General features: G+C 38.8%; 3 protein-coding genes across 3 annotated transcripts; all 3 read right to left on the bottom strand.

The window, feature by feature from the left end:
• Positions 1-207: 207 nt before the first annotated feature.
• On the bottom strand, positions 208-5,511 carry LOC128108004 (olfactory receptor 11G2-like; the record flags this gene model as incomplete). Its single annotated transcript, XM_052734330.1, has 2 exons — positions 4,566-5,511; positions 208-224 (listed from the first exon to the last, which is right to left on the bottom strand). Coding segments are annotated over exons 1-2 (948 nt in total), but the record flags the coding sequence as incomplete, so codon positions are not given.
• Positions 5,512-41,639: 36,128 nt separating this feature from the next.
• LOC128108003 (olfactory receptor 11G2-like) lies at positions 41,640-42,590 on the bottom strand. The gene has a single exon (XM_052734329.1). It carries the CDS (start codon positions 42,573-42,575, stop codon positions 41,640-41,642), a length of 936 nt encoding a protein of 311 aa, XP_052590289.1. The 5' UTR covers positions 42,576-42,590.
• Positions 42,591-59,447: 16,857 nt separating this feature from the next.
• Positions 59,448-60,398, bottom strand: LOC128108002 (olfactory receptor 11G2-like). Its single transcript, XM_052734328.1, has one exon. The coding sequence runs from the start codon at positions 60,381-60,383 to the stop codon at positions 59,448-59,450; it is 936 nt and encodes a 311-aa protein (XP_052590288.1). The 5' UTR covers positions 60,384-60,398.
• Between the last annotated feature and the right edge of the window lie 11,691 nt (positions 60,399-72,089).

The raw sequence follows: 72,089 nt of genomic DNA, 5'->3' as shown, positions 1-72,089 counted from the left end.
TGAGTATGAGGAGTAGGGTCCCAAAACTCAGGAAAAGAATCAGAGACAGCCCCTGTTTCCACTTTCAGGAGATCCATAAGAGGACCAAGCTACACAACCATAGCAAATATGCAGAGTGCCATGTCAGTCCCATGTACTCTCCCAGGTTATTGGTTTAGTCTCTGTGAGCCCCTATGAGCCCAGGTTAGTTGATTCTGTGAGTTTTCTTGTAGTAGTCTTGACCCCTCTGGCTCCTACAATCCTTTCTTCCCCTCTTCTGAAGGGCTCTACAAGCTCTGCCTAATGTTTAACTGTGGTCTGCATCTGTTTCCATCAGTTGGAACTGTTAAGTTCTCTGATAACAATTGAGCTATGTTCCAGTCTTGTCCAACTGGAGATGGCCAGTTCAAGCTACAAATCCACTATTACTAGGAGTCTTAGCTGGGGTCATTCTTATAGATTTCTGGGAGATTACCTTGTGCCAGAAGAAAACAAAACAAAAACAGCATTCTCTATAATATTAGTGTAGAAAAGAACTTCCTGAATAGTACTTCAGTTGCTCAAGAATTAAGGTCAATTTTTGACAAGTGGTTCCTCATGAAAATATTTTGGCACAGCTAAGGAAACAATCAACCAGGAAAAGAGGACGCCCACAGAATAGGACAGAATCTTTGCTGATATACATCTGATGGCAGATTAATATCCAGAATATATGAAGAACTAAAAAACAAAAACAAAAACAAAAACAAATGACCTATTTTAAAAATGGACCTAGGACATCTGAAGAGAATCCTCAAAAGAAGAATTTTTAAAATGCTAAAAATACCTCAAAAAGTGTTCATAATCCCTAGCAATTAAGGAAATGCAATTCAAAACAACTTTGAGATTTATTTATTCTACTCCAGTCAGGATGGCAAAAATTAATGGAAGAAATGACAACACATTCTAGAGGGGATAAGGGGAATGAAAACCCACATTCACTGTTGATGGGGCAGTCAACTGGTGCAGCCACTATGGGAATACGTTGGTGGTAACCAACAGCATGCTAATTGGACTTAAGACCTGTTCTACAGAGGGAGACCATGATTGGTACTGGAAACCTGGATAACTACTAGTAAAATCAGGATTATTGGAGGAAAATCTACAACTACTAATTTACTAAACCTGCCCATTCCCTAACAACAACTTATAAATATTTGCCATATACCCACAAATAAGGGTGGTTTTCACCTCTCATCAGGGAAACTTCTGCAACAGGTGGAGACCACTACAAAAAACTACAATCAATCAAAATTCAGAGTCATGGGGCCCAGCCCAATGTATACATTCTCAAAATACTCCTGTACCTGAGATTCAGGGAACATTGCAGAAGAGGGACTGGACATGCTGTAAGAGTCACAGGATTAGGGAGTTTGCTGTGACATTGTGTTTCCTAGTAACAGCAGAATATATACTCATAAAATCTCCTCCATATGACCACCCAAATGTGAGCTGAACAAGGATGATACCAATAAACATGCCAAACTGGATGGAGAAAAGCCCACAAGGCTTTGACCCTACATAAATAACTGAATAAAGCTGGGAGGGGAGAGGTGGCTCTCCCCAGGGAAGGGCCTACCAATTGTTTGTCCATGGCCAATGGTCAGCTCTGAAGTCATACAGACAAGAAACATTATACAGATTCAACAGGCTATAGTTAGGAATATACATGCACACAATAGCAATTAATGCAAAGAAAAAGAGGCCACATATTTGAAAGAGAGAACACATAGGAGGGAAGGGAGAAATGTAGTTAAATTACAAACTCAAAGACAAAAAGAAAAGAAATATGCAGGAATTATGGGGTACCATGAAAAGGCCAAACCTCCAAATTGTAGGTACAGGTGAAAGAGTGGAATCCCAAATCAATTATCATAGAATAGATCTTCAACAGAATCATAGAAGAAATGTTTCTCAAATTAAGGAAAGATATCCTGTACATGTTGTGGGATGTCATTCTGTGTGCTGTAAATATGTGCTGCTCTGATTGGTTGATAAATAAAATGCTGATTGGCCAGTAGTCAGGCAGGAAGCATAGGCAGGGCAAGCAGATGAGAATTCTGGGAAGAGGAAGGGCTGAGTCAGGAATCGCCAACCAGACACAGAGGAAGCAAGATGACAAGGCAGAACCAAGAACAAGTACCAAGCCATGTGGCTAAACATAGATAAGAATGATGGGTTAATTTAAGAGTAAGAGCTAGTTAGTAATAAGCCTGAGCTAATGACCCAGCCGTTATAATTAATATAAGCCTCTGTGTGTTTACTTGGGGCGTGCAAATTGGAGAGATTTGTCCTGACTGGCAGCCAGCTGGAACACAGGAAAACTTCCAACTACATTTTGAGATATAAGAAGCACACAGAACACCAAATAGACAAGATCAGAAAAGAAACTCCTAATCTGTGAACCCACAGCTCTGGATCCAGGCCTCAGGCTGTGAATCTTCTTTGTATAGAGCCACCTTTCCTGAATAAGTTGCTCCTTCCCTTTCCTCCTTCTCTCAGCCCTCCTCCATCTACAAACCCACAAGCCTTGTTCCAATTGAACCCTCTTCATTTGTGAACCACTTTGCCTGACCTAGCTGAAATCCTATGGTTTGAGAGTTTTATTTTCTTGGTCTACTCAAACAGGTCATTCATCAGTTTTATCTGAGCCATCTTGGGTCATACATTTCCTACCCTGGAAAAAAATCTAAGGATACAAAACAAAAAAAAGAAGTCATCATGCCTAGGTCAAATTAAAAAAAAAAATGAATGGTCAAAACAGCATCCCCTCCCCCATCAAACCCACTAGTCCTATAGATGTGTTTTCTAATATGATACAGAATTTTAAAGAAAAATCATAACCTTATCAAATAATTCAAGGAATTAAAAAGAATGAACAAGTATTTCCTACAACTTTACAAAGGCAACAATAAATTCTTGTTTGTGTTTGTGTGTCAAATTTACAAGGGTCATATATATTGACTAGTTTTTGTCAACTTGACATAAATTACGGTCACCTAGGATTAGCCTCAATTGGACTGGCCTATGGGAATGTCTGTGTGGCATTTCTTGGTTAATGATTGATATGGGAGGCCCAATCCCACTGAAAGTGGTGCTACTCTTGGGCAGGTGCTCCTGGGTTTCAGAAGAAAGCAAGCTGAGCATGCCATGGAAGGCAAGCCAGTAAGTACACTCCTTCATGGTCTCTGATTCAATTCCTGCCTCCAGTTTCCTCCTTTAATATGTTGTCTTGGCTCTCCTCAATGATGGATGGTAATCTGTACACCAAGTAATCCCTTTCCTTCTTAAATTGCTTTTGGTCATAGTGTTTACTACAGCAACAGGAAATGTCACTATCACAGGCATGAATGGTTCTATTGTGTTTTATGAAACATGACCTTGCTATATAGATAAGCTCCCTTGAAATTCTGATCCTCCTGTCCCAACTACCCAGATTCTGAGATTATAGTCATGTTCCAATATGCCTGAATCTACATTTTTATTTTAATTGTTGCAATAATTGTACACATTTGTGAGGTACAGAGTAACATTCAGTATATGAATACAACACATTATCTCAAGACAATTGTATTCAGCATCATTTAAAATGTTTATTGTATTTGTTTATTTTCTAATGATATTCCACAGATCCCCCTCTCATCTCTCTTCACACTTCCCCCTCAACCATCTCCCCTTCCAGACTCATCCTCATCCCCTCTTCTAAAAGGGTAAGGTCTCCTGTGGGGAGTCAGAAAACCCTGGTACATTCAGTTGAGGCAGGACCAAGCCTCTCCCATCTGCATCAAGACCAAGCAAGGTGTCCCACAGTAGGTAATGTGTTGGAGCCCACTGAGGTTTCCTAGTGGCTTTACCCAGCAGGGCTGCATAAGAGGATGTTTGGGCTATGGGCCTGGGTACCAGATGTTTGGAAGGTTCTACACTTGGCTGTATCTAGCAAAACAGAAGTATTTTGCCTCGTCCCTTGGCATTGTTATTAAAAAGCCCTTTTGAATAAAGTTCAGTGCTGATGGGTTTTGACCCAGGCCCTTCCGAAGCTATCCTGTGTTTCTGTCTTTCCTCTTATAGTCTAGGTATCTCTTTCTACCTAGATTGTTCCCATTTCTCCATTCTCAAGGGTACCCTGGTCATAAAATTGGGAGCTGGTCCCATAATGTGCTCTAGAAAGTTGGGAACATTCGAAATCTCGACACACAAACTCTTGTGTAAAACAGAATAAGCATGTGTCAGACATATTTATCTTATTTCAAAACCAAACACAGATGTTGAGTAACTATCCAACTGTACCCCTTGTAAACATTAATCATATTCTTTCTCCTAACACTTCCTAGTCCTGTTCATTATTTATTTCTACACATAAATGGGAACTTTCGGTATTTGACTTCACATGACTGACTTGATTTTACTTAACACAATGTTCTCCCATTTTAGCCATGTTGCTGTAAATAATACAATTTAATCATTCTTGTGATTCAATAATATTCTACAGTATATACCTACACACTAAAATGTAAGTGTTTTATTTGATTAAAATTCTAATTTTTCTGTTTTCAAAAGCTTCCTAATTGCATGTTTCATATCTTTGTTCCTCAGACTGTATATTACAGGATTAATGAGTGGAGTAAGCACAGAATAAAACAGAGTCACAATCTTCTGCATTCCAGCTGTATGTTCAGAGGTTGGGCTCACATACATGACCATCACTGATCCATAGAAAAGAGAAACCACAGTTAAATGTGGCCCACAAGTGGAGAAGGCCTTCCTTCTTCCATCTCTTGAAGGAAATCTAAACACAGCTCGAAGGACCAACATATAAGATCCCATGATGAAGAGAAAAGGAATAAAGAGGAGCAGAGAAACTATTATTGTCCAGAAAAATTCCATCAGTGAGGCTTTGGAACAGCTGAGGGCCAACAGAGGTCCTGGGTCACAGAGGAAATGGTCTATAATCCTGGATCCACAGAAGGACATCTGGGAGATGATGGTGATGGGAATGGGGAACCAGAGGAAACCAAGCACCCAGCAACTGATCACAAGGATGTTACAGAGGCACCCAGTCATAAGAGCAGGATAGTGTAGAGGCCTGCAGATGGCAAGGTAGCGGTCAAAGGCCATGACTGCCAGGAAAAAGCATTCTGTAGACCCCAAGGAGAAGAAGAAATAGAACTGCAGGAAGCACCCAGAGAAGGAGATGACCTTGGTGTCAGAGAGGAAATTGGCCAACATGTTGGGAACTGTGGAGGTGACATACCAGATCTCCAGGAAGGAGAAGTTGGCCAGCAAGAAGTACATGGGGGTGTGCAGTTTCTGATCCCAGCGCACAGCACAGATGATGAAAGCATTGCCCATGAGTGTGAGGAGGTAGACAATGAAGAAGAGCACAAAGAGAAGGATCTGCTCTTCCCTGGAGCAGGGGAATCCCAGGAGGATGAAGCCAGTGATGGTGCTGGAGTTACTGGTGCTGCTGAGGGTTTTCATCTGTCTGTGAGCTGTAAAGGTACCAGAAATTGTTGAATATCCTAGAAATAGCTGAGGGAATTTAAGTGTTGCTCAAGCAGGAAACAGAATAGTTTGCTCATCATCAACTCAGTATCAAGGAGGGGGAGTCATTGTCTTCAGTGATGGAGCTCATGTTCCAGTCAATAGCTCTATACTCATCCCCACACTGGTGGCTCTGGTTAAACCCAGTGGACCACACAACAAAAATATATCATAGTGGTGGAAGGACTTGTTGATAAGAAGGTTGTTGAAAAGAAAGGGGAATAAAAGAAGGTGGGCCATTGAGTGTGAACAGAACACATTATATACATGTATGGAATTCCAAAATAATAAACTAATAAATATTTTAATATTAAAGTATATATGTGAAATTTTGCATATTATACAAAATTTCAGTGTGTCTTTGATCTTCAGTCTTCTAGATTTATGGTTAAATCAATAAATGATGATACTTTTCAGAACTGCCTGAAGTTTTTGGATTCCTTAGCCAAAGACGATCCCATAATTAGGCTGAATCTAAGATCTGTCCACTTTGGAATATGTTGGATATTTCCTTATAAAATGACTACTTGGTGTTCCACAAAAATAAAATACAGGTATACTGGACCTACTATTGGTATTACAGGGAGACATGTACTATTAAAAGAGGCCTTTAAACAATGAAAAGTTCAGAATTGGTTACAGAATTTCCACAGTGAGCTCCTGGGAGAAAAAGAACTAAACAAACAAGAATCAACAAAAGGCAACTTCAGTGATTGGAAAACACCGCACATCAAAGGCTTCCTCAAATAAATAGGAAAACAATCCTATATGGTTCATCTAACCACTTCCTATGCTACAAAATTTCAGGAGAAAAACTCTTAGATTTGTATTTCTTACCTTAAACTTGTATCAATGTCTTCATGTCATAGCCACATGAACTTCAGAAAAGCTGGGTGATATTCATCTTCAATTACATCAACAGCTCAACACTCCAAGGAGCTAAAGTCAAAACCACTCTTGCAACATTTCTACTGACTCTCATTTGGTTACGATTCTTAAATACTATTATATTTAGTGTTTCAAAAAATTGTCTAAAATACTTTGAATTTTCTTTGACATGCTCCTAAATGATAAAAATTATGCTAATTTTGTTTTTGAATTTACATTTGTATATTTACTCAATGTATGTGGACATATATGTGCATGCTTGTGTCCATGTGTGAGTACATACGTGCCACAGTGCACATGTGGAGATCAGAGGACAACTTACATGAGTTGGCTCTCTCCTTCCATCATTTAGGTCCCCAGGGTTCAGACTCAGGTCACCAGGCTTGGCAGCAAGCAACTTTACCCATGGAACCATCTTGCCAGCTCAAATATTCTTATATTTAATAAAGCTATAGATAAGGATATAGTGTTCTTTTACTAATCATATTTTTGTCATAATTTTGTACTTTCTTCTCACTTAACCCATTTTAATATTTTAAAAGATTCAAGTTTTCACTACCCTCTTATTATTCAAAATAACTTGAATAAAAATCTAATTTTAAATTGACAAAGACATTAAAATCTTCCAAAAGTAATCCAATTTTGGGGTACCTTTTTCTTATATCCAAATTCTTGTAGATAAAACCAAATGAACTTTCTATTAAGAAAGAAAAAAAATATTAACTGGGCCCAACTAATTAGATTACTGTTATAAATGTTCATTTGTGGGGGTAGGTGAGATGGCTCAGTATCACCTCTACCTCTAGCTTCAGGAGTACCAAGCACTTACATATACCTGCATTTATATACTCAACTTCCAACACACACGTAATTAAAAACAACAAAAATGGATTAAAATTGTCTGAGATAAATGCAGCAGATACAGTAAAAGATGCAGTAGTGTCAAGGCTCTGAGAAACCCTACGACACACTCAGACTTCTGCCATTTCAGAGGAACTTCGACTCTTAGAAATACTCAAAGGTGCACTTGACTCTTTCCTATACAAATTGTACAAAGCAGTCTCCACTGACAATGATTTTTCACAACTTGAGAGCCCATATTTCTTGATTACATGAAATTTAATACTTTATTTGCTATTGAAAACTTTAATAATAATATTTGCTAGGAAGGGCAAATAAACAATAATACAAAGTAACTCCTATTATAGTCCAATTTTCCTTTCCAGTTAGAAAATAGTAGGATTTGAGTATGTTGCAAAAGCCTATGGATTCTTGATTTATATGTCGGTTTTTGTTTCTATCCTTGTTTCATGGGTTAAGACAATTTTGTTAACACATATTTTAAGTTGTACTGTATTATTATCTGAATTCCTCTGAAATATCCCCAAATATCTAATATAATACCAACAGGATACTTAAAATTATCAATAACAAATAAGAATTACAGTAACTTAGATGTTATTGTGAATCTCCCTTAGAACTGGTCACTCTTCATGAGTTTATAAATATAGAATCAAACTTTCATAAGGCAAACTAGAAGTAGAGGATAACAAATTATTTCAAACACTCTAAACATCCAAGTTTCACACAGTGCAGATACCTGTAGACAGTGGGAGAAACACACAATCTAAGCAAAGAATCTGATTGGTCAGCCGAAACGTCTGTTTTCCCCACTGCTATCTTTACTTCCTTAGGCCATACTATGTTTTGACTATTTTAATTTTAGACATAATATTTCCATTATGCCACAGGTAAATATTATGTCAAATTCACAGTGTGGAATAAAAGAGAAGTTAGAACAAGATCATAAAGGCTGGTAAATTTGATATAATTCAAAGATTAATTCCTTAGGGGATTTACTAATTCTCTCTCCTAAAGACTATTTTCCTGATTTCTCAGCCAGTGTTTACCAGACACTAGGAATGAGATTTTTTTAATCCTATGGAAGAAAAAATATTAGCTTCAACATGCACATAGCATCTGATAAAAATGTGCTTGATAAATAAATGAATTTAGACCTTTTTATGATACAATCCATAAAATATTACATAAGCATTTTCAGAGAGTAACGTGTCCTTTTGATAAATCTGCATTTGTGTTTCCAGGCTATGGGCTTTCACATAAAGTAAATTATTTCTTTATGTGGGTGGGAACTGTGTTTTTATATTGACAATATGCAATATGGTATGTTGTTACAACAGCTCTCTCTCAGAGTAATTTCCCATCAATAAACCTTAAGAAACTGTACTGCGAAATGGGAAATTTGTGAAAGCTTTTAATGTTAATAAAATTAAATGTGAGTTGATGGAGAATGTTTTCATTAGACTGCTGTTACTCAGTTTTTGTTGGTGTTTAAATATAGAAAGAATTTCCTCTGCTAACATATTACTGTAAACTGCCCAGTTCCATCTGGTTTTGGCCACTTTGTGTTGTGACCTAGGAAATGGAACATGAAAGCAGGATTTCAGGGCTGTCTGGACTTCTGGATGGTAATTTAATATCCTGGGTGTTTTTCATGGTTACTTTCTTTCCCCTTAAAGCTAAGTCACAGAAACAAAGTAGAACATTAAGTTTTACATTTTAACTAGTTAGCATTCCAGTCAGACTAGACAATAACATATGTCATTGTATTCCATGGCCTCACTGGCCTGATAAGGATGTGTGGAAAGGCAGAACTTCCAAAGCTAGACCATTTGGGTAAAGGACCAGGGTGCTGCGTGTTGTATATGCTAGACAAGTCATTACTTCTTCATGTGTTGGTTTCCCCTTCTCGAAGACGGAGAGTGGCAGTCCTGCCCATGTGGTGTGTTTTGAGAATTAGAAAAATACTATTTGTCAAGTGCCTGACATCTAGTTAGCGCTCTCTATTGTGCTTATAGAAAAGGAAACTCCCAGGCGTATCCATCCTGTATCCTAAAGGCTGTGCTGTTTTGGAAGATGAGACTCCAGCTTGGATTATGACATTTAAGTAGCACAATGAAGGAAAATTCTACAAAGGACATATTACTTCTCTTAATTTCTTCTAATATCAAGTGGACATAACAATGCCTTCCAGAGAGGGTTATTATGAAGTGTGCTGAGAGAGAAAGTGGATAGACAAGGTGGAGGCACTGTGCCTGTATCTGACACATCATAGACACTCTGAAAAAGTGAAGCGTGAACTTTTTTCAGGGGTGTAGATTCATCAACTCTATTTTACCATTTTCCTTAACTAACCACTATGTTACCTTCTTTCTTGAATCAGAAGAGAGACTATCAAGAGAAGCATCTTAAACAGCTTCTTCCAGTATTTTCTGAGGGCAGAGGTAACTGACTTCGTAACTCCCAACTTGAAGAGAAAGTGCAAAAATATGTTGTCATGAAGATCAGTGGAGTATCTTCTGTGGGATCCTGGGATTTTAAGCAGGGCATGTTCTTTGCTCTTTGAAGATTCTTTTATTCTAGAGAACAGTGTCAGGACACAGCTCTCTACTACTTATTCCCTTGCTCACTCTGTCCTCTGGGCATTGTGTCTTAATTTCCAATTCTTATTTTCACCCAGGAGTAGAGTAAGCCATTCATTTTGCTGGGTCTTAATCTCTTAGAGGTCTTTTGAGAGGCAATTTTTAAGTCCACCTGTCACTCACCACACCTGTTCTGGGTACTTGTCAAATAATCACTAAGCCCTGGATAAGGTGGTATCTGTACTACAGAAGTTTATTTGTTGGTCTTGTGACAAGTTGACTTCAGTTGTGGATTATGATGACAGATCTTCCTCCCTTCTAGGAAGAGATTTACTGGGGGAGTAGTGGATGGGTCTTTGAAAAAAATCATACCCTCTGTGTACCATTATAGTTACCTCACTCTCTCTCTGTTTGCAATCAAAGCTCCTGAATTACAATACTCCCACTGTAGAATCATGCCTTGTGGGAAATTTACCAGATTTGATGATACTCATGGGATCAGACTATGGTCATTCTAGAGCAATGTGCACAGAAGCTGCAATTTGGGGTCATGGAGCTTCATGTATTCTTCATCCCTAACAAAGTAACATTTTTTCTTTTTCATCATTTTATTTCTCTCTTTGTCTTGTGATGGTTTGAATGGCAATACCACCTATAGGCCCATTTTCATTTCACAGGAAGTGGCACTAGTAGGAAGTGTGGCTTTTTTGGAGGAGGTGTGTCCTTGTTGGGGGAAGTGTGTCACTGAAGGTGGACTTTAAGGTTTCAGAAGCTCAAGAAAGACCCAGTGTAAACCCCTCTTCCTGCTGCCGCTGATTCAGATCCAGATATAGAGCTCTCATCTACATCTCCAACACTGTCTGCTGCATGTCACCATGCTTCCTGGCATTATTGTAATGGAGTAAACCATTTAACTCTAAATCAGCCCCAACTAAATGTTTTCCTTTATAAGAGTTGCCGTGGTCATGTCTCTTCACACCAATAAAAAAACCCTAACAAAGACATTTTTTCATTAGTTCTTTGAGAATTTTATGTATTCTGATCTTATTCACAACTCTAACTCCTACCAGATCTTCTTTTCCAGGTACACAACATTTGTCCATTTTTTAAAACCCATCAGTTCCAATTTGTGTTGTCCTTATACTCTTGGATGTGTGGCCTTCCACTCGAGGATGGTTCAGTTACCAGGTGTCACACTCTTAAAGGAAATTGATTATCCCTCTCCTAGCAACAATCAATTGCAAATAGCCTCCTAAGTTAGGGGACTGACTTCACTCTCAACCTCTTTTTCCATGCTAGGATTTTGTCCAGCTTGAACACACAGGATTTTTGCATGCTATCACAACCACTGCAAGCTCATGCATGCAATTGCCCTGCTGTATCTGGGAAGCACTATTTTTTATAGTCATCCATGCCTCTGTCTCTTATTTTTTCTACCCTCTCTGCCTCTAATTATTCCTGAGGATTTGAAGGAGAGGGTGTGATATAGAGTTGCCATTTAGGGAGGAGAATTCCACAGTCTATTATTTTCTGCATCTCCCCCAGTTGTGGATCTAAGTGTTAATAACAAACTACTGAAAAAGGTAGCTTCTCTGATTTGGGCTGAGAAATACACTAATCTGTGGATATAACATTAACGTATTTGGAATTAGTTTAATATTATATCCACTTAGCAGAATGATAGTAGGAATGATAGAATTCTCCTATAGGACTTAAAATCTCACTAAATACAGGTTCTTGGCTTGATAACCATGTTAGTATGGGTTTTGCCTTGTGGAGCAGGTCTTAACTATAACAAGAAAGTGGTTGGTTATTCCCATGACTTTGTGCCACTATTGCATCTGTGATCAAGTCTTGCCAGACTGGTCATTATTGTACCTCAGAGACATCACAGCTGTGTAAGACTGATGATTTATTTCTCTTCTGGTAGCATGCATAGCACCTACCTGTACAATGAAAGCTAGCCATTAGGAATGAAGTTTCTAGGTCAGTTCCATCTTGATTTCTCCATGTTCTCTGACTCAAATATGTGGTGTCTCTAGCAATAGGGTCTTACCATCATGTTCTTGTGACTAAATGAAAGCAATCATTTTATCCTTTAATGTTGAGGTGTCCAGTAACTCCAAAGAAGTAACCTATTCCTGTTACTGTGCTTTTTATTTGTTAATCTATGGTGTATAGAAGGTGTTTTGTCATCCCATTATAGGGTGACATCATTTTAGCTCATTTTATAAATGCAAATGTACATATTTTAGGAAGATTTTATAGTTGTAGGTTTCCGAATGACTGTTTTAAAAAGGTCTTTTGTAAATTGAGGCTTTTCTCTGTCCTGCGTCACCCCATAGCCATTTCCAAATAATCACTCAGGGGCTTATATTAATTATAAAAGTTTGACAGATGGTTCAAACTTATTAATAATTAATTCTTACATTTAGATTAATTCATATTTTTTAGCTACGCTTTACTACATGGTTTGTGGCTTGTTACCTCATTTTCTCTATGTCTTGCTTCCTTGGTGGCTGGCTAGCCTCTGCCTCGACTCCACCCTTTTTTCATTTGATTGTACTTCAGTTTGATTGTACTGCCTAACTTTATTCTGCCTGGCTATTGGCCAAAACGGCTTTATTTATCAACCAATGAGAGCAACACATATTCACAGTGTACAGAAATAGCATCCCACAACATTTCCCCCATTTTGTCTAAGCAAAAGGAAAGGTTTTAACTTCAACATTGTAGAAGTACATGTAATAAAACAGTTATCAAGCAAGATTTACAGTTACAATATCTTGTATCATGAATCTTAAATGGTCTCATTAATAGAAAACCTGGAGCCAGGTATTGGGGAGAAAACTGATATCAGAGGAATAGGACAAGCCACAGCCAACCTCACTTCAGCAACTCCTCAGCCTCCAGAGAAAGCCACTTCTTGTATACTCATGCTTATATCCTTTCTGTCCCTGCCATCTCACTTCTTCTTTCTACCCAGCTACATCACTTCTTCTTTCAGCCCAACTCTGTCGCTTCCTGTCTGTCTGTACAGACCTCCAGGCCTTTATGGTTAACTAGTGTTGGAATTTAAAGGCATGTGCCACTATGCCTGGCTCTGTTCCCAGTGTGACCCTGAGCTCACAGAGATCTGGATGAATCTCTGCCTCCTGAATGCTAGGATTAAAGGCATGTGCTGCCATTGCCTGACTTCTATGTTTAATATAGTGTCTGGTTTTTTTCCTCTAATCTCCAAGTAAGCTTTATTTATTTGAGCACAAATAAAATATCACCACAATCTAGTCAATTTGTATTTGGCATAATGAAAGAAAATACTATATCATCTATCCTATTTTTTTGAATCTAAAGTTTCATATCTAATTTACCTTTTATCATAACTAAGGAAAACTATAACTATCTAGTCTTCACATCCATCGAAAACCCAGAAGGATTTAATATTACCTGAGTAAACAGGAAGTGCACTGCAAGCCACTTCCAAAACTCTAGAAGTGTCAGAGACATCTGGCTGCTTGGACAGTTGCCCAAAGTTCTTCTGTAATGTTGGGTCATCCATCTTAGGCCTATAGGCCTAGAATATGTGACAGACTTTTCAGTGAAGCAGGAAATTTGAAGGTCTGTCCTGCCTATATTGGTAAAGTTTGTCAGTCATTTTTCTCTGTGTCCTGCAGAATACCCAACAATTACTTCTGTGAAGGAGGAACCCTGAAGGACCATCCTTCCTTTTGTTGGGAAAGTTTAGTGGTTATTTCATATGTATCCTGCATGTCCAGCTACACTACAACATAGTGTCAAGCAGTCCAGGCAAGAGTAGTTTCTTGCCCAAATGATTAGCATTGCCACATTGAAAGAAAACTCCATAAAGAGTTTCTCTGCTGCCCATCATCCTCTTTGAAGTAATTGGTGTTGCCAGGAGCAGATATGTATCACTGTTGAGAGAAGTCTAAATTCTTAAAACATTTTAATTGACACATTCTGTTGGTCTTTGAAGTGTTTGAAGATTACCTATCTAATTGAACTATATCTTTGTATACCTAGAATACATAACTAATATGGGTATACGTTTGACTTTTATAGATGACTATTAATCTGCATTTTTAATTATACATTACATTTTGGACAGCTGCATAAACATAATACCTTAAACAAGAGTAAAACTATGTATACAGTACAAAAAAATTGATTTTAAATTTGTTTCAATAAATTAAAATCAATATCAATGTAAAATATTTTGAGATTATCAGTTTTTTTGGATTAGAGTAGATTTAAACATCTACCCTTTTATCCTATAATTTCTATGCCACACCCCCTTTTTTTTCAGAACAAGATCCCTGAATCTAACCTCCTTTATTTGGCTTTTTCCTGAACATTATCCATAACAACTTGTGACCAACCCCCTAAACAATGACAAATATTCATAATTTATTTTTGGAAATGTGGGTGTATTTCTTTAGACTACTTGCTGTTGATTGGAGGCATTGGTAATCTTTGGGGGACCCTGAGAAAATTTAGGATAATTGTTAACTCTTAGCTATAGTATCCTGTGAGGCTAGATGACCTCAGTCAGCAGTCTGAAGCTGTTCTGGATACAAAATTCTGAGGAGACTGTAACAGAGGCCTTTTTAAATGCTAGAGCACCTGGTCAACCTGTTTTTATTGGTGTCTGGTCCCTTTGTTCTGAAAAGACATTGTGGTGACATTTTGTTTGTGCTCTAACAATTAAAGCTTGCCTGGAGATCTGAGTGCAGAGATAGCCACTGGAGGCCAGGCAGTGGTGGCACACACCTTTAATCCCAGATCGTGGGATCTCATGCCTTTGATCCAAGTACTTGGGAAGAGGAAACAGGAAGAGATATGGCTGGGCAGAAAGAGGAAGTAATAAGGTGGGTTGGAGATAGGATCTCAGCCCTTTCAGTCTGAGGAATCCTAGAGGAAAAAAGTCTTTCTAGTGGCTGGCTTCTCTGCTTCTCTGATCTTTAAGCTTTCACCTTGATATCTGACTCTGGGTTTTTGTTATTAAGAACAATTAGAATTCATGCTACATCTGGTACCCAATGTGGGGCACGAAATCATGAAAAAGCCGCTTGCCTATGGGTTTGCAGCCACATGCTGCTGGAGTCACTACCCTACTGGCTAGATTTTCCTTTCTTTAGGGATGTTTACTGTTGCAGGCTCTCTGCAGCAAACTCCATAGGTGTATGGTGATATTTTATTTGTACTGAAATATGATTTTATTTGTATGTTAATAAATAAAGTTGCCTGGGGGTCAGAGCTAATAGCAAGCCATAGCAGAAGCTGGGCGGTCGGTAGTGGTGCACGCCTTTAATCCCAGCTCTTGGGAGGCAGAGCTAGGCAGATCTCTGTGTTTTCAAGGATACAGCCAGCATAGAGACACATGCCTTTAATCTCAATACCAACCATAAAAGACCTGGAGGTCTGTACAAACAGGCAGTGACAAGGCAGTCATGTGGTTGAGTTTAAAACCAATGAGAAGGCAGAACAGAAAGTCTATATAAAGACAAACACACAGGAAGTAGGTCTCTTGGCTGAAGAGGATAACTGCAGCAGTGAAGGGTAAGGCTCTTACCTCTGACCTCTTGGGATTTCATCTCTGCATTGGCTCTGTGTTTCTTATTTAATAAGATGGTTACTTCTACATAGGTGATTGGGTTTCAAATACCACAGGAGTTAGCCACTTTTGCACATTCCCCCATGCAGATGGCTGGCTCTTGGGCTTCTTTTCTCCTGGTGGGTTGTGGGCTCTCCTTGGACTCCCTGCTTGGGCTCCTGACACACTAGGTAGCTGCCTTGAAACCCCACTTGGACTTCTACTGTTCTATGCAGAAACAGTCAGCCTCACATCTTTATCATCATGGTTGGCAGATTTGGTGAGACAATTGGGAATTCTTAAAGGGAGGAATTAGATAAAAGAGAAAGTTTTTTCCCACATTAAAAAATGGGAAACACAATTGTAATGGAGAGACTCAGGTCTCTGTGTGCTAATATGCTGTATGGTTTGATAATGGAACAATTAAATTAGAGGATAATTAATTTAGATTGAATTTACATAATGTCAATTATAAATATTATCTGTTTGATCATTTTTATTTTATCATTAAAAAGTTGGGTTTTTTTGAAAATAAATATGAGTGCCAAGATAAAAGTTTTAGAAAAACTTTTTAAAGCAGATCATAGAGATATTCAGACCCAGAGAGAGGGATTTATAGGAGAACCAATCTGGCATTGCATTATAAGGTTAGAGAGGAACAGCCTAAGGTTTTCAAACAGCCAACCTTAATTTATACAGTAACCTTACAGGAATTGGCAAATGATAGATATCCCCAAGGCTGTGTAAAAGCTAAATGGACTCCTGTGCAAATGGTGAATTTGAGGAGATTCAAGGAAGTGATAATCTCATATGGGATGCATTCATCTTTTATGAAGCAGATGTTAAACTTGTGGCCAACTTGTAGTAGAATTATCCATCAAGTCTGGAGAGATTTGTTTACATCAGTCTTGGAGTCTGGTCCTCAATTACAATGGAGGACCTGGTGCAAAGATGAAGCTAAGACCATTGAACAACAAAGTAGGGCTAGAGGTATGGAAATCTTCCAAGACCAACTTCTTGGAGAGGGAGATTATTCTAATGTGCAAAAGCAATCTTTATATGATGACCACACCCTGGCTTTATGCCACAAAGCAACCTTGAATGTTTGAGACAGAATTGAAGAGGTAGGAAAGAAAACTGAGTCATTTACTAAAGTTATATAGGGTCCAAAAGAAACATTCACTAAATTCTTATAAAGATTGACTTCAGCAGTAAAGAGAATGATACCAAGTTCAGAAACTGTCACGTCCGCCTTGACCAGCAAGAAAGACACAACACCGAGCTCTTCTTCAAAACTGTTTTATTCAGGCCCTTTTAAAATCTGTCTCCTTTGTTCTTCTCCCTTAGGGAGAGCCCGCCCCAGCCTTATATAGGTCTCAGTCCACCAGCCATCATGTGCCACATGGGATTCCTGGATAGGTACACATATGCCTTAGCAAGCCAAAATCTAAAGCCAAGCCAAATAAGGAGTTGTTTAACATAGAGAGCACTCGCCATCGGGAGGGCGGGGGGCGGAAGCCAGAGCCATCTCAAGAATGCAGCTTCACACAGCTCTCTACAAGAAACTAGACATATAATAATTGAATCTCTGGCTTTTGAAAATGCTAATTCACAATGTAAAAGGGTAATTGGGCCATTAAAGGCAAGATCAGCACGCTTGGAGGAACGGATCTGAGATACAATCAATATTGAATCTCATAACCATGGCGATGATTCAATAGGAGAGGTTATTTCCAGAGGTTGAAGAAAAATCAAAATGTCAGGTGTCTCAATTACAGTAAACAAGATCACCTAAGAAGGGATTTCAAATAAGGCATTACTAGAAACAATGTTTTTTCTAAGAATAATCCCAACAGAATACCCCTCCCTTCTAGAGTGAACAGCAGAAGATGTGGCAAAGGCAGACATTGGACTAATGAATGAAGATCAACAAGATAACCCTTTGCCATTGGGAAACTTCTTGAGAGGACTCTTGCAGGCCCCCATGTCAAATTCAGTTCTGCTGTGGGATGTTCTGTATGACAAATGTGTTGCTGATTAGTCAATAAACAAAACACTGATTGGCCATTGGCTAGGCAGGAAGTATAGGCAGGACAAGGAGGAGAATAAAGCTGGGAAGTGGAAGGCTGAGTCAGAGAGACACTGCCAGCCACCATGATGACAAACAGCATATGAAGATGCTGGTAAGCCACGAGCCATGTGGCAAGGTATAGATTAATGGAAATGGATTAATTGAAGCTGTAAGAACAGTTAGCAAGAAGACTGCCACGGCCATACAGTTTATAACCAATACAAGTCTCTGTGTTTACTTGGTTGGGTCTGAGTGGCTGTGGGACTGGCAGGTGAGAGAAATTTGTCCTGACTGTGGGCCAGGCAGGAAAACTCTAGCTACAAATGGCATCCAACGTGGTGGCAAGAGTTTCCACCTAAAAACTGAGAGAAAAGATTCTAAAACGGAGCTAAAAACAACTTCCTAATTGTCTCTCTCAAATGAGCGGCAGCCTGCAGTTTGAGCTACTGGCGGGTTCCTAGCATGTGCGCTGAACTGCACTCAACCTGCCGTATGGCGGGAATGAGGCCTCTGCAAGTGGCACATTAAGCTGTGTGGTAGATTTAGCCTTTGCTAGTACAAAACAAAAAAAGAGGTTTCTGGGCTACATGCTGCTTGGATAAAAGCATAGACCCATGATAGCTCCCAGAGCTGGCAGAAAACATACCACCGCCATGTTGGGAAGCTGAGGTGGGCAGAGCCAGCAGCCGCAGCTGCTGAGGTTTAACGCAATAATAGATTCACAATAAGACAGATTCAGATGTAATAGTTTACAATGTGTGTAAAATAGACGTAGGCTTGAAAGAGACAAAGAGGTGATATATACAGTTATATAAACAAATACATAGTTTTAAAAAATAAAGTCTTTAAAGAGACAGTAAAATTAATATAAAAAATAAGCCACGTGAAGATGAATATAACACAGAGAATCTGGATTGTGTTGTCTTTGGGATTTTTAACTGCAAAAAAAATTTGATCATAAAAGATGATGAGTTAAACCAATATGTATATTTTAAAGATACCTTGACTTCAAAATTTGGATGTAAGGATGTGTTGCTTTGAAAAGGAGACTCTGCTTTTGTTCCCACAGAAAGCCAGAGGCTATGGATTTGTTCCAGTTTAAGATACATCAGGTTTGACCAGCCAAGACCCCCCTGAAAGGTCTCCGATGACACCATGGCCCAGATGATCCAACATCCAGAATGGTTTGAAGGCAACTGGCTCAGACGATACACCCTCACGGACTACTCCATAATCCTAAAATTTTCTTTGTGTCCCCATAAGATACAGCGCCCCCCTCCAGCAGGAAGTAGTAAGAGAAGCTATGCCCAAATTCCCAAATTATATGTAATTTTACTTTAAGGTTAAAATCTTCCTTTTTGGAAAAAAAAGGGGGGGGGAAGTGCTGTGGGATGTTCTGTATGGCAAATGTGTTGCTGATTAGTCAATAAATGAAACACTGATTGGCCATTGGCTAGGCAGGAAGTATAGGCGGGACAAGGAGGAGAATAAAGCTGGGATGTGGAAGGCTGAGTCAGAAAGACACTGCCAGCTGCCACAATGACAAACAGCATGTGAAGATGCCGGTAAGCCACGAGCCATGTGGCAAGGTATAGATTAATGGAAATGGATTAATTGAAGCTGTAAGAACAGTTAGCAAGAAGCCTGCCACGGCCATATAGTTTGTAACCAATACAAGTCTCTGTGTTTACTTGGTTGGGTCTGAGTGGCTGTGGGACTGGCAGGTGAGAGAGATTTGTCCTGACTGTGGGCCAGGCAGGAAAACTCTAGCTACACAGTTCAGTCATTTCCTGTCACCATGGAAGAAACTCCTTCCCAGAGCAATTAAAGAACCTAATGCCTATTGTAAGAAACCATACTTTTCTGGATGATAGAACAGCTATAGAAGAGAGAACGAAAAATTCAGGAGAAACCATAAAGCAAATATTTTGGCAAACTTCTATAAGTAAACAAAGACCAAAATTAAAAATAAAAATATTAATAAATGGTGTTGTCATTGAAGCTTTTGTAGACACTGGTATGGATGTAACAATAATCACACCAGAATCTTGGCATCCAAATTGGCCTCTTCAAGAGGTAAATGTTCAGCTTTTAGGGATTAGAACATTATCTCAGGTAAAACACAGCATGAGATTGGTCAAATGTATAAGACCAAAACAACAGAGAGAAAAATTAAAGCCATATATGGCTAACATAGAAATGAATTTATGGGGACATGATTTATTACAGCAATGGAATACTCAGATAAACATTCCTCCAATCTCAGAAACAAACCATAAATTAACACATGTTTCTGGGAAAAATATTAGAAGGTATAAAGAACAGTCACTGACCATTCAGGTTGTACAATAACAGGGCACAATAGCTGCTGATCTTTCAACTGCACCAACAGCCCTAACTTTAACATGGTTCATGGACAAACCTATATGGGTTGAGCAATGACCTTTAACATCAGAAAAACTGCAGACCCTAGAATAGCTGGTACAGGAGGAGCTAAATGCTCAACATATTGAAGACTCAACCAGCCTTTAGAATTCTCCTGTATTTGTTATTAAAAGAAATCTGGAAAATGGAGAATGGTAACAGATCCAAGAACTGTTAATAAGGTGTTTCAGCCAACAGGCATCTCTACAGTCTGGAATTCCTTTGCCTTCTCCATTATCTAAAGGATGGCCTCTTATAGTTATCAGTTTAAAAGGCTGTTTCTTCACTATACCTTTACAAGAAAAAAAAACAGAAAAATTTGCCTTCACAGTGCCTACTTATAATTCTCAGCCTGTTAAGTGATATCAATGGAAGGCTTTCCCACAGGGAATTATAAATAGCCCTACCCTGTGCCAATATTTTGTACATCACCCATTGAAATAATACATAGGCAATTTTCTCAATCTATATTTTACCATGTCTCTGTCAGGCCTACTATGAGAGCCTGTCATGACTCTGGTCTGGCTCTGTGGCCCTCTCATTCCACCCTGGAGTAGTGCATTATCTCAAATCTTTGACATGCTTTTCTTCTAAGTTTATAGGCTTGTAAAGTCTCCATCTCTTGGGACATACCACCAGGTATGACACATGGAGACATAGCTCTATGAAGCAGAGAAAGTTGCTCTTTCCCCTATAGGTCTCTATCTTGGCCTTATCTCTATCACGTCCAAGGCAAAAACAAAAATGGGTGACTTCTTGTACCTTAACATCAGATATCTCAGTCCAACCATAAAGCATCCCCAAAACAAAGTATAGATCAGGAAAACAGGTCCTTAAATGGGCTGCATGGGAAGTTCAGCTCAGAAACTTTCCTGAGCCAGCATTGATGACCTTCAATGTGAAATTAAAGGATAGGCAGGGCTTGTGGTCCCCATGGTGACTTGACTGGAAATCCACTGGCAGGCATGTGCTAAGGAAGCATAGGGACAAGTTCATCATTTAGCTGCGTAGGTGACTTTCTGGACTCTCAGTTTTAGAGGGTCCTGTGAGTATGCAATGGCTCTCCAAAGTCCATGGTTGACTTCCTCTGGAGCATAGTTCTCAGGATCAGTGTGTGGGTCCATAGGCTTCACATGTGAGAATAGTGAATCCAAGTGGGGACCCCATCCATTTTGACAGCTGTGAGCATTGTCAGGATGACAGTGTAAGGTCCCTTCCAACCAGGTTCCAAGGTCTCTTTCCTGTGCCTCTTGACAATCATCAGGTCTAGGTCCCCTGGCAAGAACCATAGGAGGTGGTGCCTTCTCATAGACTGCACACAGCCGAGGCCAAAGTTGTTTCTGCAGCTAATATAAAACTTGTATGGAGGAGAGAAATCTTTGGTTATTAAATTCAGCTAGTAGTTCTGCCCTGAAGTTAGGCAGAATGGATGGTAGCCTGATATGCATGATCTTAAATAGTATCAATCCTAGGGTATAGAGAGTTTCCCTTTGACTCAGCATTTCAGCCTATTAAGGGCAGGGTGTATTGGACAATGTATTCTTTTCTGTAACTACTTCCATCTGACACTGGATGTTGTTGTCAGGGCCCAGAAAGACTGAAAGGATAGCCAAAGTCTAGACAAGGAGGCATTCATCAAAAGCACATGGTTATCTGACCCAGCTGTAGAGACAGAGAGCAATCACATTATCCAGACTGGTCCATATCAGCCTTCAGAAAGTCCAGGGCTTGTAGTCATTTGGAACAGGTTGTAGTCAGCACCAACAAGTGCTTGGATGTGTCTGTCAGCCAAGTGGAAATCTGTTGAGACAGATGTAGACTTGAGAAAGAAGTTATATAGACATTATAGGAGCAGTTAAACAGCAATTTTCATGTACACACCATTGATGTGATGTTGAAAACTTTTTAAGAAGCAGGTTTGGACTTTTATATGAAACTCTAAATAACTAAGAGCTTTAGTCTTGTCATTTCATAGGAGACCAATCACACAGAACCCTGTAACCTGGAGGGCTGTGACATGATGATTAATTATTAGACTGTATTTTTAATTATACATTACATTTTTAAATAAGTCTGACATGGGACCTCAGTCTCCCTCTCTCCTTTAAAGAGCATGATCCTATTCCCAATACAAACATTTTGCAGTGAAAAAATCATCAGCTTTGTTTCTTTTTAAATGAAGAAAACTAAATAGAATTAACTTAACTTGGTCAGATTTCATACTCCCTCTGACCTTCCACAACTATACACCCTCAGGTTCCTATCTCTGCTCCTCTGATTCAGCCAGACATTCTTACTTTAGACAACTTCTTATTTCCTTTCTCTTTTCTTCATTATTCCAATTTCTTGCCTTCTCTCTTATTTCCCAGACAACATGAAAACTTTTATCAAGGTCCTTCTTGTGGTTTCCTTCAGTATTAGAGAATATTGTATAGCTATAATATTTTGAACAATAACAGAAACATGCATATATCACAACAAAAATAACTCTAAATTTACATCAACACACAGAAACCTGTACTACATGAAACATCTAAGACTAGCAGTAGTTTTTTTCTTACCCTAACCAATGATAATTTGTAACCAACCTCTCTAATTGATGATAAATATTTATAGTCCATAGGGTCCAAATGAACAAAAACCATATATTTTTCTGTGGAAACAAAAGCACAATTTTTCCTAGGCAGTGTCAAGACAGGAATGGTTTGAGGGGACTCAACTGGTAGCAAGGACCTTGGTCCATAGTGAAAAGTATGGCCAAGGAAGGAAGGGAGTGGGGATCACAGCAGCTATGTGGGCAGCCTAAGGGCACAAGTGCCTACCTGGCTATCAGCATCCTCCAAAAAAAAAAAAAAAAGATTGTCAGCTTCCCCGCCACCAATGGGCTTGTCTTCCTGGGGAGTTCCATTTTGCAACAGGAGTGACCTGACCTGTAGTCCTATTCAACCAAAGGGACCCTCTGTTCCAATTCAATCAAAGGGACTCTCTGTGCCAGTTCAACCAAAGGGAATCTCTGTCCCATTTCAACCAAAGGGACCCAGTTGACTCTTTCAAGTGAGTCCAGGATGTCTTCTGGCCCATGCAGTGGAGGTGCTTCTAGCATATTCACCAGGCAAACCTCTGCCTTCAGATTCAGTTAGCTCAAGCTTCCTAGAGGAAGGAACACAGAATCATGAACAGAAACACAGAACATGGAACATAACAGTTGACAGTCAGACAGTCAGAACAATGACAGATCAAGACAAAGAGCAGTCAGACACTAACTGGATGGCCAGATTTCCAATGCTCAATGTGTCAGGGGTGTTGGGGGGTATCCCAGCCAATGCACCAAATGTTAGAGTTCAAGAGAAGCTCCCAAGAAAGACCATCAGTCACGTATGCAATCAACAAGAGCATTTAGTATTTCCAACATGTTAGGGTAGCATTGGTGACCCCCAAAGAAGGCTGCAAGCTCCTTTTAAGTGGAGTTAAGGGAATTCTAGGGAGGAGGGATTAATCTGGGCCTGATTGATGGAGGAAAGATTAGTCTGTGGGCTGATTGGTGGGAGGCTCTAGTGGTTAGGGACTTTCCAGCTGCAGGGTAGGGAAAGCTATCCTTAGCTAGCAGAAAGCTGCGGGACACCTGCTGAGCCAGCAAGGGGGCTGTGGAGTGTCTGCTGATTGGTTGTCTCACAGTTGTGGTTTTCCTGAGAACTGCTTGCTCAGTTCCAGCCCATTCCACTGAACCAAAACTAAGGCCTGGTCTCTGTCAGGGTTACGACAAGAGCCTGTCATAGTTCTGGTCTGGCTCCCTGGCCCTCTTAATGACAATTAACTTGAGATAATATTCATTGTATTCATATACTGAATGTTACCCTGTACTTCACAAATGTTACCATGGTCCTGGATGCCAGCATAGGCCACTCAGATTGCATGGCCACAGCTGCGAGTTGGCCCTTGGACACCATCATGGCCCAAGGTGATGGCCCAGATTCTGGGCATCTGCACAGCCCTTAAGGATAACAGATACCATGAACATCACACAGACATGGCACTATACAACAGTTCAGGCCCAGACATCATCATGACCCCAGGTGGCAGCACAGGCCACTCAGATAGGGATGGCCCCTTTGGTGGCATGGTCCTCAGACACCAACATGGCCACAGGCGGTGGCCCAGACCCTGGGCATTCTATGGCTTTTGGTGGTAACAAGAACCATGGACATCCACATGGGCCATGGCTACAGCAAGGCCACAGACCAAGACACAGCCCTTGGTAGCAGTCCCTGCATGAATAACACCATGGCCCTGAGTGGCAAACAGGCCATCCACATCAGCCTATTCCTTACCACCTTCACCTCTTCAGATCTGCCCCTCTTCACAGGATGTGAACCATTTTACCTTTTTCTTTCTCCCATACCCCACCATATATTTGCCCACTATAATGGTGTCAGTGTTCCTTCTATACACCCAGGCCAAGTGGCACCAGTTGAGTGTCACTCAGCCATACTTATTGTTGCTTTTTTCACAATACCTAGGAAATGGAAATTACCTTAGTGTCCTACAACCAATGAGTGGATAATGAAAATGTGGTATGTAAACACTGTGGAATACTATTCAACTGTAAAGAAAAATGAAATTAGAAAGTTTGTAGGTGAATGGATTGAACTGGAATAGATCATATTCAGTGAGATAACCCAAACCCAGAAAGACAAACATCACATGTTCTCTCTTACTGGAAACCTCTAGATCCAAATCTCTGATGCAAGTATATACCGTGTAGTAACTACAGAAATCAGGAAAGTAAAATGGGACCCTTGGCAGGATAGTGTTGCTGGGGAGCAATGGAGAGGAGGCTATCTGGGTATAAGTGATCTGATCAGGGAAATGGGAAAGGGGAGATAAATACAGAAGAAGGTAAAAGGAAGATAAAATAGCAACATGAATGTCTGAAGAAGCTACAAGGAGTTATACTATTGCTCTTTACCTGAAAATAACCTAAAATGTACACAATTCACATATACTTTTCCTGAACTTTTCTTACCTGGTCTTGTGGTGCTCCCTCCAAGAGTCAAAGACCACCCAAGGAAACCTCTAATACCAGGCATGAGATGTCTGAGTGTTGGCCAGAGCTTCCTATGACAGTCCCGAAACATATAGCTTATTGATGCTGCCCTTTGTTTTAAGCCCTAGAGGTGGAAGGTCCATGAACTTCAGAAACAGGGGACAAAAACCATTGATCTGGACCTAACACCAATGTCCCCTCCCTGAGAACTAACTTTCATGGTACCAGGAGTTGCTATGCAAGCTTCCAAAGAAGGGACACAACCAACAGTTCTACCCAGCTGTGACACCTATGAACCAGCATGGCACAAAATCCCTGTTGGTGCAGTAGTAGCATAAATACCTTGGTGGTAACCAATGGCACTCTAAATGGACTTAAGAACTATTCTACAGAGGGAAACCATGCCTGGTACTAGAAACCTGGTTAACTACTCAGTGTTAATAAAATCATGATTACTGGACAAGAATCTAGAACTACTAATTTATTAAACCTGCACAATCCCTAAAAACAACTTATAAATATTCTACACCCACACATAAGGGTGGTTTTCACCTCTCATCAAGGAAACTTCTCCTGCAACAGGTGGAGACCACTACAGAAAACTACAACCAATTAAAATTCAGTCATGGAGCCCAATGTATCAAAATATTCCTGCACCTGAGACTCAGAGAACATTGCAGAAGAGGGTGTGGATATATTGTAAGGGCCATAGGATTAGGGAGTTTGCTGTGACATTGTGTCTCCTAGTAACAGCAGAAGATATATTCATAAAATCTCCTCAATTTGACCATCCAAAAGTGATCTGAAGAAGGATGATACCAATGAACATGCCAAACTGGATAGAGAAAAGCTCACAAGGTTTTGACCCCACATAAATAACTGAATAAAGCTGGGGGGGGGGTAGTTCTATCCAGGGAAGAGCACACCAATAGGTTGTCCATGGCCAATGGTCAGCTCTGAAGTCATACAGACAAGAAGCATTATATGGATTCAACAGGTTATATTTAGGAATATAAATACATGCAATGGCAATTAATGAAAAAGAGGCCACATATTTGAAAGAGAGAACACATAGGAGGGTTTGGAAGGAGGAAAGGGAAGGGAGAAATGTAGTTAAATTACAAACTCAAAAATGAAAAGAAAAGAAAGAAATATGCAGGAATTATGGAGTACCATGAAAAGGCCAAACCTCCAAATTGTAGGTATAGGTGAAGGAGTAGAATCTGAAGTCAATTATAGAACAGATCTTCAATAGAATCTAGAAGAAACATTTCTCAAATTAAAGAAAGACATCATGTATAGATACAGAAAGCACACAGAACACCAAATAGACAAGATCAGAAAAGAAATTCCTAACCTGTAAATCCACAGCTCTGGCTCCAGATCTCAGCCTGTCAATCTTCTTTGTGTATAACCACCTTTCCTGAGTAAGCTGCCTTTTCCCTTCCCCCTTCTCCCAAGCCTCCTCTATTTGCAAACCCACAAGCCTTGTTCCAATTGAACCCTCTTTATTTGTGAACCACTTTGCCTGCCCTAGCCAGATACCTGTGGTTTGGGAGTTATATTTTCCTGGTTCACTCAAACAGGTCATTCAGCTTTATCTGACCCATCTCTGATCATATATCTGGCCTGGAAAAAGTCTAAGGAAGGCCAGATTATCACATTATACACACAACAAAAGAAAGAAGTCCTCATGCCCAGGTCCAATAAAAAAACAAAACAACATGAATGGTCAAAACAGTATCCCCTTCTCCACCAAACCCACTAGTCCTATAGATGTGTTTGCTAATATGATACAAAATTTAAAAGAAAAACCATAAATTTATCAAAGATTTCAAAGAATTAAAAAGAATGAACAAACACTTCCTATAACTTCAAGAAGACAATAGGAAATGCCTGACTGATGTCCAAGAAAATATAAATACACACCTGAATGAAATAATGAAGATAATTTAAGATTTGAAAACAGAATTCAATAAAGAGATAAAAACATTGGAGAGAATAAACACAAGCAATATGACCCAGCTGTACAACTCCTCAGCATCTACCCAAAGAACTCAACATACTATTACACAGAAACTTGTTTAGCTGTGTTCACTGCTTGTCTATTCACAACAGTAAGAAAGTATAAACAGTTTAAACATCCTTCAACTGATGAATGGATAATGAGAATATGACACATATACACTATGGAATATTATTCAATTTTTAAAAAAACAAAAATTATAAAATTTTCTGGTAAGTTGGTGGATCTAGAAGACATTATTTTGAGTGAGGTAACCTAGAAAGACAATATAGATTATATATGTAGCCTTTGATTGATGGTGGGGCCTTATTGCTAAAGAAATTGCATACTTAGAATACAGGACTTGGATGATTCAAGCTGTATCTGGCTTGAGAGCCTCTTTCCTGTGGTTTAGCTTTGATGGTTCCATGAAATACAATGCAAGATGCCAAGGAAGTGAAGCGATTAAATAGTCCTGCCCAGCTGGAATACTTAGGAACTAAGACAATTACCAGTATGGCAAGATATACATAAAGGTACAATAAGTGGCAGCACATGTCTGTGCAACCAATAGTTGTCTTATTGTACTTAAATCCCATTCAACAGGAAAGAAATCATGCTGGGCATTGGAGACATAGACAGTTTCTTGAGGTTAGTGAGGTCATGAACTTCAGAAAAGAATATATTATTGCCACATTGCTAGATCAGCATAATCACTTACTTCATTCTCAGTCTATCCACAGATAAGTATAACTACCATCCTTCATTAAAGCGAACAAATAAAACAAGACAAATAAACTAACAAATCACTCTTTACATCAAATGGAGACCATCATAGAAAAAAAAAACACAACTGGACACAATGCAGGGATCAGCAGACCATGGTGAGTCCAGCCCAAGTGGACACATCTGCTGTGGAATGTTCTGTATGGCAAATGTGTTGCTAATTAGTCAATAAATAAAACACTGATTGGCCATTGGCTAGGCAGGAAGTGTAGGCGGGACAAGGAGGAGAATAAAGCTGGCAAGTGGAAGACTGAGTCAGAGAGACACTGCCAGCGGCCACGATGAGAAACAGCATGTGAAGATGCCGGTAAGCCACGAGCCATGTGGCAAGGTATAGATTTATGGAAATGGATTAATTTAAGCTGTAAGAACAGTTAGCAAGAAGCCTGCCACGGCCATACAGTTTGATACCAATATAAGTCTCTGTGTTTACTTGGTCGGTTCTGAGGGGCTGTGGGACTGGCAGGTGATAGAGATTTGTTCTGACTGTGGGCCAGGCAGGAAAACTCTACCTACACACATCTATATAACTGCTCTTGCATCTGTGGCTCCAGGAATATCATGGAAAATGGGGTAGGAAATTTGTAAAAGCCAGAATACCAGGAAGTCCGTTGTGAGACAGTACCTTGAAACGACTGCATAAACAAGAGAAGAACAGTGTCAATGAACATGGTAGCATGGAAGGAAGAAAATTTAGTGGTGTCCTACCCATAGACAAAGGATTACAGGCACATAATGACTGCTGGGGGAAGTCAGCCTCTCCCAAGGATGAACTCCCCTATTGTTTGTCCAATGCAGAATGATAGCCTTGAAAACATACACACAGCAACAACAAAAATGGACTCCTCAGGTTATAAATATGTCTGTGCATACACATACATGTGTACATACGTATCTATGTGACAGTAAAGAAAAGGAGGATATCACATTGTAAGTGCTTGGAGCATGAGAGGGTCTCAAGGGAGATAGCTGGGAGAGGGGGGACAAAAGGGAGGAAAAGATATAATTCTATTTCAATTAAAAAGATAATTAAAAAAGAAAAGAAACTCTCCATAGCATAGTATACTTCAAACACTAAATATACAGAACAAGAGAGGATATTAAAAGCTGCCAGAGGAAAACCACAACCACATATGAAGGAAACCCATCAGAATAACAGTTCATTTATTAATAGAAACATTAAAAGTCAAGAGAGCCTGGAGCAATGTACTTCAAAATTTGAAAGACCAACATAGACTACTCTACCAAGCAAAACTGTCTGCAATAGCTAAAAAAAAAGAAAAGCTTTCCATGACACACACGAGCTAAAAACTTTCATGTCTACCAAAGTGTCTCAACAGAAGCCTAGAAGCAATTAATTCCAAGTGAAGAGAGAAATAAGCATAATAGAGACGTTATAGAAAGAAAACAAATGAAACTGTAAATACTGAAACACAAAATAGGACTTAGGGCACAAATAGCAAACACGCACACACACACACACACACACACACACACAAAAACCTAACTGTAAACAATACACACCTCTCACTAATAACTTTAAATATGAATGGCCTTAATTCCCTAATCAAAATATGCAGGCTAATTGAATTAATTAAGAAACAAAATCCCTATTTCTGTTGTCTTCAAGAAACTCATCTTACTCTAAAGCCAGACTCATTACCTTAAAGTGAAAGGCTGTAAAAAATATTCTGATCAAACAGGACCAGAAAGCAAGCATGTATTGCTAACCTAATATCTGACAAAAGGCTAAAAGCTAAGATTAATTAGAAAAGACAGAGAAGGACACTTCGTTTGAATGGAAGGAACAATTAACTGAGAAAACATTACAATACTAAACATACACTCAACAAGCTCTCTCACATTCAATTTTATAAGAAGTGTACTATTTGACTTAAAGATGCAGATTGACTTTAAATTTGTAATAGTGGGTGGTCTCAGTACCCTACTTTCTCCAATATATGAGTCATCTGGACAAAAAAATAATAAGAGAAACACCAGAATTAAGTAATATCATATATCTGTAGGTAGAGTTTTCCTGCCTGGCCCACAGTCAGGACAAATCTCTCTCACCTGCCAGTCCCACAGCCGCTCAGACCCAACCAAGTAAACACAGAGACTTATATTGCTTACAAACTGTATGGCCATGGTAGGCTTCTTGCTAACTGTTCTTACAGCTTAAATTAATCCATTTCCATTAATCTATACCTTGCCACATGGCTCATGGCTTACCGGCATCTTCACATGCTGTTTGTCATCCTGGCGACTGGCAGTGTCTCTCTGACTCAGCCTTCCACTTTTCAGCTTTATTCTCCTCCTTGTCCTGCCTATACTTCCTGCCTGGACACTGGCCAATCAGTGATTTATTTATTGACCAATCAGCAACACACTTGACATACAGACCATCCCACAGCATATATCAAATGAACATAACACATAATAATTCAATTAAATCCTAAAGAATTCTTTTTAGTAGCCCATGGAAGTTTCTCTAAAATAGACTGCATACTGGGACACAAGCAAATCTCAAATTCAGAAAAACGGAAGTAACTGTGTACCATATCTAAGTACAACACAATAAAGCTTAAGATCAACATATAATGAATCTCTAGAAATTATATTACAAAGTCAAAATAATAAACAGAACATGGGATATGCACATAACCAAACATGTAGATCAATGGAACAAAATTTAAGAGCCAATTGTGCATACACAAAACTTCAGCTCTTTCATATTTGACAATGAAATTATACAAACTCATAGAGACTAAACAACAGATTACTAAATGACAGGTGAATCAATGAAATCAATAAAGCAATTAAAAATTTCCTGAAATTCAATGAATATGAAAACAATATAACAAAATTTCTTGAATACATTAAAATCAGTCCTTAAGGAGAAACTTATAATTCTGAATGCCTACATTAAAAAGAGACATAAATATATGACTTAATGATACAACTGAATAATTTGGAAAAATAAAAACTAACCTCCAACCTCAGTATGGTAGTAGACTACAAGAAATAATAAAAGTAAGAGCAGAAACTGATGAAACATTAAAAAAGAAATAATACAAGGAGTCACCAAAACAGGAGTCACATTTTTGAGAAGTTAAACAAGACTGACTGCCTTTGACACAACTATCAAAACAAAGGGAAAATGACCCAAATTAACATAATTAGAGATAAACAGGGAAACATTACGACAGCAATCAAAGAAATTAAGATTGTAAATGAATTCTTTAAAAGCCTGCACTTCATTGTGTTAGAAAATCTAAAGGAAATGAATTAATTTGTAGGTTCATCCAAACAACCAAAGTTAAACCAAGAGGATATCAATGACTTACCAGACCTATAACAAAAAATTTTTAAAAAATTAATTAAAAAACCTTCTGACTAAAAAAAACAAAAACAAAAAAACCCAAGATGTATTCATAGTAAAATTCTATACACTTTCTAAGAAAATCTATAAATCATTTTTACTATGTTAATCTTACCAAAAATCTACAATCTTACTGAAAGCAATCTACAGATTCAATGCAATCACCATCAAAATCAAAACACAATTCTTCACAGACCAGGAAAGAACAATATTCAACTTCATATGGAAAAACAGAAAGCCCAGGATAGCTAAAATAATCCTATACAATAAAGCAAACTCTGGAGGCATCATTATCCCTGACTAAAAGTTCTACTATAGAGCTATAGTAATAAAAACAGCTTGGTACTGGTATAGAAACTCACATGTGGACCAATGGAATCAAATTGAAGATCCTGACATTAATCCACACACCTATGAACACCTGATTTTTCACAAAGAAGCCAGAACTATACAATGGGGGGGGGGCATCTTCAACAAATGGTGTTGGCATAACTGGATGTCAACATGTAGAAGATTGCAAATAGATCCATATCTGTTGCCATGCACTAAACTCAAGTCCAAGTGGATCAAAGACATCAACATAAATCGAGTTACTTGATAGAAGAAAAAGTAGGAGGTAGTCTTGAACACATGGCACAGGAGAATACTTCCTAAATATAACACCAGTAGCACAGATACTGAGAGCAACAATTAATAAGTGGGACCTCCTGAAAATGAGAAGCTTTTGTAGGACAAAGGACACAGTTAATAACAAAAATGACAGCCTACAGAATGGGAAAAGATCTTCACCAACCCACATCTGACAAGGGCTGATCTCCAGAATATATAAAGAACTCAAGAAACTAGACATCAAAATACCTAACAGTCCAATTAAAAAGTGGGCTAAAGAGCTAAACAGAATCTCAACAGAAGAATATCAAATGGCTGAAAGACATTTAAAAAATTGCTCAACATCCTTAGTCATTAGAGAAAGGAAAATCAAAAGACTGAGATACCATCTTACACCTGTCAGAATGGCTATGATCAAAAACACTGAAGACAGCTTATGATGGAGAGGATGTAGAGCAAGAGGAAATTCCTCCACTGTTGGTGGGAGTGCAAACTTGTATAGCCACTTTGGAAACCAGTATGGCAGTTTCTCAGAAAATTGGAAATCAATCTACCTCAAGATCCAGCTATACCACTCTGGGGCATATTCCCAAGAAATGCTCAATCATACCACAAGGACACATGTTCCACTATGTTTATAGCAGTATTATTCATAATAGCCAGAACCTGGAAACAACCTAGATGTCCCCCAACCAAAGAATGGATAAAGAAAATGTGGCACATATACACAATGGAATACTACTCAGCAAAGAAAAACAATGATATCATAAAATTTGCAGGCAAATGGATGGAACTAGAAAATATCACCCTAAGTGAGGTGACCCAGACTCAGATGGACAAACATGGTATGTAATCACTCATAAGTGGATACTAGATATAAAGCAAAGGATAACCAGACTGCAACCCACAGCTCAAGAGAAGCTAGCTAACAAGGAAGACTCTAAGAGGGACACATAGATTGCCCAGTGAAGGAGAAATAGATGAGATCTACATGAGCAAACTCAAGCTAGGGTTGAGGGAGATAATGGAGGGCAACAGATGGGTAATGAGAAGATAGGGAACAGGAGATTAGAGCTGGAACAGGGACAGAGTGGGAGAGGAAGAAAAGAGATACCATGATAAATGAAGACATTATGGGAACAAGGAGAAAGAATCCTAAGGAAGTTTCCAGGAATCCACAAGGATGACCGCACCTTAGACCACTAGCAATAGTCGAGAGGGTGCCTGGACTGGTCTACTATGGTAATCAGATTAGTGAATACCCTGTCATCATAGAGCCTTCATCCAGTAACTGATGGAAGCAGATGCAGAGATCCACGGCCAGATGCCAGGCCACGTAACAGCAGTCAAATTGATGAGAGAGAGGATGAATTCTATGAGCAAGAAGCATCAAGAGCGTGATGGGGAAACATACAGAGATGGCCAGGCAAACTAGTGGAAACTCATCAACTGTGGACCAATAGCTGTGGAGCCCCCATGCAACTGGACTAGGGCCTCTGGATAGTCAAGAGAGTTGTTTAGCTTGAACTGTTTAGGGGGCACCCAGGCAGTGGGATAGGACCATCCCTGATACATGAGAGGGCTTTTTGGAGCCCAGTGCCTATGGTGGGATGCCTTACACAGCCTTGGTGCAGTGGGGAGGGGCTTGGACCTGCCTCAACTGAATTTACCAGGCTCTGTTGACTCCCCATGGAAGACCTTGCCTTGGAAGAGGTAGGAACGGGGAGTGGGTTAGGGAGGAAGGCTGGGGGGTTGGGAGGAGGGGGGAGAGGGAGATCTGTGGTTGGTATGCAAAATGAATAGAAAATTTCTTAATAATAAAAATAAAAAATCTATAAAACAAATTACTTAAAAAGAGAAAAACAGCATTTTCAAACACCTTTTATGAAGATAGTATTTCTCTAATATCAAGATCAGGTAAAGGTACAATAAACCAACAAAACTATGGGGTGGTAAGCATAAATGCAAAAAAATTAAATAAATTACTAACAAACTGAATCTAGGTATATATAGAAAAAGATCACCCATACAATGAAGTTGGCTTTATCCTAGAGATGCAGGGATAATTCAACATATGTAACTCAATAAATAGGCTTAAAAACAAACAAACAAAAACTAAAATGATCATCTCAACAGAAGCAGAAAAGGCCTTTGATAACATCCAACAATGCTTCTTGATAAAATTCCAAAAGAGTGTAAGACTGGAGGGAATATAACTTAACATAATAAAGACTATCTATGACAAATCCTGCTGGGAGCCATCCCGGGTGGTAGATGGGTCCTGCAGAGGATGAAAAGAGTCAGTGGGGGAAGGAAGTGAGCCAGGCCATGGTGGTTGGAAGAATCTTGCAGCCTGACTGACTACCAGGCAGAATGTTTCTTTATTTATACAGAATTTAGTAAGCAGGAATACATTCATAATGTTTTAAAACATAGGTCATTGTAGCTGAAGTTTTCCTGGTCCTGCCTGGCCCACGGTCAGGACAAATCTCTTCCACTAGCGTCCCCCAAGTAAACACACAGAGACTTATATTATTTACAAACTGTATAGCTGTGGCAGGCTTCTTGCTAACTGTTCTTATATCTTAAATTAACCCATTTCTAATAATCTATAAGTTGCCACATGGCTCGTGGCTTACCGGTATCTTAACATCTGCTTCTCAAGTGGCACCTGGCAGCATCTCTCCACCTCAGCCTTCCACCTCCCCGCCTTCTTCTCTTCCTTGTCCCGCCTACCCTATCCTTCCTGCCTGGCTACTGGCCAATCAGTATTTTATTTATTTACAACATACAGGACATCCCACAGCAGATCATATCATTTTTGGTTCTGAACATCACTTCCTTTTGCTCATCTTTTAATCATCATTAATAAACTGTGACAGAATAGAAATATCATTTCCAATAATTTTTCTTCAAGTTTTGACATCATTAATAAATGGAGTTAACACTCTTACTCATCAACCTCATAACCCAATTTTTGAGAATCTAGATGCATATGACAGCCTGTTCTCAGGCTGGTATCTTTGGTTGCTTCAAGGACACTAGACCAAAACAAAAATCTTCAAGCCACTATGGGCATTTTGCCATGGCCCAAGCAGTGTATTATTAACTCTCAGTGGTCAGAGACCCAGAAAAAAATCCTCAGGCCATAGCTGCTGCAGTGATTATTCAAATTATGGCATAATCCAATCAATGTTCACATTTATATCTTTATAGAATTTATCTATATGCCTAATCCTGGCATTCTGTTGTTCCTTGGTCATATGACATTATAGTGGCTCTGCATGAGCTAACTTTTCTAAGAGACAGACCTGATACCTCATACTTTTACATCTTTCTACTCCATATTTTATTCATCAATATGTCTCTATGTAGGGCAGCTTTGTATGTCACGTAATTGTCTGAGTGTACAGTGGAAAGAGGCTTGTAATCTGAACTGTGGACAACTCCTCTAGCCCACCAAATGTTGTTGACTTTTTTGAGTTTACTTTGTTTTGATGATCTTGTTCCTAAGTAAGTACAGGGACAGATGTTTCAAGAATGTTTCATAACCTTGTGAAGAAACCTCTGGCTTCTTTATGTGTCACAACCTTCAAGACATAAGGCAGACTTTAAAGTAGATAAGGATGTCTCCCTAAAAGTGGCAGGGGAGGGGGATAGTATGTTCAGGATGTTCCTGGGGAAGCTTAGAAGTAGCATTCCTGGGAGAAAGCATAAATGATTCATAAGGAATTTTCCATCAATCTAATATCCCTAAATTGTGCAAATATTAAAAGTATCCTGAGTATGCAACAAGTGGGGATAAAACCCAAAGGTGGTGTGGCGGCCATCGTGTGGCTCAGCTCTGCTGGATCTTTGTCAAGCAGTTGTGCTGGCTTTATGATTTCTGCCATTCCATTCAAATATGGCTGTGCCAAAACCCACAGTCACAAATCCTAAATGGAAAAAAAATTGAAGCAATTCAATAAAAATTAGGAATGTGACAGGGCTGCACACTCTCCACACTCCATTTCAATATAGTGCTTGTAGCACTAGTGAGAACAGTAAGGCAAAAGAAGGGAATTAAATGAATAAACTATCCTTCTTTAGAGATGAGTTGATATAATACATAAAAGTTCCAAAAATCCCAACAGGAAACTTTAAAAATAATATTTCCAGAATTGTGGCAGGTTATAAAATCAACTTACAAAACGAGTAGCTTTTCTATGTACCAATAATTAACACACAAAAAAGGAGAACATTGCATCACTCTGATTCACTAGAGCTTCAAAAAAAATATCTAGGACTAAACTTAACCACAAAGACGAAAGACCTCTACAATGAAAACTTTACATTTCTGAAGCAAAAGATTAAGACACTAGAAGACTGAAAGACCTCTCATGATCCAGGATTGTTAGAACTGATATTGTGAGAATGGCTATCCTGTCAAGAGTAATTTACAGATTCAGTGGAATCCTAATAAAAATTCTCATGGTTTTCTTCACAGAAAGGTAAAAATGATTCTAAAATTTATTTGGAACAACAAAAGATCCAAATCAATCCCGAGTAAAAAGAACAGTGCTGGAGGGATTATCATACCAGATTTCAAGATATGTTACAGAAATATAGAATTAAAAAAAATACCAGCACAAAAACAGACAGATAAACCAATGAGAAAAGCTATATGGCCCCAATATATATAGTCATGTCAATTTCATATTTGATAAACAGGTAGAAACCTGCAATTGAAATAAGATAGCACCATCAACAAATGGGTGCTGGGATTACTGGACGTTCATCCACAAGAGAGTAAATTTAGGTCCACATCCATCACCCTGCACCAAAATAAATTCCAAATGGATCAAATATGTCATTGGTTACCTTCCATAACCTGACAGTCTCTATTGCTGAAGACACCACTTACTTAAGTCATTGAACATGAGCTAGAGCCCAAAAGAAGTTTCACCCTAACTAACTAGCTGGCATTCATAGTGCTGAAATATCATTTGCGTGTTATTAGATGAGACAAGTCATCATTGATATCACTCAACTACAAACTCTGTAATCTACAAAAGCAACCTTCCCATGAGATACACTGGTGAAATAGTGGCATAATGTTAAGGGAGTAACAAACCACTTTTTGGTTGGATTTAATGTCCACGCCATAAAATTAAACCCATACCTGACACTGTTAAAGTAGCCAAGAACCTAAGACAGGATAGATCATGGGCCTAGGGGAAAACCTACTGCTATTATTCTGCTAAAGGAACATAGCAATAAATTGACTCCCAATGACATATTGCTGTACACATAGATCAGATCAGACCATTGCTTAACCTTCATCAGAGAATCATCTTCATGCAGTAGACAGTAATTAACACAGAACCCACAACTGGGTCAAGTCCAGAGAGTGAGAGACTTTGGAGAACTAAGCCCTAAATGGGATGTATTTATCAAACCTGTCGCCTCAAGACTCAAGGATCTGGGAAAAAAAGGAGGTCGAAAGATTGCAGGAGCCAGTGGTGGTAGAAAATTCCAAGTAAATAGTGTTTTTCAGACACAGCAAGGCTGATACACATAAGAACTAATAGAGACTGTGATAACATGCACAAAACTGTTCAAGTTTAAATCAAACAAAACCCTAGCCCAGAGAAGGAGAAATGGACACAAAGTCCCACCCATAACCAAGAAGTTATTTTCAATAGATATCTTCTAGGAAAGCGAATATCAATTTTCTTAAACTGTCACTGGATAAACAAACCGTTCTGCAATGCAGACCCTATGTCCATGAGTAGTTGGCCAACAATAAAATGAGACTCCATGGTTTTGTTTGTTTCTTTGTTTTTTGTTCTCTCTCTCTCTCTCTCTCTCTCTCTCTCTCTCTCTCTCTCTCTCTCTCTCTCTCTCTCTCTCTGTGTGCCTTTGTTTTTCTTTATTTTTTGACCCTTTTTTGACTTTTTGGGAGAGGGGCAAGCACGTGAAGCTCAGTGGGTGGGCAGGTGAAAAGGATCTGAAAGGAGTTGGTGGGGGAAGGAATATAATCAAAACATATTGTACAGTTTTTTGAAAGATAAAAGCCTCAATGTGAAACCAAAGCTGCTAGAAGAAAACAGGCAATATCCTGCAAGATATAGGAGTAGAAAAGGACTCTCTGAATAGAAATCTATTTGATCAAGAATCAAAACTAACAATTGACCCATGGGACCTCATAAAAGTAAAAAGCTTTTGTATAGCAAAAGAAATAATCAATGCAATGAACACACAGCTGTACATCTGATAAAGGATACATAAATATCCAGAATATACAAAAACATTACAGGGTCTAGAGAACAAAGAACTCCATTAAAAAATGATCTTTTGTCTGAGCAGAGAGTTCTGAAAAGAAAGAAATGGCTAAGAAATATCTCAAAAAGCAATAAACATTCTATGCAATTATGGGAATCTAAATTACAACTACTATGAGATTTCATCTCATTATAGTCAGAAAATCTAAGATCAAGAAAACAACTGACAGCAAATGCAACTGCTTGTGGAGAAAACAGAAACTCAAATTTACTGTTTATGGGACTGCAAATTGATTGCAGCCACTCTGGCAATCAGTGTGGAGAACTCTCAAAAGGCTATACTGTCCCTTCACATATGCCTTAAGAACCTAACATTTTACTCTACAGATACTGGGGCAACCATGACCATTCTACTCTACTCAACTAGCTACTGTATTAGTTACTATTCTATAGCCCTTATAATGCATCATGTCCAAGGCAACATATAGAAGGAAGAGTTTATTTTGGCTTATAGTTTCAGAGAGATGTTAGTTTATCATGGTGGGGAGGCATGAAAACAAGCATCAGGTGTGTTTTCAGGAACAGGCTGCTTAGAGCTCACATCTTCAAGCCGTGAACAAGAAACAGCAAGAATAAACTGGATATAGGTGAGGCTTTTAAATCGGAAACCACACCTCCAAGTGACCTACATTTTCTAGCAAGGCTGTGCTATGTAAAACTGCTCAAACAGTGCCACCAACTGGGACCCATGTGTTCAAATGCCCAGGAGTATGTGAGACATTTCTCATTCAAACCTCTATATCTAGGAAAGGGAAACAACCTAAACATCTTTCAACTGATGAGTAGAAAATGAAAATACAGTGCATATACACAGTGGAATCTTATTCAGCTGCAAAAAAGGAAATCATGAAATTTAGAGATTAATCAAAGATTAATGGATGAAACCAAATTTAATTTCACTGTGTGAGGCAGTTTAGACACAGAAAGGCAAATGCCACATGTTCTCTCATTTTCAGTGATCCTGACTCTGAATTTTCAGATGTGATTATACAACCTGGATTAAAAGAGAGTGGGGGAGGATCTCCAGAAAGTAAGATAGCAGAACATAGGTGCTATGATGGGAGAAGTGGAGAAAATGGGACATATATTTTTGCTTCAGGTGATGAGAGGGAGGTTAATGCTGAGGGAGTTGGGAGTAGAAGAGATAAAGAACACTAAGGGCAATTGAACAAGCACAGGGAAATGTCCCACGCTTAAGACACAGGAGTTGGATGACTCAAGCTGGAATTGACCTACAAGCCTCCTCCCTGATGATTAGCTCTCATAGTATTGGAAGGTGCTGTGTAAGCTGCCAAGGGAGAAATGCAATCCGTCATCTTACCAAATTGTACAGTCTATGAAACCCAACAATGACCATGACAGCATATCCCCAAATGTGTAATAGTACCATTTATGTCTTTGGAGTAACCAGTAGTTCCCTAATTGGATTTTGGGCCTTTTAAATAGAAGGAAACTCATGTCTGGTTCTATAAACCTAGCCAACTACCCATGGCTGGTGAGGCCATGTATCCTAGAAGAAAGTTTAATATTGCCATTTTCTTAAACCAGTATGATTCCCAACTGCATTCTAAATACCTAGCCTTGTATACAGATAAACATCACTCTCACCCCTCATCAAAAAAACTTCTTTTTGTAGTAGATGGAACCCCTCTACTACACCTGGTCAAAATTCATAGAACCCCTGACCACAGGGTACCCACCTCCAAAGATATTTCCACATCATAACCCTTGCATCTAAAGCTTAGGGAACATCGAGGAAGTGGTAGCCTAAAGATGGTAAAAGCTAGAGGACTAACATCTGCAACAAGTGCCTTTCATATATGACAGAAAGTTTCATCCATGAAATTTTAACAAGACACACACAATGAGAACACCAGTTAATCTCAGTGTGATGGGGGAGATGTCACAGAGTTTCACCCCTAGAGGAAGAGCCATAGGAAATGAATGGCTGCTAAGAGAGGGAGAATCATTCTTCTCCAGGGACAAACTCCATGACACATTATCCAACCTTAACTGATCATGCTTAAATACATATACACATGAACAACATTAAATGCACTCATCCGGCATTCATGCACACACACACACACACACACACACACACACACACACACATGATTGTGTGTGTATGTGTGTATAGTCATGGATTTGTGAGGGATTGGAGGCATAAGAAGAGTTACAAATGGGAGAGGGTAGGATGGAAATACTGTGAATACAGTCCTCATGCATAAAATTCCCAAAAGGAAAATGAAAAAACCAAGCATGGAATTTATTTTGGATTTTATGTGTACTCACCATCAAGAATCTTTGGATATGTTAAAGAGGCACTGAACTTTTAAAATACTGAACAATTTAAATAATATTGGAGTTTTAAAAGTTGGAGTATATGTTATATTATTATATTAATATGATGGCTTAGGGATAAACAAAGGAAATATTTAATAGTAATGTGTTTGCGTGTCAAATTGAAAAGGGATCATATGATTTGACTAGTTTTTGTTAACTTGACATAAATTACAGTCACCTAGGACTAGCCTCAATTAGACTGTCCTATGGGCATGTCTGTGTGACATTTCTTGGTTAATGATTGATATGGAGGGTCAATCCCACTCAAAGTGGCAGGTGCTTCTGGGTTTTGGAAGAAAGCAAGCTGAGCACATCATGGAAAGCAAGCCAGCAAGTACACTCCTTCATGGTCTCTGATTCAGTTCCTGCCTCCAGTTTCCTCCCTTAGGATCCTGTATTGGCTCTCCTCAATGATGGATTATAATCTGTACACCAAGTAATCCTTTTCCTTCCCAAATTGCTTTTAGTCATGGTGTTTACTACAGCAACAGGAAATGTAAGTATCACAGGCATAAATCACCACGTTCTTCTATTTTGTTTTATGAGAAGTGATCTTGTTATATAGCCAAAATCTCTTGAAATTCTGATCCTTCTGTCCCAACTCCCCAGATTCTGGGATTATAGACATGTTCCAATATGCCTGGATCTACATTTTCATTTCAATTGATGCAATAATTGGACATATTTATGAAGTACAGAGTAACATTCAGTATATGAATACAATGCATATTATATCAAGGTAATTTTCATCAGTATCATGTTTATTAAAATGTTTATTATATTTTTTATGTTGGAAACATTCAAAATCAGCCATCTTATGTGAAACAGAATTAGCACGCATCAGACATACATTATTTCAGTATCAAACACAGATGTTGAATAACTATCCCACTGCACCCCTTGTAAAAATTAACCATATTCCATCTTCTTACATTTCCTAATCCTCTTCATTATTTAAGACTTTCTACACATAAATGAGAACATTCAGTATTTGAATTCCCATGACTGACTCTATTTTTTAACACAATGTTCTCCCATTTTATCCATGTTGTGGTAAATTACACAATTTATTCATTCTTGTGGTTGAATAATATTCTACAGTATGTACTTATACAATCAAATGTGTTGTTTGATTAAAATTCTAACTTTCATGTTTTCAAAAGCTTCTTCATTGCATGTTTCATATCTTTGTTCCTCAGACTATATATTACAGGATTAATGAGTGGTGTAAGCACAGAATAAATCAGAGTCACAATCTTCTGCATTCCAGCTGTATGTTCAGAGGTTGGGCTCACATACATGACCATCACTGAGCCATAGAAAAGAGAAACCACAGTCATATGGGGCCCACAAGTGGAGAAGGCCTTTCTTCTTCCTTCTCTTGAAGGAACTTTAAACACTGCTCGCAGGACCAACATATAAGATCCCATGATGAAGAAAAAGGGAACAAAAAGGAGCAGAGACATTATTATTGGCCAGAAAAATTCCATCAGTGGGGCTCTGGAACAGCTGAGGGCCAACAGAGGGCCTGGGTCACAGAGGAAATGGTCTATAATCCTGGATCCACAGAAGGACATCTGGGAGATGATGATGATGGGAATGGGGAACCAGAGGAAACCAAGCACCCAGCAACTGATCACAAGGATGTTACAGAGGCGCCCAGTCATAAGAGCAGGATAGTGTAGAGGTCTGCAGATGGCAAGGTAGCGGTCAAAGGCCATGACTGCCAGGAAAAAGCATTCTGTAGACCCCAAGGAGAAGAAGAAATAGAACTGCAGGAAGCACCCAGAGAAGGAGATGACCTTGGTGTCAGAGAGGAAGTTGGCCAACATGTTGGGAACTGTGGAGGTGACATACCAGATCTCCAGGAAGGAGAAGTTGGCCAGCAGGAGGTACATGGGGGTGTGCAATCTCTGATCCCAGCGCACAGCACAGATGATAGAAGCATTGCCCATGAGGGTGAGGAGGTAGACAATGAAGAAGAACACAAAGAGGAGGATCTGCTCTTCCCTGGAGCAGGGGAATCCCAGGAGGATGAAACCAGTGATGGTGCTGGAGTTACTGGTGCTGCTGAGGGTTTTCATCTGTCTGTGAGCTGTAAAGGTACCAGAAATTGTTGAATATCCTAGAAATAGCTGAGGGAATTTAAGTTTTGCCCAAACAGGAAACAGAATAGTTTGCTCATCATCAACTCAGTATCAAGGAGGGGGAGTCCTTGTCTTCAGTGATGGAGTTCATGTTCCAGTCAATAGCTCTACACTCATCCCCATACTTTTGTCTCTGGTTAAACCCAATGGACCACACAACAAAAATATATCATAGTGGTGGAAGGACTTGTTGATAAGGAGGTTGTTGAAAAGAAAGAGGAATAAAAGAAGGTGGGCCATTGAGTGTGAACAGAACACATTATATACATGTATGGAATTCCAAAATAATAAACTAATAAATATTTTAATATTAAAGTATATATGTGAAATTTTGCATATTACATAAATTTTCAGTGTGTCTTTGATCTTCAGTCTTCTAGATATGGCTAAATTAATAAATGATGATACTTTACAGAACTGCCTGAAGGTTTTGGTTTCCTTAGTGAAAGACAGTCTAATAATTAGCCTGAATTTAATATTTGTCCATTTTGGAAAACAATGGAAATTTCCTCATAAAATAATATGGTGTTCCAAAAGAAATAAAATACAGGAATACAGGACCTACCAATGGTATTACATGGAGACATATAGTATTGTAAGAGGCCTTAAAACCTAATGAAAAGTTTAGAATTGGTTACAGAATTTCCACAGTGAGGTCTTTGGAAAAAAAGAACTATAGAAATAAAAATAATGCAAGGTGATTTCATTGATTGAAAAATACCCCACATCAAAGTCTTCCTCAAATAAACAGGAAAACAATCCTATATGATTCATCTAACCACTTCCTATGCTACAAAATTTCAAGACAAAAAAATCTTAGATTTGTATATCTTATCTTAAACTTGTGTTAATGTCTTCATGTCATATCCACATAAACTTTAAAGAAGTTGAGTGATAATCGTCTTCAATTACATAAACAGTTCAATATCCCAGGAGCTAAAGTCAAAACCAATCTAGCAAAATTTCTACTGACTCTCATTTTGTTACAATTCTTAAATATTTTTATATTTAGATTTTCAAAAAATTATTTGAAATATTTTGAATTTTCTTTGACATGCTCCTAAATGATAAAAATCATGCTAATTTTATTTTCAAATTCATATTTATGTATTTACTTATTGTGTGTATACACATATATGCTTGCATGTGTCTATGTGCTTGACAGCAAGCACATTTACCCATGGAACCATCTTGCCAGCCCTAAATAACCTTATATTTAATAAATCTATGAATGAGGTTATAATGTTCTTTCACTAATCATATTTTTGTCATAAATCTGTGCTTTCTCCTACCTAACCCATTTTAATATTTTAAAAGATTCAAGTTTGTCAGTACCCACTCTTATAATTTGAAATAACTTGAATAAAAGGCTAGTATTTAAATTAACAAAGATGTTTAAAATTTTCCAGAAGAATCTGATTTTAGGGGTACCTCTTTCTTATACCCAAATTCTTAGAGAGAAAACCAAATGAACTTCCTATTAAGAAAAAAGGAAAAATGTTAACTGTGTTCAACCAATTAGATTATTGTTATTAATGATGATTTCTGTGGGTAGGAGTGATAGCTCAGCATCACCTCGACCTCTACCTTCAGGAGGAGATGACACTTCCAGCCTCTGTAGATATCTGCACTCATATGCACATCTCCCAACATACATATAATTAAAAACAACAAAAATGAATTTAAAATCATCTGAGATAAGTGCAGCAGATACAGTTAAAATGAGTAGTGTCAAGGCTCCGAGAAACCCTATGACACACTCAGACTCCTCCCATGTCAAAGGAACTTTGACTCTTAGAAATACTCAAAGGTTTTGTTGACTCTTTTGTGTCCAAATTGCACAAAACCATCTGCATTGACAATGTTCATGGTTTTTCATAACGTGAGAGCCCATATTTCTTGATTACATAAAATTTAATACTTTAATTGCTATTAAAAACTTTCATAATAATAACATTTGCTAGTAAGGGAAAGTGAACAATAATACAAAGTGGCTCCTGTTATAGCCCAATTTCCCTTTCCAATTAGAAAATAATAAATAAGATTTGATTATGTTACAAAAGCCTATGGAATCTTGATTTATGAGTCTAGTTTTTTGTTTCTATCCTTGTTTCATGGGATAAGACAATTTTGTTAACAAAAGTTGTACTGTATTATTATCTGAATTCCTCTGAAATATCCCCAAATGCCTAATAATACCAACATAACACGATACTTAAAATTATCAATAACAAATAAGAATTATAATAACTTAGATATTATTGTAAATCTCCCTTAGAACTGGCCACTCTTCATGAGTTTATAAATATCAGATTAATTTTTTCAGAAGGCAAACTAGAACTAGAGGATAACAAATTATTTCAAACTCTAAACATCCAAGTATTTCACACAGTGCAGATGACTGTAGACAAAGGGGAAATATACGATCTAAGCAAAGAATCTGATTGGTCAGCCAAAACGTCTGTTTTCCCCACTGCTATCTTTACTGCTTCAGGCCATACTATGTTTTGACTATTTTAACTTTAGATATAATATTCCCATTATGTCACACGTAAATGTTATGTCAAGTTCACAGTGTGAAATAAAAGAGAAGGCGGAACTAGATGGAAAAGACTGGTGAATTTGATATAATTGAAGGACTAATTCCTTAGGGGATTTACTATTTCTCTCTCCTAAAGACTGTTTTCCTGTCTTCTCAGCCCCATATTTACCAGACACTAGAAATGAGATTTTCTAATGCTATGTGACAAAAAGTATTAGCTTTCACATGCACATAGCATCTGATAAAATGTATCTGGTAAATAACTCAATTTATGACTTTCTTTAACATACAATCAATAAAAAATCATGTAAGCATTTTCAGAGTATAACATGTCCTTCTGAGTAACCTGCATTTGTGTTTATAGGCTATGAGCATTCATGTAGAGTAGACTATTTCTTATCTGTTTTGAGGTGGGAGTGATGTTTTTGTATTGAAAATATACAGTATGGTGTGTTGTTTAGAGCAGCTCTCTCTCAAAGTGTTTTCTATGGTTAAGCCTTAAAAAAAGTGCCCAGGGAAATAGAAAATTTGTGAAAGCTTTTAATGTTAATAAAATTAGAGGTGAGTTGAAGGAAGAATGTTTTCATTAGAATGCTGTTACTCGATTTTTGTTGGTGTTTAAATACAGAAAGAATCTCCTCTGCTAATATAGTGTTATAAACTGACCAGTTCCTTCTGATCTCAGTCACTTTGTGTTGTGATGTAGGAAATGGGACACAGAAATCAGTATTTCAGGGCTTGTGGAGCTCTGGACAAAAGTAATTTAATATCCTGGGTATTTTTCCCCTTAATGCTAAGTCACAGAAACAAAGTAGAACATTAAGTTTTGCATTTTCCCTAGTTAGCATCCCAGCCAGTACAAACAATAACGTATGTCAGCATATTCCATGGCCTTACTGCCCTGAAAAGGATGTGACCATTGGGGTTTGAGGCCATCCTCTGTGCTGTTTATGTTAGATAAGTTATTCCCTCACACATTGGTTTCCCCATCTGGAAGATGGAGAGTAGCATCTTCCCCATGTAGATTGTTTTGAGAATGATATGAATACTATTTGTCAAGTACCTGACATCTAGTTAGCACTCTCTATTGCACTTACAGAAAATTAAACTCCTAGGAGTGTCCATCTGTGTACTCTAAAAGCTGTGCTGTTTTGGAAGATGAGACTCCAGCATGGATCATGACACTTAAGTAACACAATTAAGGAAGATTATACAAAGTACATATTTACTTCTCTTAATTTCTTCTAATATCAAGTGGATATAATAATGCCTTCCAGAAAGGGTTATTATGAAGTGTGCTGAGAGAGAAAGTGGATAGACAAGGTAGAGGCACTGTGCCTGTATCTGACACATCATAGACACTCTGATAAAGTGAAGTGTGAACTTTTTTCAGGGGCATAGATTCATCAACTCTATTTTACCATTTTCCTTAACTAACCACTATGTTACCTTCTTTCATGAATCAGAAGAGAGACTATCAAGAGAAACATCTTAAACAGCTTCTTCCAGGATTTTCTGAGGGCAGAGGTAGCTGACTTCGTAACACCCAACTTGAAGAGAAAGTGCAAAAATATGTTGTCATGAAGATCAGTGGAGTATCTTCTGTGGGATCCTGGGATTTTAAACAGGGCATGTTCTTTGCTCTTTGAAGATTCTTTTATTCTAGAAAACAGTGTCAGGACACAGCTCTCTACTACTTATTCCCTTGCTCACTCTGTCCTCTGGGCATTGTGTCTTAATTTCCAATTCTTGTTTTCACCCAGGAGTAGAGGAAGTAATTCATTTTGTTTAGTCTTAACCTATTAGATATCTTTAAGAGGCAATTGTTATGTTTACCTTCACTCACCAGATCTGTTCTGGGTACTTGTCATATAATAACTAAGTCTTATATAAGGTGATACTACAGATGTTTATTTGTTGGTCTTGTGACAAGTTGACTTCAGTTGTGGATTATGATGACAGGTCTTCCTCCCTTCTAGGAAGAGGTTAACTGGACAACTAGTGGATGGGTCTTTGAAGTTTCACCAAAAATCTCACATTATGTGGACCATCATAGTGACTTCTCTCTCTTTGCAATCAAAGCTCCTGAATTACAGTACTCCCACTGTAGAATCATGACTTTGTGTGTAATTTACCAGATCCAAGGAAACTCAGGGGGAAACTCATAGGGGACACTATGGTCATTCTGCCTCAAGGTACACAAAACTGCCATTTGGGTTCATTGAGCATCAAGACTTCTTCATCCCTAGTAAAATAATATTTTTCTTTTTCAATATTTTTTCTTTCTTATGTCTTGTGATGGTTTGAATGGCAATACCACCTATAGGTCCATTTTCATTTCACAGGAAGTGGCACTATTAGGAGGTGTGGCTTTTTTGGAGTAGATGTGTCCTAGTTCGGGGAAGTGTGTCACTGGGGGTGGACTTTAAGGTTTCAGAAACTCAAGAAAGGCCCAGTGTCAACCTCTCTTCCTGCTGTTGCTGATTCAGATCCAGATGTTGAGCTCTCATCTACATCTCCAACACTGTGTCTGCTGCATGTCAACATGCTTCCTGGCATTATGGTAATGGAGTAATCCATTTAACTCTAAGTCAGCCCCAACTAAATGTTTTCCTTTATAAGAGTTTCCATGGACAAGGTGTCTCTTCACAGCAATAAAAACCCCAACAAAGACATGTTTCCATTAGTTCTTTGAGAAATTGTGTATGCTGATCATATTCACCACTCTAAGTAACTCCTACCAGATCTATCTACTTTCCTTTGTACTCAACCTTGTGTCCTATTCTTTTAAACCCATCAGGTCCAATCTGTGTTGTCCTTATACTCTTGGATGTTTGGCCTTCCACTTGAAGATGGTTCAGTTACTCTTAAAGGAAACTGATTCTCCCTCTCCTAGCAATTATCAGCTGCCAATAGCTCCTAAGATAGGGGACAGACTTCACTCTCAACTTCTTTTTCCATGCTAGAATTTTGTCCAGCTTGAACACACAGGACTTTTGCATGCTATCACAACCACTGCAAGCTCATACATGCAATTGCCCTGCTGTATCTAGGAAGCATTTTTTTTTTATAGTCATCCATGCCTCTGTCTCTTAATTTTTCTACCCTCACTGTCTCTAATTATTCCCAAGGCTTTGAAGGAGAGGGTGTGATACAGAGTTGCCATTTAGGGAGGAGAATTCCACAGTCTATTATTTTCTGCATCTCCCCCAGTTGTGGATCTAAGTGTTAATAACCAACTACTGAAAAAGGTAGCTTCTCTGATATGGGCTGAGAAATGCACTAATCTGTGGGTATAACAATAAGTTATTAGCAATCAGTTTAATATCATATCCATTTAGCAGAATGATAGTAGGAATGATAGAATTCTCCTATAGGACTTAGAATCTCACTAAATACAGGTTCTTGGCTTGATAACCATGTTAGTATGTGTTTTGCCTTGTGGAGCAGGTCTTAACTATAACAAGAAAGTGTAGCATGAATCTTAACAGTTCTTATTAATAAGATCAAACCTGAGGCCAGTTATTGGGGTCAATGCTGGTAGATCAGAGAGACAGAACAAGCCATAGCTATCTCACCTTGCCAGTTCCTCAGCTGGTCCTGTTTCCTCAGACTGGAAGCTTCTGTGTCCTCATCCCAATGGCTCTCATCTGAACTGCTGCTAGAAGCCTGAATGCTTAACCAGCCAAAATGCTTAACCAGGCCAAATGCTTACAGTTTCTGGTCCTCACACCTTATAAACCTTTCTGCTTTCTACCACCACTCCCTGGGATTAAAGGCTGCTTTCTGGGATTAAAGGCGTGAGTCACCATGCCTGGCTGTTTCCAATGCGGCCTTGAACTCACAGAGATCCAGAGGGATTTCTGTCTCTGGAATGCTAGGATTAAAGGCGTGTGCTAACATTTTCTAGCCTAAGTATCTTGTGGCTTTTCTGTTCTCTGACCCCAGATAAGTTTATTAAGGTACACAATATCTTGGGGAACACAATACCACCACAAGAAAGTGGTTGGTTATTCCCAAGACTTTGTGCCACTATTGCATCTGTGATCAAGTCTTGCCAGACTGGTCATTATTGTACCTCAGAGACATCACAGCTGTGTAAGACTGATGATTTGTTTCTCTTCTGGTAGCATGATTAGCACCTACCTGTATAATGAAAGCTAGCCATTAGGAATGAAGTTTCTAGGTCAGTTCCATCTTGATTTCTCCATGTTCTCTGACTCAAATATGTGGTGTCTCTAGCAATAGGGTCTTACCATCATGGTCTGGTGGATAAATAAAAGCAATGTCTTTATCCTTTAATGTTGAGGTGTATATGGGACCACTCTGTCCAGCAACTCCAAAAGAAGTAACCTATTCCTGGCACTATGCTTTTTATTTGTTAATCTGTTGTGTATAGAAGGCATTTTGTCATTCCATAATAGGGTGACACCATTTTAGCTCGTTTTATAAATGTAAATGTACATATTTTAGGAAGATTTTATACTTGTAGGTTTCCAAATGGCTGCTTTAAAAAGGTCTTTTATAGCCGGGCGGTGGTGGCGCACGCCTTTAATCCCAGCACTCGGGAGGCAGAGCCAGGCGGATCTCTGTGAGTTCGAGGCCAGCCTGGGCTACCAAGTGAGTTCCAGGACAGGCGCAAAGCTACACAGAGAAACCCTGTCTCGAAAAACCAAAAAAAAAAAAAAAAAAAAAGGTCTTTTATAAATAGAGGCTTTTCTCTGTCCTGCCTCATCTCATAGCCATTTTCAAATAATCACTCAGGGATTTATATTAATTATAAATTTTTGGCCAATGGCTCAGGCTTATTAATAATCAATTCTTACATTTAAACTAATTCATATTTTTTAGTTGCATTCTACCACATGGTTTGTGGCTTGTTACCTCATTTTCTATATGTTTTGCTTCCTTGGTGGCTGGCTAGCCTCTGCCCTGACTCTGCCCTTCTTCATCTTCAGTTTGATTGTACTGCCTAACTTTACTCTGCCTAGCTATTGGCCAAAATGGCTTTATTTATCAACTAATGAGAGCAATACATATTCACAGTATATAGAAACAGCAACCCACAGCATTTCCCCCATTTTGTCTAAGCAAAAGGGAAAGTTTTAACTTCAACATTGTAAAATTACATATAACAAAACAGTTATCAATAAGATTTACAGTTGCCATATCTTGTGTCACAAAGGTAAAAGACCTTATTAATAGAAAACCTGGAGCCAGTTATTGGGGAGAACACTGAGATCAGAGGAATAGAACAAGTCAACCTCATCTCACCAACTCCTCAGCCTCCAGAGAGCCACTTCCTGTATACTCACGCCTATATCCCTTCTGTCTCACTTCCTCTCTCCACCCAGCTACATCACTTCTTCTTTCTGCCCAGCTTTGTCACTTCCTGTCTGTCTCCAGACCTTTATGGTTAACTAGTGTTGGAATTTAAGGGCATGTGCCACCATGCCTGGCTCTGTTCCCAATGTGGCCTTGAACTCACAGAGATCTGGATGAATCTCTGCCTCCTGAATCCTAGGATTAAAAGTATGTGCTACCATTGTCTGACTTCTATGTTTAATAAGGTGGCTGGTTTTTTCCTCTGATCTCCAAGTAAGCTTTATATATTAGAACACAAATAAAATATCACCACAATATCTAGTCAATTTGTATTTGGCAAAGAAAGAAAATATTCTATCATCTATCCTATTTTTGAGAATCTAAGGTTTCATATCTAAATTACCTTTTATCATAACTAAGGAAAACTATAACTATCTATTCTTCACATCCATCAAAGAACCCAGAAGGATATAATATTACCTGAGTAAACAGGAAGTGCATTGCAAGCAACTTCCCAAACTCTAGTGTGACGAGACATCTGGCTGCTTGGACAGTCACCCAAAGTTCTTCTGTAATGTTGGCTCATCCATCTTAAGCCTACAGGCCTAGGGTATATGACAGACTTTTTCAGTGAAACAGGAAATTTGAAGGACTGCCCCACCTATATTGGTAAAGCTCATCATTTGCTTTTCTCTATGTCCTGCAGAATGTGTAGCAGTTACTTCTATGAAGAAGGAACCCTGAAGGACCATCCCACCTTGTGTTGGGAAAGTTTAGTGGTTATTTCATATGTATCCTGCATGTCCAGTTTATACAACATAGTGTGTCAAGCAGTCCAGGCAAGAACAGTTTCTTGTCCAAATGACTGACTAGCTTTGCCACATTGAAAGAAAACTCCATGAAGAGTTTCTTTGATGACCATCATCCTCTTTGAAGTAATTGGTGTTAACAGGAGCAGACATGTCTCACTGTCAAGAAAAGTCTAAATTCTTAACACATTTTAAATGCCATATGCTGTAGGTCTTTGAAGTGTTTGAAGATTAACTACCTAATTGAACTATAACTTTGTATACCTAGAAAACATAACTAATATGGGTATAAGTTTGACTTTTATAGATGACTATTAATCTGCATTTTAAAATTATACATTACATTTTGGACAGCTGCATAAACATAATACCTTAAACAAGAGTAAAGCTATGCATACAATATAACAAATTGACTTTAAATTTGTATCAATAAATTAAAATCCATATCAATGTAAACTATTTTGAGATTATCAGATTATTTTGGATTAAAGTAGATTTAATAATCTATGCTCAATCATACCACAAAGACACATGCTCCACTATGTTTATAGCAGTATTATTTGTAATAGCCAGAACCTGGTAACAACCTAGATGCCCCTCAACCGAAATATGGATATGAAAATGTGGTACATATATACAATGGAGTACTACTTGGCAGAAAAAAAACAATGATATTATAAAATTTGAGGCAAATGGATGGTACTAGAAAATATCACCATCAGTGAGGTAACCCAGACTTAGAAGGACAAGCATGGTATGTACTCACTCATAAGTGGATACTAGATGTAAAGTTGAAGATAACCAGACTGCAACCCACAGCTCAAGAGAAGCTAGCTAACGAGGAAGACTCTAAGAGGGACACATAGATCACTCATCGAAAGAGAAATAGATGAGATCTACATGAGCAAACTGGGGTTGAGGGAGATAATGGAAGGCAACAGATGGGGGGTGAGAACATAAGGGAACAGGAGGTTCCAGCTGTAACAGGGACAGATTGGGAGAGCAAGAAAAGAGATACCATGATAAATGAAGACATCATGGGAACAAGGAGAAACAGGGTTCTAGGGAAGTTCCCAGGAATTCACAAGGATGACCCCACCTTAGACTACTAGCAATAGTTGAGAGGGTGCCTGAACTGACCTACTCCGGCAATTAGATTAGTGAATACCCTAAACGTTATCATAGAGCCTTCATCCAGTAACTGATGGAAGCAGATGTAGAGATCCAAGGCCAGGCACCAGGTCAAGCTCCAGCAGTCCAATCAATGAGAGAGAGGAGGGATTCTATGAGCAAGGGGCATTAAGATCATGATGGGAAAACATGGAGAGATGGCCAGCCAAACTAGTGGAAACTCATCAACTGTGGACCAATAGCTGTGGAGCCCCCATGCAACTGGACTAGGCCCTCTGGATAGTTGAGAGAGTTGTTTAGCTTGAACTGTTTAACGGTCCCCCAGGCAGTGGGATAGGACCATCCCTGATACATGAGAGGGCTTTTGGGAGCCCAGTGCTATGGTGGGACACCTTACACAGCCTTGGTGCAGCGGGGAGGGACTTGGACCTGCCTCAACTGAATGTTCCGGGCTCTGCTGACTCCCCATGGGAGACCTTGACCTGGAGGAGATGGGAATGAGGAGTAGGTTGGGGAAGAAGGCTAGGGGGTTGGGAGGAGGGGGGAGAGGGAGATCTATTGTTGGTATGTAAAATGAATAGAAAATTTCTTAATAATAAAAATTTAAAAATCTATAAAACAAATCACTTAAAAAGAGAAACAAAAACAGCATTTTCGCCGGGCGGTGGTGGCGCACGCCTTTAATCCCAGCACTCGGGAGGCAGAGCCAGGCGGATCTCTGTGAGTTCGAGGCCAGCCTGGGCTACCAAGTGAGTTCCAGGACAGGCACAAAGCTACACAGAGAAACCCTGTCTCGAAAAAACAAAAACAAAAACAAAAACAAAAAAAAAAAAAAAAAAAAAAAAACCAGCATTTTCAAACTCCTTTTATGAAGATAGTATTTCTCTAATATCAAGATCAGGTAAAGGTACAATAAACCAACAAAACTATGGGGTGGTAAGCATAAATACAAAAATAATTAAATAAATTACTAACAAACTGAATCCAGGTATATATAGAAAAAGATCACCCATACAATGAAGTTGGCTTTATCCTAGAGATGCAGGGATTTTTCAACATATGTAACTCAATAAATAGGCTTAAAAACAAACCAACAAAAAATAAGATGATCATCTCAACAGATGCAGAAAAGGCCTTTGACAGTATCCAACAAGGCTTCTTGATAAAATTCCAAGAGTGTATGGGACTGGAGGGAACATAACTCAACATAATAAAGACTATCTATGACAAATCCTGCTGGGAGCCATCCCAGGTGGTGGATGGGTCCTGCAGAGAGGAGTCAGCGGGGGAAGGAAGTGAGCCAGGCCATGGTGGTCAGGAAAATCTTGCAGCCTGACTGACTAGCAGCCAGAGTGTTTCTTTATTTATACAGAATTTAGTTAGTAGGGATATATTCATGATTTTCCAAAACATAGATCATGGGAAAAACTATATGGCCCCAATATATATAGTCATGTCAAATTCATATTTCATAAACAGGTAGAAACCTGCAATTGAAATAAGCACCATCAACAAATGGGTGTTGGGATTACTGGACATTCGTCCACAGGAGAGTAAACTTAGATCCACATCTATCACCCTGCACAAAGATAAATTCCAAATGGATCAAATATGTCATTGGTTACCTTCCACAACCTGACAGTCTCTATTGCTGAAGACACCACTTACTTAGGTCACTGAACATGGAGAAATTGAGCTAGTTCCCAATAGAAGTTTCACCCTGACTGACTAGCTGGCATTCATAGTGCTGAAATATCATTTGCATGCTATTAGATGAGAAAAGTCATCACTGATATCACCCAACTACAAACTCTGAAATCTACAAAAGCAACCTGCCTGTGAGATACACAGGTGAAATAGTGACATAAAGTTAAGGGAGAAACAAACCACATTTTCATTGGATTTAATGTCCACTCCATAAAATGAAACCCATACCTGACACTGTTAAAGTGGCCAAGAACCTAAGACAGGATAGGTCATGGGCCTAGGGGAAAACCTACTGCTATTATTCTGCTAAAGGAACATAGCAATAAGTTGACTCCCAATGACATATTGCTGTACACATAGAACAGATCAGAACATTGCTTAACCTTCATCAGAGAACCATCTTCATGCAGTAGACAGTAATTAACACAGGACCCATAACTGGGCCAAGCCTAGAGACTGAGAGACTTAGGAGAACTAAGCCCTAAATGGGATGTATTTATCAGACCTCTCCCCTCAAGACAGGGGGATCTGGGCAAAAAGAAGAGGTCAAAAGATTGCAGGAGCCAGTGGTGGTGGAAAATTCCAAGTAAATAGTGTTTTTCAGACATAGCAGGGCTGATACAAGTAAGAACTCGTAGAGACTGTGATAGCCTGCAGAAAACTGTGCAAGTTGAAATCGAACAAAACCCTAGCACAGAGAAGGAGAAGTGGACACAAAATCCCACCCATAACCAAGAAGCTATTTGCAATAGATATCTTCTAGGAAAGAGAATATCAATTTTCTCAAACTGAGTGTCATTGGATATATAAACCACTCCCCAATAAGGGCCCCGTGTCCAGGAGCCAACAAAAAAATGAGACTCCATGGTTTTGTTTCTTTGTGTGTGTGTGGGTGTGGGTGTGGGTGTGGGTGTGCCTTTACTTTTCTTTCTTTCTTTATTATTATTTTTTTTACTTTTTGAGAGGAGGGGTAAGCATGTAAAGTTCAGTGGGTGTTAAGATGAAAAGGATCTGGAAGGAGTTTGTGAGGGAAGGAATATGATCAAAATATATTGTACAATTTTTTGAAAGATAAAAACCTCAATGTGAAACCAAAGCTGCTAGAAGACAACAGGCAGTATCCTGCAAGATATAGGAGCAGAAAAGGACTCTCTGAATAGAAATCTATTTGATCAAGAATCAAAACTAACAATTGACCCATGGGACCTCATAAAAGTAAAAAGCTTTTGTATAGCAAAAGAAATAATAAGTGTAATGAACACACAACTGTACATCTGATAAAGGATACATAGATATCCAGAATATACAAAAACCTTACAGGGTCTAGAGAACAAAGAACTCCATTAAAAAATGGTCTTTTGTCTGAGCAGAGAGTTCTGAAAAGACAGAAATGGCTAAGAAATATCTCAAAAAACATTCAACATTGTAAGCAATCATGGGAATCCAAATTACAACTACTATGAGATTTCATCTCATTATAGTCAGAAAATCTAAGATCAAGAAAACAACTGACAGCAAATGCAACTGCTTGTGCAGAAAAGGGAAACGCAAATTTGCTGTTTATGGGACTGCAAATTGATTGCAGCCACTCTGGCAATCAGTGTGGAGAACTCTCAAAAGGCTATACTGTCCCTTCACATATGCCCTAAGAACTTAACATTTTACTCTACAGATACTGGGGCAACCATGACCGTTCTACTCTACTCAACTAGCTACTGTATTAGTTACTATTCTATAGCCCTTATAATGCATCATGTCCAAGGCAACATATAGAAGGAAGAGTATATTCTGGCTTACAGTTTCAGAGAGATATTAGTTCATCATGGTGGAAAGGCATGAAAACAAGCATCAGGCTGTTTTCAAAAACAAGTTGCTGAGAGCTCACATCTTCAAACTGTAGCATGAATTTTAAAAGGTCTTATTAATAAAAATAAACCTGGAGCTGGGTATTGGGGTGAATGCTGGAAGATCAGAGAAGCAGAACAAGCCACAACCACCTCATCTTGTCAGTTCCTCAGCTGATCCTGTTTCCTCAGACTAGAAGCTCCTGAGTCCTCATCCAAATGGATCTCAGCTGAACTGCTGCTCAAAAGCTTAAAAGCTTAACTAAGGCTAGTTCCTGGTCCTCACAACTTAGATACCTTTCTGCTTCCTGTCATCACTTCCTGAGATTAAAGGCATGAATCACTATGTCTGGCTGTTTCTAGTGTGGCTTTGAACTCAGAGATCCAGATGGATCTCTGCCTTCAGAATGCTAGGATTAAAGGTGTGAGTGCCACCATTTTCTAGCCTCTGTATCTAGTGGCTTCTCTGTTCTGATACCCGATAAGTTTATTAGGGTGCACAATATTTTGGGGGAACACTATATCACCACATCAAACTGTGAACAAAAGCAGCAAGAATAAACTGGATATAGGTGAGGCTTTTAAATCTCAAAGCACATCTCCAAGTGACCTACATTTTCTAGCAAGGTTGTGCTATGTAAAACTGCTCAAACAGTGTCACCAACTGGGACCCATGTGTTCAAACGTCCAAGACTATGGGAGACATTTCTCATTCAAACCTCTATATCTAGGAGAGGAAAACAACATAAGCATCTTTCAACTGATGAATAGAAAATGAAAATACAGTGCATATACACAGTGGAATCTTATTCAGCTGCAAAAAAAGGAAATCATGAAATTTAGAGATTAATCGAAGATTAATGGATGGAACCAAATTTAATTTCACTGAGTGAGGCAGCTTAGACACAGAAAGACAAGTGTCACATGTTCTCTCTTTTTCAGTGATCCTGACTCTGAATTTTCAGATGTGATTATACAACCTGGATTAAAAGAGAGTGGGGGAGGATCTCCAGAAAGTAAGATAGCAGAACATAGGTGCTATGATGGGAGAAGTGGAGAAAATGGGACAGGGACTTTGTCTCAGGAGGTGAGAGGGATGATAATGCTGAAGGAGGTAGGGGAAGAAGGGATAAAGAACACTGAGGATGATTGAAAAAGCTGCAGGGAAACACCCCACCCTTAAGACACAGGAGTTAGATGACTCAAGCTGGAACTGACCTACAAGCCTCCTCCCTGAGGACTAGCTCTCCTAGTATTGGAAGGTGCTGTGCAAGCTGCCAAGGGAGAAAAACAATCAGTAGTCTTATCAAGTTGTAGGGTCTATGAAACCCAACAACGGCTATGGCAAGGTATCCCCAAATATGTAATAGCATCCCTTATGTCTTCAGGTTAACCAGTAGTCCCCTAATTGGATTTTAGGCCTTTTAAATAGAAGGAAACTCATGTCTGGTACTATGAACCTAGACAACCCCCATGACTGGTGAGGCTATGTATCCTAGAAGAAAATTTAATATTGCCATTTTCTTAAACCAGTATGATTCCCAACTGCATTCTAAATACCTAGCCTTGTATACAGATAAACATCACTCTCACCCCTCATCAAAAAAACTTCTTTTTGTAGTAGATGGAGCCCCTCTACTACACCTGGTCAAAATTCATAGAACCCCTGACCACAGGGTACCCACCTCCAAAGATATTTCCACATCATAACCCTTGCATCTAAAGCTTAGGGAACATCGAGGAAGTGGTAGCCTAAAGATGGTAAAAGCTAGAGGACTAACATCTGCAACAAGTGCCTTTCATATATGACAGAAAGTTTCATCCATGAAATTTTAACAAGACACACACAATGAGAACACCAGTTAATCTCAGTGTGATGGGGGAGATGTCACAGAGTTTCACCCCTAGAGGAAGAGCCATAGGAAATGAATGGCTGCTAAGAGAGGGAGAATTATTCTTCTCCAGGGACAAACTCCATGACACATTATCCAACCTTAACTGATCATGCTTAAACACATATACACATGAACAACATTAAATCACTCATCAGGCATTAATACACGTGTGTGTGTGTGTGTGTGTGTGTGTGTGTGTGTGTGTGTGTGTGTGTGTGTAGTCATGGATTTGTGAGGGATTGGAGGCTTAAGAAGAGTTACAAATGGGAGAGGGTAGGATGGAAATACTGTGAATACAATCCTGCATAAAATTCCCAAAGGAAAATGAAAAAACAAGCATGGAATTTATTTTGGATTTTATGTGGACCCACAATCAAGAATCTTTGGATATGTTAAAGAGGCACTGAACTTTTAAAATATTGAAAAATTTAAAATAATATTGGAGTTTTAAAAGTTGGAGTACATGTTTTATTATTATATTAATATGATGGCTTAGGGATAAACAAAGGAAATATTATTTAATAGTAATGTGTTTGTGTGTCAAGCTGACAAGGGATCATATGTATTGGCTAGTTTTTGTTAACTTGACATAAATTACAGTCACCTAGGATTAGCCTCAATCAGACTGTCTATGGGTATGTCTGTGTGACATTTCTTGGTTAATGATTAATATGGAGGGTCAATCCCACTCAAAGTGGCAGGTGCTTCTGGGTTTTGGAAGAAAGCAAGCTGAGCACATCATGGAAAGCAAGCCAGCAAGTACACTCCTTCATGGTCTCTGATTCAGTTCCTGCCTCCAGTTTCCTCCCTAGGATCCTGTATTGGTTCTCCTCAATGATGGATTATAATCTGTACACCAAGTAATCCTTTTCCTTCCTAAATTGCTTTTAGTCATGGTGTTTACTACAGCAACAAGAAATGTAAGTATCACAGGCATAAATCACCATGTTCTTCTATTTTGTTTTATGAAACATGATCTTGTTATGTAGCCAAAATCTTTTGAAATTCTGATCCTTCTGTCCCAACTCACAGATTCTGGGATTATAGACATGTTCCAATATGCCTGGATCTACATTTTCATTTTAATTGATGCAATAATTGTACATGTTTGTGAAGTACAGGGTAACATTCAGCATATGAATACAATGCATATTATATCAAGGTAATTTTCATCAGTATCATGTTTATTAAAATGTTTATTGTATTTTTTATGTTGGGAACCTCAGCCAATCTATATGAAACAGAATTAACATGTGTCAAACATATCTTATTCCAATATCAAACACAGATATTGAATAACTATCCCACTGCACCCCTTGTAAACATTAACCATATTCCATCTTTTTACACTTCCTAATCCTCTTCATTATTTAAGACTTTCTACACATAAATGAGAACATTCAGTGTTTCACTGACTTTATTTTACTTAACACAATATTATCCCATTTTATCCTTGTTGCTATAAATTATGCTATTATATCATTCTTGTGGTTGAATAATATTCTACATTATATACCTACACAATCAAATGTGTAGTTTGATTAAAATTCTAACTTTCATGTTTTCAAAAGCTTCTTCATTGCACGTATCATATCTTTGTTCCTTAGACTGTATATTACAGGATTAATGAGTGGAGTAACCACAGAATAAATCAGAGTCACAGTCTTCTGCATTCCAGCTGAATGTTCAGAGGTTGGGCTCACATACATGACCATCACTGATACATAGAAAAGAGAAACCACAGTTATATGGGGTCCACAAGTGGAGAAGGCCTTTCTTCTTCCTTCTCTTGAAGGAACTTTAAACACTGCTCGCAGGACCAACATATAAGATCCCATGATGAAGAAAAAAGGAACAAAAAGGAGCAGAGACATTATTATTGGCCAGAAAAATTCCATCAGTGGGGCTCTGGAACAGCTGAGGGCCAACAGAGGGCCTGGGTCACAGAGGAAATGGTCTATAATCCTGGATCCACAGAAGGACATCTGGGAGATGATGATGATGGGGACAGGGAACCAGAGGAAACCAAGCACCCAGCAACTGATCACAAGGATGTTACAGAGGTGCCCAGTCATAAGAGCAGGATAGTGTAGAGGCCTGCAGATGGCAAGGTAGCGGTCAAAGGCCATAATTGCCAGGAAAAAGCATTCTGTAGACCCCAGGGAGAAGAAGAAATAGAACTGCAGGAAGCACCCAGAGAAGGAGATGACCTTGGTGTCAGAGAGGAAGTTGGCCAGCATGTTGGGAACTGTGGAGGTGACATACCAGATCTCCAGGAAGGAGAAGTTGGCCAGCAGGAGGTACATGGGGGTGTGCAATCTCTGATCCCAGCGCACAGCACAGATGATAGAAGCATTGCCCATGAGGGTGAGGAGGTAGACAATGAAGAAGAACACAAAGAGGAGGATCTGCTCTTCCCTGGAGCAGGGGAATCCCAGGAGGATGAAGCCAGTGATGGTGCTGGAGTTACTGGTGCTGCTGAGGGTTTTCATCTGTCTGTGAGCTGTAAAGGTACCAGAAATTGTTGAATATCCTAGAAATAGCTGAAGGAATTCAAGTTTTGCCCAAACAGGAAACAGAATAGTTTGCTCATCATCAACTCGGTATCAAGGAGGGGAAGTCCTTGTCTTCAGTAATGGAGTTCATGTTCCAGTCAATAGCTCTATACTCATCCCCACACTGGTGGCTCTGGTTAAACCCAGTGGACCACACAACAAAAATATATCATAGTGGTGGAAGGACTTGTTGATAAGAAGGAGGTTGTTGAAAAGAAAGAGGAATAAAAGAAGGTGGGCCATTGCGTGTGAACAGAACACATTATATACATGTATGGAATTCCAAAATAATAAACTAATAAATATTTTAATATTAAAGTATATATGTGAAATTTTGCATATTATACAAAATTTCAGTGTGTCTTTGATCTTCAGTCTTCTAGATTTATGGTTAAATCAATAAATGATGATACTTTTCAGAACTGCCTGAAGGTTTTGGTTTCCTCAGCTAAAGACAGTCTAATAATTAGCCTGAATCTAAGATCTGTCCATTTTGGAAAACAATGGAAATTTCCTCATAAAATAATATGGTGTTCCAAAAAAATAAAATACAGGAATACAGGACCTACCAATGGTATTACACAGAGACATACAGTATTGTAAGAGGCCTTAAAACCTAATGAAAAGTTTAGAATTGGTTACAGAATTTCCACAGTGAGGTCTTGGGAGAAAAAGAACTATAGAAATAAAAATAATACAAGGTGATTTCATTGATTGAAAAATACCCCACATCAAAGTCTTCCTCAAATAAACAGGAAAACAATCCTATATGGTTCATCTAACCACTTCCTATGCCACAAAATTTCAAGACAAAATAATCTTAGATTTGTATTTCTTATCCTAAACATGTGTTAATGTCTTCATATCATAGCCACATAAACTTCAGAAAAGGTAGGTGATAATCATCTTCAATTACATCAACAGTTCAATATCCCAAGGTGCTTAAGTCAAAACCACTCTAGCAACATTTCTACTGACTCTGATTTTGTTACAATTTTTAAATACTTTTATATTTAGTGTTTCAAAAAATTGTTTGAAATATTTTGAATTTTCTTTGACATGCTCCTAAATGATAAAGATCATGCTAATTTTGTTTTTAAATTTACATTAATGGATTTACTTATTGTGTGTGTACACATATGTGCTTGCATGGGTATATGTGCTTGACAGCAAGCACATTTACCCATGGAACCATCTTGCCAGCCCTATATAACCTTATATTTAATAAATCTACAAATGAGGTTATAATGTTCTTTCACTAATCATGTTTTTGTCATAGTTTCGTGCTTTCTCCTACGTAATCCACTTTAATATTTTAAAAGATTCAGGTTTGTCACTACCCACTCTTATTATTTGAAATAACTTGAATAAAAGGCTAGTATTTAAATTAACAAAGATGTTTAAAATTTTCCAGAAGAATCTGATTTTAGGGGTACCTCTTTCTTATACCCAAATTCTTAGAGAGAAAACCAAATGAACTTCCTATTAAGAAAAAAGGAAAAATGTTAACTGTGTTCAACCAATTAGATTATTGTTATAAATGATGATTTCTGTGGGTAGGAGAGATGACTCAGCATCACCTCGACCTCTACCTTCAGGAGGAGATGACACTTCCAGCCTCTGTAGATATCTGCACTCATATGCACATCTCCCAACATACATATAATTAAAAACAACAAAAATGAATTTAAAATCGTCTGAGATAAATGCAGCAGATACAGTTAAAATGAGTAGTGTCAAGGCTCCGAGAAACCCTATGACACACTCAGACTTCTCCCATCTCAGAGGAACTTTGACTCTTAGAAATACTCAAAGGTTTTGTTGACTCTTTTGTGTCCAAATTGCACAAAACCATCTCCATTGTCTATGTTCTTGGTTTTTCATAATGTGAGAGCCCATATTTCTTGATTACATAAAATTTAATACTTTAATTGCTATTAAAAACTTTCATAATAATAACATTTGCTAGTAAGGGAAAGTGAACAATCATACAAAGTGACTCCTGTTATAGCCCAATTTCCCTTTCCAATTAGACAATAATAAATAAGATTTGATTATGTTACAAAAGCCTATGGAATCTTGATTTATGAGTCTAGTTTTTTGTTTCTATCCTTGTTTCATGGGATAAGACAACTTGGTTAACAAGTGTTTTAAAGTTGTAGTGTATTATTATCAGAATTCCTCTGAAATATCCCCAAATGCCTAATAATACTGACATAACATGATGCTTAAAATTATCAATAGCAAATGAGAATTATAATAACTTAGATATTATTGTAAATCTCCCTTAGAACTGATCACTCTTCATGAGTTTATAAATATCGGATTAATTTTTTCAGAAGGCAAACTAGCACTAGAGGATAACAAATTATTTCAAACTCTAAACATCCAAGTATTTCACACAGTGCAGATGACTGTAGACAAAGGGGAAATATACGATCTAAGCAAAGAATCTGATTGGTCAGCCAAAACGTCTGTTTCCCCCACTGCTATCTTTACTTCTTCAGGCCATACTATGTTTTGACTATTTTAACTTTAGATATAATATTCCCATTATGTCACAGGTAAATGTTATGTCAAGTTCACAGTGTGGGATAAAAGTGAAGTCGAAACCAGATGGAAAAGGCTGGTGAATTTGATATAATTGGAGGACTAATTCCTTAGGGGATTTACTATTTCTCTCTCCTAAAGACTGTTTTCCTGTCTTCTCAGCCCCATATTTACCAGACACTAGAAATGAGATTTTCTAATGCTATGTGACAAAAAGTATTAGCTTTCACATACACATAGTATCTTATAAAATGTGTTTGGTAAATAACTCAATTTATGACTTTCTTTAAGATGCAATCAATAAAAAATCATGTAAGCATTTTCAGAGTATAACATGTCCTGAGTAACCTGCATTTGTGTTTATAGGCTATGAGCATTCATGTAGAGTAGACTATTTCTTATCTGTTTTGAGGTGGGAGTGATGTTTTTGTATTGAAAATATACAGTATGGTGTGTTGTTTAGAGCAGCTCTCTCTCAGAGCAGTTTTCTATGGATAAGCCTTAAAAAACTGTCCTGGGAAATAGAAAATTTGTGAAAGCTTTTAATGTTAATAAAATTAGAGGTGAATTGAAGGAATAATGTTTTCATTAGAATGCTGTTACTCGATTTTTGTTGGTGTTTAAATACAGAAAGAATCTCCTCTGCTAACATATTGTTATAAACTGACCAGTTCCTTCTGATCTCAGTCACTTTGTGTTGTGACGTAGGAAATGGGACACGAAAGCAGTATTTCAGGGCTGTGTGGAGCTCTGGACAGTAATTTAATATCCTGGGTATTTTCCCCCTTAATGCTAAGTCACGGAAACAAAGTAGAACATTAAGTTTTACATTTTCAGTAGTTAACATCCCAGTCAGTACAGACAATAACGTATGTCAGCATATTCCATGGCCTTACTGCCCTGAAAAGGTTGTGACCATTGGGGTTTGAGGCCATCCTCTGTGCTGTTTATGTTAGATAAGTTATTCCCTCACACATTGGTTTCCCCATCTGGAAGATGGAGAGTAGCAGTCTTCCCCACGTAGATTGTTTTGAGAATGATATGAATACTATTTGTCAAGTACCTGACATTCAGTTAGCACTCTCTATTGTACTTACAGAAAATTAAACTCCTAGGAGTGTCCATCTGTGTACTCTAAAAGCTGTGCTGTTTTGGAAGATGAGACTCCAGCATGGATCATGACACTTAAGTAACACAATTAAGGAAGATTATACAAAGTACATATTTACTTCTCTTAATTTCTTCTAATATCAAGTGGACATAATAATGCCTTCCACAAAGGGTTATTATGAAGGGTGCTGAGAGAGAAAGTGGATAGACAAGGTGGAGGCACTGTGCCTGTATCTGACACATCATAGACACTCTAAAAAAGTGAAGCGTGAACTTTTTTCAGGTGTGTAGATTCATCAACTCTATTTTACCATTTTCCTTAACTAACCACTATGTTACCTTCTTTCTTGAATCAGAAGAGAGACTATCAAGAGAAACATCTTAAACAGCTTCTTCCGGGATTTTCTGAGGGCAGAGGTAGCTGACTTCATAACACCCAACTTGAAGAGAAAGTGCAAATATATGTTGTCATTAAGATCAGTGTAGTATTTTTTGTAGGATCCTGGGATTTTAAGCAGGGCATGTACTTTGCTCTGTGAAGATTCTTCTTTTTAGAGAACAGTGTCAGGACAGAGCTCTCTACTACTTATTCCCTTGCTCCCTCTGTCCTCTGGGCATTGTGTCTTAATTTCTGATTCTTATTTTCACCAAGGAGTAAAGGAAGTCACTCATTTTATTGGGTCTTAATCTCTTAGAGATATTTAGAGAGGCAATTATTAAGTTTGCCTGTCACTCATCACACCCCTTCCTGGTACTTGTTATATAATCACTAAGTCCTGGACAAGATGCTATCTGTACTACAGAAGTTTATTTTTTGGTCTTGTCACAAGTTGATTTCAGTTGTGAATTATGATGACACATCTTCCTCCCTTCTAGGAAGAGATTAACTGGAGAACTTGTGGATGGGTCTTAGAAGTTTCCCAAAAAACTTACATTCTGTGGACCATGATAGTGACTTCTCTCTCTCTGCAATCAAAGCTCCTGAATTGGCCGGGCGGTGTTGGCACACGCCTTTAATCCCAGCACTCAGGAGGCAGAGCCAGGCGGATCTCTGTGAGTTCGAGACCAGCCTGGGCTACCAAGTGAGTTCCAGGAAAGTCGCAAAACTACACAGAGAAACCCTGCCTTGAAAAACTGAAGAAAAAAAAAAAAACACAAAGCTCCTGAATTACAGTACTCCCACTGTAGAATCATGCCTTTGTGGGAAATTTACCAGATTCAGGGATACTGAGGGGGTAAGACTATGGTCATTCTGTAGCAATGTGTACAGAACCTGCAGTTTGGGGTCACTGAGCTTCAAGACTTCTTCATCCCTAATAAAGTAATATTTTTCTTTTTCAATATTTTTTCTTTCTTGAGTCTTGTGATGGTTTGAATGACAATAACCCCTATAGGCCCATTTTCATTTCACAGGAAGTGGTACTAGTAGGAGCTGTGGCTTTATGAGAGTAGGTTTGCCTTGTTGGGGGAAGTGTGTCACTGAAGGTGGACTTTAAGGTTTCAGAAGCTTAAGAAAGGCCCAGTGTCAACCCCTCTTCATACTGCCTGAGGATCCAGATGTAGAGTTCTCATCTACATCTCCAACACTGTGTCTGTTGCATGTCAACATGCTTCCTGGCATTATGGTAATGGAGTAAACCATTTTATTTTATGCTAGCCCGAACTAAATGTTTTCCTTTATAAGAGTTTCCATGGACATGGTGTCTCTTCACAGCAATAAAAAACCCTAACAAAGACATGTTTTCATTAGTTCTTTTAGAAATTGTGTATTCTGATCATATTCACCACTCTAACTCCTACCAGATCTACTTTCCTATGTACCCAACATTGTGTCCTATTTTTTTAAACCTATCAATTCCAATTTATGTTGTCTATATACTCTTGGATGTGTGGCCTTCCACTCAAGGATAATTCCATTACCAGGTGTCACACCCTTAAAGGAAATTGATTCTCCCTCTCCTAGCAGCTATCAATTGCCAATAGCTCCTATATTAAGGGACAGACTTTATTCTCGACTTCTTTCTCCATGCTAGGATGAAGTTTCTAGGTCAGTTTCAGCTTGATTTCTCCATGTTCTCTGACTCAAATATGTGCTGTCTCCTGCAATAGGGTCTTACCATCATGTTCTGTTGGGTAAACAAAAGCAATGTCTTTTTTTATTTTTCTTTATTTTATTTTATAATTTAATTTAATTTTACATATCAGTCACGGATTTCCCTGTCCTCCCTCCTCCCACCCCCCCTCTGCCCTCCTCCCAGCCTACCCCCCCCATTCCCATCTCCTTCAGGGCAAGGACTACCCTGGGGATTCAGCTCAGCCTGGAAGATTCAGTAGAGGCAGGTCCCTCCTCTCTTCATCCAGGCTGAGCAAAGTGTCCCTGCATAGGCCCCAGGCTCCAAACAGGCAGCTCATGCACTAAGGACAGGTCCAGGTCTCACTGCCTGGGGGCCTCCCAAACAGTTCAAGCTAATCAACTGTCTCACTTATCCAGAGGGCCAGATCCAGTTGGGGGCTCCTCAGCTATTGGTTCATAGTTCATGTGTTTCCACTGGTTTGGCTGTTTGTCCCTGTGCTTTATCCAACCTTGGTCTCAACAATTCTCACTCATACAGTCCCTCCTCTTTCTCGACGATTGACTCCCAGAGCTCCACCTGGGGCCTGGCCGTGGATCTCTGCATCCGCTTCCATCAGTCATTGGATGAGAGTTCTACCACAACAGTTATGGTGTTTGGCCATCCGATCACCAGAGTAGGTCAGCTCAGGCACCTCTCGACCATTGCCAGTAGTCTATTGTGGAGGTATCTTTGTGGATTTCTGGGGACCTCTCTAGCACTTTGCTTCTTCCTAATCTCATGTGGTCTTCATTTATTATGATCTCTCATTTCTTGTTCTCCCTCTCTGTTCTTGATCCAGCTGGGATCTCCCGCTCCCCTAAGCTCTCTTTCCCTCAACCCTTGCCTTTTTGTGGGAGCCCGTTCTCGGGTTCCTCGTGGCTTTACCCAGCAGGTCCGCATAGAGGATGATTAGACCACGGGCCTGAGTGCAGGTGTCTGGGATGGTCTGCACTTGGCTGTGCTGGGGGAGGAGGTCTTTTGCTCCACCCCTTGGCATCTCTATAAAAACCCTGGGGCAGAGACAGTCGGGGCCCGTTGGAATAGGTTCCAGGCCCTCTCGAGGCTATCCTTTATTTTCTATCTGTTTATCTCCACGATATTCTCCGCAATAAATCCTTCTATCTAATATTTCCTGCTGCTCGCACTCAAGAAAACTCTGGGGAACTGTGGGGGTGGTTGGGTAAACGCCCCACAGAATGGCGCCATGAACAGGGACTAAAAAAAGAAAAGGGGACTAAAGAAAAAAAGGGGGGACTAAAAAAAGGGGGACTAAAGACAAATGAACAGGGACTAAAGACAAAGTAATGGGGACTAAAGATAAAGGAATAATAGTTTTATTACAGAGTTTTTGGCGAAAGTGCTGAGTTCAGCCCTGCCAGTGGATAAGGCATGTCGGTGTTATGGAAAATATATATATTTTTATATATATTGAGAGGCAGGGGTTTTATCCTCGAGAGAAAAGGAAAGCGGACTGGAAGGATGTCCGATGCTGCAGCGAAATTCTCTTCTGTCAAAATTTTCTATCTTCTACCCCTTTCTCAATTTCTATCTGAAAAATAAGTATAAGGCATAGGGTAGTAATATAGTGTAGGAAAAACTTAGAAGTGTAAGATTGTGTAGGAAAAAATAAGGCAACTAGACAGAAAAAATCTACAATTTTCTAACTTTGGGGGCTATGAATGCAAACTGCGGAAAAAAATCTTTCTTTGGGCTTTATGGGTAGTAAAAAAGCTCTTCTTTGAGCTTATGGGGAAGAATAAGTTTCCTGTGGAAGCTTTTGACCTGGGGACAGCTGAAATGCTAAGTCCGAGCGGCAGGAGAAAGTGATTTCTCCCTGAGGCAAAAATGGGGGTGTAAAAAGCCAAAGTTTAAAGTTGGGAAGTTTTGAGGAAAGTTGGTCTTTCTCCTGGGGAAAAAAAATCTTTCTCAAACTATAAAGCTTTTCTTGGAAAATTTGGGGGGAAAAAACTCTCTAAAAAGCCTTAATCTTTCTCAAAAGCTCTCTTAAACTTAAAAACTAAAGCCTTTAACTTTCTCTCTCAGAAGGGCAAAAATTAGAATCACCTGAAGATATTAGTATGGGGACCACCTGTGACTAGCTCTAAGGGAAAACAACAAACCTCTTAAGACAGCAAAACTGACTTTCAAGCTTTAAATATCCTCCCTGCAATGCAGGAGGCAGGGACAAGTTCTAAAAACCCCTCTTCTAAGCTCTGTCTCTTCAAACCAGTAAAAGACAGTGGGTCAGAGTACCCTGAGGGAAACGCTTGGGAGAGTGTGGGTAAAGAGCAACAGAGAGCCCAAAAGGGCAGGAAACCTTACCTGAGAAAAGCAAAAAAAGCCAAGCTTTTCAGTTACAACCAAGCTGAAGCATCAAGGGTTTTGAGTGAGCGTTTCAGAATGAAAAGGTGCTCCTAATTGTCCTAATGCAAAGATCCCCTGAAGCAATGCAAACTGTTAGCATTGTATCCTTGCTTCTGACCAAAAACCCAGAGGCGACTGGCCAGCGTCTCTGAGTTGGAGTGCATTTCTGGGATACTAGGGTTCCTGCAGTTGTAAACTTCCTGGAGCACAGAGCTGAGGCAGGAAGGTGCAGGACCCAGGGGAAGATTGCTAATGAACAACCAAAGCTAAAGCCAGTGGGAACAGCACAGTTGTCCACTTTCCTACAAGTCCCGGGTTGATAGGTCCACAGCTGCAAAAAAAAATCTGAGAAAAAAGCTTTCCTATCAGAGAAAGGACCTTTCTGGGCAAACAGTAAAGCTGAACTGTGTCTGAAGCAGTTGTGCTGCTGAGTCAGAATGCTGTCTGGGGAAAGAGCCCAGCCAGGGCAGAACAGAACTCTCCAGGAGTAAAGCTTTCTTTTCTGTCAGAGAAAGCACCTCTTTGAGAAAAGCTTTGTTTCCACTGACTCCCGTGAGATGAGGGGGAGTGTAGCCCTAAGGGGTGATTGCCTCTACCGTAAGCTCTGTCCTTGAGCACCCAGACAAGCAAATGCAACCCACTGGGGGACTGGGCCAGGTGAAGGCCTGATGAGGCAAAACGCCTGTCCTAATGGGAGTTTAGAAATGGCAAAAACCTCCCTTGCTAGATTTTCAGTCTGTACGCAAACCACACAGACCCTGAAAACAGAAACGGGCAGGGAAAGCCGCCACTGTAGTGTCGGAAACTGTTTCTGGGGTAGAGGGGACAAACTGAGACCAAACTGGGAACTGTCTTGGAAAAAGACTCCAAAGAAACAGAAGGGACATATTCCTCCCCAGAAAATACATGACCTGTGAAAAGCTGCTAGAATTTGAGGCAGATTCGGGGGGAGAAAAAAAGCCCCTACCTCCAAAAGCAGCTAGCAGGGGAACAGAGCGGCAGACAGATACCTGAAGCTCTGCATCTGGGGAAGGGAGGAACAAGCAAAATGAGAATAAAACCAGTGGGAGAAAATCTCTCTGAAGGAGCTATGGAAAAGATGTTGTAAATGCTTTTGTTTTTCACTGACTGGCTAAGACAAACACAAGCCCTGAGGAAAGCTGCTATCAGAAATGCCAGCCTCAATGCGCGCTAACGAGGCAGGTGCGGTTCTGATTTGGGGGCCAGTGTCAAATGAAGGAGAGACACCTGTTAAAGCCAGCTGAGGAGAGAATAGAAATCTCCCAATGTCCCATAATTGAAAATGTAAAATGCTTGTTCAAATCTCCCATTGCAAAAGCAAAAAACTTTGTTCAAACCTCCCAGGCAAGAATTTGTAAGCAAGTCTGGTAAAAGAGAACCAGTTGACTCTCAGACCCAAAAAGAACTATGGGAAATGACTGATAAAAGGGAAATGATATAAAGGACTGATATAAGGGACTGATATTATTATGGACTGATATAAGGGAAATGCATTCTGGGAAAAGTAGTTTTTCCGCTAAAGATGGCGACATTGCCCTGAAACACTTGTCAGCTCGAAAATACATTCATGGTAAACTTAAGATACAGCTTTTAAAAGAATAAGGAAAATCATCTAAGAGTTTAAGTGTCAGTTCCAATGAAAAATTGAAAGGATACGGAACTAGGCGCTTCGCGGTTTGCCTTATTTACCCTAATAGCTGTGCAAAGTTTTTACGGTAGTTGGATGACAAAAAGCTACCTTTAAGAGCAAACAAGCCACTTACAATCCTTAAGAAAGCAAGAGAGCAGTTTATACACTGAACGTTATCTAAGATACGAAGAAACTTATGTGAAATTAAAAATTATTTACCTCTTGAACAAACAGCCTGCAACGAGTGATTCCTTTGCAAATCTAATTAAGGGGATAAGAAACAGGCATTCAAAAAGAAATGACTGCTTTATAGATGGGAAACAAACTTTAGATAATCTAGCTGTCTTACAAAAGAGTTGCTTCACCTGAAAGTTCCTTATAAAAAATCAATGCTAAATATTACAGCTGCTAATAACATCAGGAGTAAAAGCTAATGAAGTGAAAATACTAAATACAGTTCGGAGCTGTGCTACTTGTGGCTTTACTAGCTCCTTTAGAAAAATACTTTATATCACCTAATAGCTGTGCAGTGTTTGGCGAAGAGCTTTACAGCAGCTAAATATGGTAATTTCACCCTCAGTGTGTAGTGAAGTTTTTCCGTAGAACAAACCAAAAGTACTGCTGTAATAGAAACGTTTGTCTGAATTGAAGTACTTAAGGGAGCTATTATGAATTTGGGTGAAGGGACAGCCTCTAGTTAAAAACCGTTTACCGCTGACAGTACATCTCTGCCGGTCCGGAACGGCAAGAGAACTGGCAACTTTGGAGTGTGGCGTCATCCTGGGAAGGTTACAGTCCCCTAGCAACAACTATCACAATTCTATAACACTCACTAAATTCCAGTGCTTTATAACAAAGCTGACTATAAATTCCAAACTTTAGAAATGATGTACGTACTTCCTGTCTAGTTAAGAGAATCTTTCTAATATAGTGATAATAATTAAGAGTAAGGAATAGAAAAAGATGAAAATAAGATATGTGAGTTTATAAAAATTCTCTTGTTAGATCTGTGTTAAGAAATCTTTAGATGTTTGCTAAGTTAAATATATGCTAATGGTAGCCCTATATAAGTTTGTAAAATAGATCTATAGAGTTCCTTTAAGAATATAAGCTTGCAAGAAGTATTTAAGGTAGTCTTAAGACATGTAGTAATAAGCTTGTAAGAAGTAAAGATGCTAGTTGTAAATGTAAGTTTAAATAAGAAATAAGATGGAATGAATATAAGTATATAAGTAATAAGAAATATATTTGCTAAAGTAGTTCTAGAGTTTCCTTAAGGAATATAAATAAGTAGATGTTATGTGAGTTTGGAAAAAAGTGTAAATGTTGAATGTGAGTCTAAATGCTTTGCAAGGCAAAAAATGTTATATGTGAGTTTAAAAAGTGTAAATGTTAAGTGTGAGTCTATGCTTAATGTATATGATGAAAAAACCTGAGATCTAGGCGTTAGTGTCCTAGCAGACTGCAAAGCAGGCAGTCTGAGCGGTTTTTCAAAAGTTCCAGAAGCCGTTAAGAAGCTAAGAATGGCGGACGCCAGAACCAGCACAAGGCATCCGCAGCTGAGATCTGTGGAAAATCAATGCAACACAGAAAAACCTGAGCTAACATCAAAAATGGTGCGGTTTAGAATACTACTGTACCTAAAAAGGTCGGTCTGTGAGAACAAAAGTTGCAGAGACGCTTGTTTGAACTAAAATTGTTAACTGCAAAAAGTTTTGGTTGAAAAACATCTCTTCATATTTTGAAGTGAAAGCCTAATACCAGAATTTATTTGTTAGAACTTTTTGAACTTAAAATGAGATAAAACTACAAAAAGATTTTGGTTATGGATTTCTCATATTTGGAAGGCTAGTA

Source organism: Peromyscus californicus, unplaced genomic scaffold (assembly GCF_007827085.1).
Source record: "Peromyscus californicus insignis strain IS unplaced genomic scaffold, ASM782708v3 Scaffold_12__1_contigs__length_115047231, whole genome shotgun sequence".
In the NCBI taxonomy this organism is placed as follows: Eukaryota; Metazoa; Chordata; class Mammalia; order Rodentia; family Cricetidae; genus Peromyscus; species Peromyscus californicus.
The sequence above is the reverse complement of the archived record's forward strand: the minus strand, read 5'-3'. Positions and strand labels throughout refer to the sequence as shown.

Bases quoted from the DNA above. Each gene is read 5' to 3' on its own strand.
- LOC128108003 (XM_052734329.1), bottom strand. From the start codon at position 42,575: ATGAAAACCCTCAGCAGCACCAGTAACTCCAGCACCATCACTGGTTTC.
- LOC128108002 (XM_052734328.1), bottom strand. From the start codon at position 60,383: ATGAAAACCCTCAGCAGCACCAGTAACTCCAGCACCATCACTGGCTTC.